This window comes from Ochotona curzoniae, unplaced genomic scaffold (genome assembly GCF_017591425.1).
Source record: "Ochotona curzoniae isolate NIBS_2020 unplaced genomic scaffold, NIBS_Ocur_1.0 scaffold_4937, whole genome shotgun sequence".
NCBI lineage: Eukaryota > Metazoa > Chordata > Mammalia > Lagomorpha > Ochotonidae > Ochotona > Ochotona curzoniae.
The window spans coordinates 3,533,303-3,587,698 of record NW_024467126.1 but is presented as its reverse complement, the minus strand read 5'-3'; the positions used below and the strand labels follow the sequence as shown (position 1 = coordinate 3,587,698).

At 52.8% G+C, this 54,396-nt stretch overlaps 1 protein-coding gene and 1 long non-coding RNA gene across 2 annotated transcripts; one reads left to right on the top strand and one right to left on the bottom strand.

Moving 5' to 3' along the window:
* Nucleotides 1-25,597: 25,597 nt before the first annotated feature.
* LOC121150159 lies at nucleotides 25,598-26,709 on the bottom strand. The gene is made up of 2 exons (XR_005882939.1): nucleotides 26,012-26,709; nucleotides 25,598-25,708 (listed from the first exon to the last, which is right to left on the bottom strand). It is a non-coding gene; the product is annotated as an uncharacterized LOC121150159 (long non-coding RNA).
* Nucleotides 26,710-30,678: 3,969 nt separating this feature from the next.
* On the top strand, nucleotides 30,679-54,125 carry CPT1A (carnitine palmitoyltransferase 1A). Its single transcript, XM_040970813.1, has 19 exons — nucleotides 30,679-30,743; nucleotides 32,135-32,261; nucleotides 34,301-34,440; nucleotides 35,884-36,055; nucleotides 39,812-39,913; nucleotides 42,293-42,430; nucleotides 42,559-42,636; nucleotides 43,418-43,525; nucleotides 43,697-43,781; nucleotides 45,401-45,596; nucleotides 45,832-46,020; nucleotides 46,452-46,557; nucleotides 48,163-48,279; nucleotides 49,397-49,561; nucleotides 50,458-50,592; nucleotides 51,584-51,736; nucleotides 52,774-52,887; nucleotides 53,041-53,133; nucleotides 53,626-54,125. The coding sequence occupies exons 1-19, from the start codon at nucleotides 30,679-30,681 to the stop codon at nucleotides 53,698-53,700; spliced, it is 2,358 nt and encodes a 785-aa protein (XP_040826747.1). The 3' UTR covers nucleotides 53,701-54,125.
* The last annotated feature ends 271 nt before the right edge of the window (nucleotides 54,126-54,396 follow it).

Here is a 54,396-nt window from a genome sequence, read left to right as displayed (position 1 = left end):
CCCGATGAAATCTCTCCAGAATCCACTGATTGCCAAATCCACCTTAGAGTCGCCGTGTGCCCAGCTATTCACTGTCAACTCTTGGCTAGGGTAGTTGATCGATTTGTTCTGTCCTCTGCCATGGTACCAAGGCGTCCACTGGAGGCTTGATGGACTGCCATATCCTCCATGTGAGCCTGGATATGCTGTCCACTGCTCCAGCTAACCACTGAGGAGGCCCAGGAGGAAGCCCGGGCCAGTGCAGGTACCTCCGGCCTCAACCACGTGGCTGGGGATCCGGACACCCGTGCCACTGCTCAGACTCACCTTCTGACCGTCTTTCTATTGAGGAGAAAGAATGCCTGCTTTGACCATTTATTTAAAAATTTTTCAGTGTTGCTGCTAAAGGGAGTTTAGTGGGGTCTTGGTCCTGTAGCAGCCCTGGACAGCGGACCATCGGACATCGAACGCGTGGAGTGTCCAGTGTCACTTGGGGGAATTGGCACCCGTGCACTGTGACGCACTTGGGAATATGAGAATGAAAAACCCTTGCTAGCATCATGCGCTGTCGCTGGAGCTCACGCCGAGCAGCGGGGGCAGACCAGGAAGCACGCCGAGTGGTAAGTTCTATGAGAAAAATAATAAATGTGCCATCAAGAGAAACTTAAATGAATTTGCAAATGAGAACTTTGTAACATTTTTTTCGTTGTGTGTATTTTCAATCTTTCTCGTGAATGTCACTGAAGGAATAAGTACTTTCAGTGGGCAGATTTTTCTTCGCTCAAATTTGAATCTCATTATGTGAGTCAGTCATGGTTATGATCTTTAAAATATAATCGGGCAGGAACGTCGTTTGACTCTCATTGTTGCCGTTGAACTCGCTCAGGAAGTTACAACCAAGTCTACGTTTTACAAAGAGCAGGAATGAACACACGCCTGGCAGTTGAGACAACTCGGCTGGGTTCGATCCCTGCGTGGAGCTCCCATGACCTGAGGCCGTGGGAAGCTCCTGGGATGGCGCAGACAGCCACCTGTCTGCCACGCACACGTGGCTTTGTCTCCTCCTGTCGGCATTTGCGAAAATATGTTTTGTCGCTGTCTTTCTACCTGCCAAATACATAGACTGAAAAAACTAAACGATAAAGCATCTAGCAATAGTGCATTCCTGTTAGATGACCTTTTTGTTAGACAGTTTTGGAGGCTGTGCATGTCCGTGTGGCCAGCTGCACCTTTGGTGTCCACACGGCCGGCGGTCTCGTGGGTGTCCTCACAGCCAGCTGCCCAAGGTGAAGGGTGTGGACTTTGTGGGTGTCCAATCAGCCTAAATCACCTACTTGGTCCACAAAGCCCTCACTTTCTTATTATTATTATGACCATGCTTTTTTTTTAAGGTTTATTTTATTTTTTATTGGAAAGGCAGATATACCTCAGAGAGGAGAGACAGAGAGGAAGATCTTCCGTCCGATGATTCACTCCCCTAGTGACCACAACGGCCGATACTATGCCGATCTGAAGCCAGGAGCCTCTTCCGGGTCTCCCACACAGGTGCAGGGTCCCAAAGCTTTGGGCCGTCCTCAACTGCTTTCCCAGGCCACAGGCAGGGAGCTGGATGGGAAGCGGGGACACTGGGATTAGAACCAGTGACTATATGGGATCCTGCCACACGCCAGGTGAAGACTTTAGCCACTAGGCCACAGCACCGAGCCAGAACTATGGTTTTTGAAAACCTTCTACTTAGGATTAGACCATAATATATAGAGAATACATATGATACCAAGAGCTGTATTCCCTTCAACAAAAAAAATAGTGTATTTTATTTGATTGAAAAATGAGTTTACAGAGAGAGAGCACCATTTTGCAGGATCATGCCCAAGGCGCATCAGAGCCAGCACTGCTCGCGGCTCTCCCGCGCGGCTGCAGCGGCGCCAGCACGTGGTCATCTTCTGTGACTTTCTGGACCCCACGCCGTGCGCTGCATTGGAAGTGGAGCACCTGGAACTAGAACTGGTGCACATGTGGGATGCCAGCTCTGTAGGCTGTAGGCTGACTTTCCACTCAGGAATGATTCTCTCCTTGCTCTGCTTGCAGCACGAGCCGCTCCAGCCATGTCCCGCTCTGCACACGCCTGTCCAGGCTCTGCAGCCCCGGCCGCAGCAGGCCCACCTGGCACAGGATGCCCGGAGCAAGAGAACGCTGCCCTAACGCAGCCCCAGAGGAGGTGAGGGGGCAGCAGAGTGCCCATCGCCCAGCTGTCGGGCGGCGGGCCGTGGAAATGGCCAGGGAGCTATTCTTGTTAGAAGCGTTGATCTGGAAATTCCAGTGAGCGACTTGTAGCAGCTGAAACTGCTCTTTAACCATGAGTGACGCACAGCAATGAGAGCTCACCACTGCGAGTCTCATTTTTTGCCGTTTCACAGCCTGGAAAGCCACGGCAGTCACGCATGATCCCTGCCCTCTGCCCAGTTCTCATTTCTTGTCCATTTTCTCGTGGGCGTGACGCACAGAGGCTGCTCAGAGACGCGGACGGCGGCAAAGCGCCATTGTCGGGCTCTCTTCCTGTGAGCCGCCGGGCACAGCAGGCCGAGCTGGCTTGGGGAAGTCACAGCTCAGCGAGCCCTCTCTGTCCCTCTGACAGCACGCAGCCTCCTCACCCTCTCCCTGTCCCCATTTCACCCCCACATTAACTGTGTGTCCTGCAGGACGTTGAGGCCTCGCCGTGGGAGGTCAGACACCCCTCACAGAGCAATGTGGGGGTCCAGGGGCTTCTCCCCACATGCCAGCCCTGGTCTGGCCGAGCAGGACGGAGCTCAGAAGTGACCGACGCTGTCCCCCGCAGTCACCCACACACCTGACGGGCAGATCAGGCTCCAGGTGCCTGTCTGAGATCTGCTTTCTTTGGGAGAAACCATTTCACCAGTTTGGCGCAGCCCAGTGGATAGAGACCTGTCTGGGGTGTACTGTGTGTTGGCTGATCAGGTGCTAGGCCAAGGATTGGGGGTAAAATGCTGACTATCAGCAAAGCAGCTCCAAGCCCCCGCCCTGCTCATGGAGTGCCTCCTGGGGTTTCTAAAGAGGCTGCACTGTTGAGGCAGGAACTGAGTGGGCTGTGGTCTGTCAGCAACCCCATGGCCACCAGTGCGGTCCCATGGGCTTTGCCGAGAGCGTCACTGTGTCACTAGAGGGACACAGCAGGACATCAAAGACACTGCACAACATTGTCTGACGGGTTAGAAAGCAGCCAGGCATGTGCTGAGAGATCCCAAAGCCCCATCAGGCTAGAGCGGTCAAGCCCTTGACTGCTGGTACCCCCTCTGCATTTTGTTGGGATAAAACAGAGTCTACCATGTTGAGCGGGGAGAGCTGCCGCTGGGCTCTTCAAGGCCCGGCTCTGGAGTTCACACGCAAGCACTGCTTGTCTGTTGAGGCAGTTCTGCTGGTCAGTCACAGCACTGTGCTTTGCTTTTATTCCTCAGATTAAAAAAAAGTTAGCATTTGCCTGGTTGTGGACACTGCTTGCCCTTCGCTCAAGCATTCCTTCTGGAAAAGTCAGTGTTGCCTTCCACCTGGAGCTTCCTGAAGCTTCCCATGACCCTTCCCCAAACATGGCTCTTGCAAGCTCCAGAAGGTGCTGTGACCTAGCCTGGCCTGGTCTGTCCTCAGTCCCAGCTTTTGTAAGCTCTGGCAGGTGCTGTGACCCAGCCTGGCCTGGTCTGTCCTCAGTCCCAGCTTTTGTAAGCTCTGGCAGGAGCTGTGACCCAGCCTGGCCTGGTCTGTCCTCAGTCCCAGCTTTTGTAAGCTCTGGCAGGAGCTGTGACCCAGCCTGGCCTGGTCTGTCCTCAGTCCCAGCTTTTGTAAGCTCTGGCAGGAGCTGTGACCCAGCCTGGCCTGGTCTGTCCTCAGTCCCAGCTTTTTTTTTTTTTTTCCACATTTTATTATTATTGCAATCATTTTATCATACAGTTCAATATTCCCTCATCCCCTCCCCAATTTCCTCCCCCCCGCCCTCCCCCGCCAGTTCCTCCATATCATCACTAACACATAGCTCTTCATACTCAGTCACATGTTCATCATTGTGGGCATGGACAATGGCAAAGAGTCCAGAATCCCATTGTCAAAATATAATATAAACAGTTTCACTGTAAGTCCATCTTTGTCTGGAAACAGAGGTGCATACCACACTGCATCCTCACATCTGGTTGTTAGTCTCCATTACATAACTACTGTACATTCCCTTAAATGAAAAGTCATGATACAAAATCAACAACAGAAAGAAAAATAGAAATTTACAATGCCATGAAGTTAAATGACGTTACTAGATATGACAGTCTCCATTAAACAACTACTATACCTTCCCTTAAATGAAGAGCCACAAAACAAAATCAACTTCCGGGAGAAAAAAGAAATTAACAGCACCAAGAAGTTAAACAACGTGCTATTAAATGACTAACGTGTAGCTGAAGAAGTGAAAATCAAGAACCTTCTTGAAGAAAATGATGCCACTGCATGATCTACGAGTCATTGAATGATTTAATCAGGAGAAAGTGTTTTGAAGAGATGAAACCAACAGAAAACAACAAAACCCACGTGATAGAGTTTCCTCTGATCTTTGTTGGAGTGTGTCTCCTCCAGACAATAAACAGATGGGTTTTGTTTTTTAATCCAGTCTACTAATCTATGATGTTTGATTGAGCTTAAGGAATTTACATTCAGAGTTAAATATACATAGGTGGTACTTTGGTCCTGTCATTTTAGCAATGGGTTGTTCATTGATTTAGTCTTCTGTTGTCATTTTACTGGGATGTTCTTCACATTTGCCTTTGGTTTTGGTAGGTGCTATTCCTCTTCTCTGTCAAGAGAACATCTTGAAGTATCATTTTTAGGGAAGGCTTGGAAGAGGCAAATTCTTTTAGCTTTTCCTTACTCTGGAAGAATTTTATTTCATTTTCAAAGATGAAAGAAAGCTTTGCTGGGTATGTTATCCTAGGCAGACAATTTTTTTCTTTTCGAATCTGGAATGTCACTCCATTCTCTTCTTGCCTGTAGAGTTTCCTGTGAGAGATCTCCTGTGAGCTTAATTGGCATTCCTTTATATGTCAATTGATGTTTTTCACGTGCACATTTAAGGATCTTTTCCTTATGTTCAATTGAAGAGAGCTTGATAATCATATGTCTTGGTGAAGATCTCTTTTGATCAAGCCTGTTGGGAGTTCTGTGCCCTCCTGGATCTTGTTTCCCAATTCTTTCTCCAGATTAGGGAAATTTTCCTTTATTATTTCATTAAATACATTTGCAAACTCAGCTTCTCTTTCTGCACCTTCCGGGACTCCCATAACTCTTATATTTGGCCTCTTAATAGTGTCTTTCAATTCTTGAATACATTTTTTGGCCTGATCCAGCTCTGCTTCCAGCTTTTTGTTTGCTTCCCCCTGGTGACAGGAGATATCTGCCAATTCTGAGATTTTTTTCTTCTGCTTGCTTCATTCTATTTTGGAGACTCTCCACTGTACTTGTAATTTGCTCTACTGTGTTTGTCATTTCTGATATACCAGTCTTGATTTGCTTTACTGCTTCCTTAAACTCTTTGAGCTCTTGCATGAGCTTCTCATTTTTTACCAGAATCTTTAAAATGAGTCTTATGGATTCTGTGTCCCCCATTTTCTCGATGTCTTCCTCAGTTAACGCTGAGATTGACATATGGTTTTGCTCCTTTGCAAGGGAGTGCTCAGTAATATTCATTGTGCCTTTGTCTCTTCCTTTGCTCTTGCTCATTGTACTTCTGGTTAGCAGAGTCTTCTTCTTGGTGGCAGGTTTCTAAGCTGTGTCACCCACCGGTCTACAATGCGATTTTATTTATTGCAGTTGGCACACAACTTTTTGCTTGCAGCCACTTGTGCCACAACCTCCAGCGAGTTCCAGGTCTGGGTTCTTATGTCAGATATCCACCGTGGTCTCCATAGCCCCAGCTCTTGGCTCACCACTCTCCACCTCCTGTGATACTGTGCTGAGGCTGCACTCTTGTCTCTGCAACCTTTCTCCCACTTCTCGTTGGAGTGGGTTCTAGGATTAAAGAGACACCAGGTGTCCTAACTAGTTAGGTTGTTGGTGGCGCTGATCTTGTTGGAACCTGTTGGATGTTAGGTCTGGGTGCCACACGGACCTATTTTGACTGGTACAATGTCACAGTCAGTATTATTTTCCTGCGGGACCTCAGCAAGCTCTCGCGAGCTCAGCACATGCGCAGTTCTCTGTTGTCCCCTGCAGTCCCAAAGCTTTTGCCACAGTGCACAAAATGGTGCCCAGCGTGCTACCACAACAGTTCTTGATCTGCTGGCCGTCAGATCTGAGGGCTACCCAGACATGCCCTGGATGGAACCCATAGAATGCCACGTCATTGCAGTTCGCCAAGTCAGAAATGAGCTCACTCCCTCTCAGAGCATGCTCAGTCCTTTCCCTTGCCCTTTCCTCCTTATGCAAAATGGCACCCAATTCAGCTCTAGGGGGCTGACTGGGCTATGAAATTCACTCTGTTCTCACACTGCCTGAGATTTGCTGCTCTGTCTCTGCTCCTGGTCAAATCAAATGGACCAGCAGGATGGACAGTACTTTGTCTGGGTTCACCTCCTAAGCTCCCAGTGAAAGTCCCTTCCCACCTGGTTGCTGGTAGAGCTCCGTCTGCTGTTGGAGTTCAGATCGCCGTGCTGGAGTATCATTCACTGCAACACCACACTGCTGTGCCCGCTGCTTTTCTGTGTCTGTCAGTCTCCAGGTACCCCTCTGCTGTTGTTCTGTCCTTTCCTATTTCCTGAAATATGTCCTCTCTGCTTCATCCTGATTAAATGTTTCTCCGTCTGATTAAACATGTCCTTACCCTATTCTGCCATCTTGATTCTCTCCAGTCCCAGCTTTTGTAAGCTCTGGCAGGAGCTGTGACCCAGCCTGGCCTGGTCTGTCCTCAGCCCTGGCTCTTGTGCACGAGGGCAGGTGCCTTGACCAGAGCCAAGGAGGCCCTCCCGATTTCCCCTTTTGATTTAACTCATCTCAGCTCCATCAGTTACCTGTGGGGTAGAGTGGCCTGGTCTGTGGAATCCCCAAGAAATCATTTTGTATATGCCAAACACGCACACAGTGGCCCCTGTTCGACCTTTCCCCGGTTCCTTGGCCCCTAGCAATGCAGGTTCCCTCCTATGTGCATGTGTGGCAGTGAGGTGGTCCCAGCCAGCATGAACTCACAGCCGATCCGCCCCTTCCTCCAAATCTTAAAAAAAAAAATTAGGTACCTGTGCCAGCATACTGATACAGTTAATACAGTTGCCATTAGCTGGAGTTGGCAGGCAGACCTGTCACCATGTGCCAAGCCCAGGAAACCAAGCCTCGTGAGTGTGGGAGAAAAATCATCTGCTCAGATGGCCAGTGCCGTTTAGCTGTAATTTTGGAGGAAGCTTTTAAGGTTTTTATTTGCTCAATTTCCAAACAGTTCCATTTTCCACCTTGTGTCACTGATGAGGCTTTCCGTTGGAAGTTCCACTAAATGGTTGCCTGGAAATGGAAGAACTAGTCATCTAAAATAGAAGAACAAATATAAAATGTAAATTTATTATGAAGAATATCAAAATAGCCATCCAGGGCTGGCATTGTGGTATAGCTGATACAACTACCACCTGTAACGCCAGCATCTTATATGAGTATCCATTTGAGTCCCAGCTGCTCCACTCCCCATCCAGCTTCCTGATAATAAAACTGAGAAAGCAGTGGAGGACGGCCCAAAGCCTTGGGACCTGCACCCATGTGGGAGACCCAGATGAGGCTTCTGGCTCCTGGCTTCAGCCTCACCCAGGCCCTGCCACTGCAGTCATTGGAGGTGTGAACAAGATTCTGAAAGACTCTCTCTGTCTCACTTTTGCTCTCTCTAGAACTCTGCCTTTCAAATAAAAAGTAAATCTTTAAAATTTTTAAATTTTGTCATATAATTCTGTATAGTCTGGGATTCCCCTTCCAACCCCCAATTCCCACCCCCCGACTGATTTCTTCCCATGTTGTCACAACAGTACCTTCCTTCGTTAGGAGTTACAATTCCATCAGTCTGCTCTTTAGGTGTGGCCTGATATTGCTGGTACCGACAATGTCAGACCCTCCAGCATCCGTGTCCAGACATGTCCAGTGCTTTCACCGGGAGCCTGTCCTTTGTTTGGAAGTAGGGATGCATGCTGCGTTGTCTCCACGTCTGGACATGGCAGTCTCCATTTCTCCATCACTCTACAATCCAATTTGCATGACAGTTTCCTTATACTAGAGAACATATAGTATTTGTCTTTTTGGGATTGACTTGGGCCCGGCGGCATGGCCTAGCAGCTGAAGTTCTCGCCTAGAGTGTGCCAGGATGCCATATGGGCGCCAGTTCTAATCCCGGCAGCTCCACTTCCCATCCAGCTCCCTGCTTGTGGCCTGGGAAAGCAGTCGAGCATGGCCCAATGCTTTGGGATCCTGCACCTGTGTGAGAGACCTGGAGGAAGTTCCTGGCTCCTGGCTTCGGATCAGCGCAGCACTGGCCGTTGCGCTCACTTGGGGAGTGAATCATCAGATGGAAGCTCTTCCTCTCTGTTTCTCCTCCTCTCTGTATATCTGACTTTGTAATAAAAATAAATAAATCTTTTTAAAAAATGGAATTGACTTATTTTGCTGAGCATAATGGTCTCTAGTTGGGACCATCGAGCTGTAAATGATATAATTTCATTCTTTTTAATGGTTGAATAATATTCCCTGGAGCAGATGTACCACAGTTTCTTTAACCACTGCTTTGGATGGGCATCTGGCTTGTTTCCATGTCTTTGCTATTGTAGATTGTGCTGCTGTAAATGTAAGATTTAGTTCCCCTTCTCACATGCAGTTTTCATTTCCTTTGGGTATATTCCTAGGAGCGGGATAGCTGGGCCTTATGGCAGGTTTATTTGCAGTTCTCTAAGCACTCTCCATACTGATTTCCTCAGTGGTTGCACTAGCCTGCACTCCCACCAGCAGTGAGTTCTGGATGGAGGCCGGTCTCACTGGGGTTAGGTGGCACCTCAACGTGGTTTTCATTCGTATCTCTTTGACGGTTAGGGAGCCTGAGCATCTTTTCATATGTTTGTTAGCCACTTAAGTCTGTTCTTTTGAATAATGTCTGTTCATTTCCTCTGCCCATTTTTGCACAGAGTTTTGTGACTTTTTTTTGTTTTCTGGTTTTTGTTTTTGTTTGTTTTGTTTGTTTTGTTTTTACTGTCCCCGGGTTTCTGAAGCTCTTTGTAAATCTTGGGGCCTGGCATGCTAACATAACATAAGGTCCTTGCCTTGAATGTACCCGGGATCCTATACGGGCACCAGTTCTAATCCCAGCAGCTCCACCTCCCGTCCAGCTCCCTGCTTGTGGCCTGGGAAAGTAGTCAAGGACGGCCCAAATTCTTGGGACCCTGCACCCACATGGGAGACCCGGAAAGAAGTTCCTGGCTCCTGGCTCCGGATCAGCGCCAGCTGTTGTGGCAGCTTGAAGAGCGAATCATCGGACGGAAGGTCTTCTTCTCTGTGTCTTCTCTCTATACATCTGCCTTTCCAATCAACCAATCAATCTTTTTTAAAATTATAAAAAAACTTGGATGTTAGTCCCCTGTCACTTGTCTAGTCTGCAAAAATGTTCTCCCATTCTGTTGGTTGCTTCTTCTCTTTGTTAATTGTTCCCTTTGCTGTACAGAAGCTTTTTAGTTTGATGTAGTCCCCTTTGTTCATTTTGGCTTTCACTGCCTGTGCTTTTGGCATCTTTTTAAAGTAGACTTTTCCCGTTCCTACTTCTTGGAGAGTATTTCTTCTGTTTTCCTTTAATAGTTTGATGGTTTCTGAGTGTAGTTTTAGGTTCTTGATCCATTTAGAGCTAAGTTTTGTATAATGTGACAGGTGTGGATCTTGCTTCTTCATTCTGCACGCTGCTGTCCAGTTGTCCCAACAGCATCTGTTGAAGAGACCAGGCTTTTTGCCTGGATTGTTTTCATTTTGCTCGTCAAAGATGTTGTCTTCACATGTGTGAGCTACATTCTGGGGTTTCTGTTCTGTTCCATTGATCTTCTCTGTTTCTGTGCCAGTACCAGACTGTTTTGATGACCACTGCTCCGTAGTATGTCTTGAGGTCAGGAATTGTGATCCCCCAGCTTGGTTTTTATTCTTCTGGATAGCTTCTGCTATTCATGGGCTCTTGTGGTTCCAGATGAACTTTTGTATCATCTTTTCTATTTCTGAGAAGAACGTTGTTGGGATTTTGATTGGGACTGCGTTGAATCTGTATATTGCTTTTGGTAATATGGTCATTTTGATGATGTTGATTCTGCCAATCCAGGAACATGGCAAAGTTTATCCACTTTTCAATATCGTCTATTTCCTTTTTAAATGTTTCATAGTTTTCAGTTAGCTTAAGTTCTAGGTATTTAAGATTCCTCTCCTCTATTTTAAAGGGGACTGTACTTAGCATTTCTTTCTCAGTCATACAATTATTTGCGTACCCTAGTGCCATCGATTTGTGTTCATTAATTTTGCATCCCGCTACCCTGCCAACGTCTCTTATGAGTTCCAGCATCTCTTGACTGAGGTTTTGGCTCATGTCATCTGCTGATAGATTATTTCAATCAATTCCTCATTTACAATTTGGATTCCTTTAATTCCTTTTTTTTTTCCCACCTAGTATCTCTGGCAAGGACTTGCAATGCTATATTGAAGAGTAGCGATGACAGTGGACATCCCTGTCTAGTTCCAGATTTTAGTGGAAAGGCTTCTAATCTTTCCCCATTTAGTATGATGCTGGCACTGGGTTTTCCATAAATTGCTTTGATTGTGTTGTAGAATGTTCCTTCTATGCCTATCTTGCTAGGGTTTTCAGCATGAAGTGGTGTTGGATTTTATCAAATGCCTCCTCTGCATCTATTGAAAGGATCATATGGTTTTTATTTGTCAATTTGTTGATATGATGTATCACATTTGTTGTTTTGTGGATGTTGAACCATCCCTGCATGCCTGGGATGAATCCCACCTGGTCCAGGTGAATGATCTGCCTGATGCGTTGTTGGATCCTGTTGGCTAGTATTTTGTTAAGGATTTTTGCATCTATGTTTATCAAGGATATCGGTCTGTAGTTCTGTTTTTCTGTTGTTTCTCTATCTGGCTTTGGTATTAAGGTGATAGTGGCTCCATATAAAGAGTTTGGAGGAATCGCCTCTCTTTCTTCTGTTTGGAAAAGCTTGTGCAGGACTAGGGTAAGTTCCTCTTGAAACGTTTGGTAGAATTTACAGTGAAGCCATCTGGTCCACGACTGTCTTTGGTTGGGGGGGTTGATTGCTGATTCAATCTCAGTCCATGTTATAGGTCTATTTAGACTGCTAATTGCTTTTTGATTCAATTTTGGTCCAAAAATCTATCCATCTCTTCTAGGTCTTCTGGTTTGTTCACATACAGTTGCTTGCAATAGTTCCTAATAATTCTTTGTATGACTGAGGAATCTGTTGTTACATTTCCTTTCTCATCTCTGATGCAATTGATACGTATTTTCTCCCTCCTTTTTCTGATTGGCTGGGCTAGTGGGGAGTCTATTTTGTTGATTTTCTCAAAGAACCAGCTCTTTGAATCATTGATCTTGTGTACAGTTCTCTTGGTCTGTATTTGGCTTATTTCCTCCCTTATTTTGCTGATTTCTTTTTCTATTAATCTTGGGATTGCTTTGCTGTTGTTTTTCTAGTTTATTTAACTGTAAGGTTAGCTCATTTACTTGGTTCTTTTTTAGTTTCTTGACATAAGCATTGACTGAGATGAGCTTTCCCTCAATTGTGTCCCCTAACTTTTGATATGTTAGGTGGATGCCTTCATTTGTTCCAAGCAATTTCTAAATTTCCCCTTTGACTTCCTGTCTAATCCATTTCTCATTTAGTAACATCTTATTCAGTCTCCATGTGTTTGCAAGTATTCCTGGTCTCTAGCTTCACTCCATGATGGTCTGAGAAGATGCATGGTGTAATTTTGATTTTTTTTTTAATTTGTTGAGGCTTGTTTTGTGGCCTATAACATGGTCAATTCGGAGAATGTCCCATGTACTGATAAAAACAAAGTGTATTCTCTGTAGGATGAAAGGCTTGGTAGATGTCAACTAAGTCATTTGCTCTAGAGTTTGGGTGAGTTCTGTTGCTTCTTTGCTGAGTTTCTGTCTCTTTGATCTGTCCATTGATGTTAAAGGGGTATTAAGGTCTCCCACTATGATTGTATTGGAGTCTATTTCTCTGTTTAAACCCATTAATATTTGTTTTGCATAGCTAGATGCTTTGGCATTTGACGCGTATACATTTATTATGGTGATTGCTTTTTGTAACTGGATGCTTTGATGTGGTTTCTTTCTTCATCTTTTTTAATGTTTTTCACATCAAAGTCTATATCATCTGATATAACGATGGCTACACCTGTAACCTGTACGTTTTTCCTTACCATTTGCTTGGAATGTCTTTTTCCATCCTTTTCTTTCAGTTTCCTCTGATTTGTTGGTGAAATGTGACTCCTGTAAGCAGCAGAGAGATGGGTTTTATTTTTTGATCCAGTCCTCTGCTCTATGGTGTTTGATTGATGAGTTTAAGTTATTACATTCAATATTAACATGGATAGGTAGCAGGTTGCTCCTGTCATTTTAGCAGTTGATTGAGTCTTCTGCTATCCTTTTAGTGGGATGTTCTCCACATTTGCCTTTGGTTTTGGTAGCTGCTATTCCTTTTCTCTTTCACAAAAACATCTTTGAGTATTATTTGTAGGACAGGCTTAGAAGAGGTGATTTTTTTGGAGTTATTCTTTATTGTGGAAGAATTTTATTTCATTTTCAAAGACAAAGGAGAACTTTGCAGGATATGTTATTCTGGGCTAAAAAAAATTTCCCTTTCAGAGTCTGTAATATGTCACTCCATTCTCTCCTGGCCTGTAAGAACTGGTGCCTGTATGGGATCCCAGCGCATGCAAGGTGAGGATTAAACCATTGAGCCATCACACCAGGCCCCAAAGTTGGCGTTCTTTATGCTTGTTGAGGTTTGGGGTTTGGGATTGGTTTTTTCAGCCCATGCAGGACTGATATAGTAAGTGACGCCATGGGTGCAAAGTCCAGCAGCGCAGATGTGGCGAGTCCAGGGGCAGCGGGGATCTACACCTTGGCAACAGTGTCCGAGCCACCTCCAGGAAATAAGGCACAGGAGTCCCCGACTGCTGCCCTCCGGGGCCTACCTGCTGTGCCCATAGCAATGCCCTGCCTCTGTGTGTCAGCCCCCCGCACAGCGGCACAGCGTCTGAGCGTGCACTGAAACACGGGGGGTGTGACTGCGCCTGAGGTGGACGCCCAGGTGTTATAGCGAGCCAGCGTGCTGGCCAGCTAAGCGTTCAAGTTCATTCACATTTCTCTGGGAACCTGTGGTCTAGCAGGCTGAGCTGGGACATCTAACAGGACGCTTCCTTGACTTGTTTGTAACAGGCTGATTTATTCATTACTATTATTTTTGCTATTGTTGAACAGCCCATTGTTTCAGCCGTTCTCCAACAGCCTGCCCTGTTCCATCTGCATCTGTAGGCTGCGCTGACACCTGCTCTTTGCCCAGACGCTCCTCTTGGATATTTAGTTAAAAGGAACTAAAAGCAGAGAAAAAAACAACAGTGAATCTGCTGCTGATGGCACAATCTCTGGCCCTGCTTCTGCCTTTCAAGAAACAGGTTAAATAGTCAAAAAATGAGATGTTAAGAAAACTGGTTCCGTTTCACTGACGACTTGTACTAAGTACTGGGCATGTTGTTCCCTTACCATCTGACTGCAGACTCGGTCTTCAGAATGCCTTTCCTGGCACTCTGTTCAGCCCACGGCAGCCTGCAGCTTGGCTCCGGTGGGGCAGGACGGGTGCCCGCCTCGCCAGTGACTGCCCAGCGGAGCCTTGGTCTCCACGGACCGAATGAAACCTAGAACTAAGACTGACCTTGGGAGTGACCACTTCACGGCCAACAACGGTAAAGATGTGTCATTATCAGAATGTAAATATTTTAAAAAGATATCGTTGCTTTTTTTTTTGAAAGGATTTATTTATTTACTTGACAGGCAGACTCACAGAGAGAAGAGAGACAGAGAGAGCCTCTCTGTGCTGTGCGCGAGCCTGTACGCGCCCTGGAGGGCAGCAGGGGTCGGCTCGCCAGTTCCAGGCAGAGCGCAGTCCTGGGGCTGGCCTTGCCGGGCTGGCGTCTGGGGAGCGAGCCAGTGAATCAATCTTTCTGAATCTCTGGCTTTCCCTCTGCCTTGTAAAAAACCAAGAAGATGCCCTACCCCGCCCGCCCCCTCCGCTCGCTCCGCTGACCCCACGGCGATGGACTTGCCACCAGCGCAGTTTCCTTGCTGGGATTACCTTGGCACGGCAGCCAGAGGGCAGAACAAAAGCTGTGCCACAGCTCAGTCTCCCGGACGCGGCGGGCTGGACACCTGTGCCAAGTGTGGCAAGGCCTTCCCAGGTCTCCTCACCCCTCCCCACACCCCCACGCGGTTCGGGGGTCAACCTGCCAATCCCCCAAGGGTGTTCTTTCTCCTGCTGCCTTCATGGTGTCCTGCCCGGCTTCCTGCTTACTGTCAGGTGGCCGCGTCAGTCAGTGAAGCACAAAATACACACCCTGCCCTTCCCCCATCCCCAACAGAGCAAGAATCCTGAGAACAAAACATGACAAAGGGTGCTACAGGGCCCGGTGTGGTAGCTTAGCGGCTAAAGTCCTTACCTTGCATGTGCTGTGATCCCATATGGGCACCGGTTCGTGTCCTGGCTGCTCCACTTCCCATGCAGCTCCCTGCTGTGGCCTGAGAAAGCAGTCGGGAAGGCCCAAAGCCTTAGATTCTGCACCACATGGGAGACCCAGAGGAAGTTCCTGGGTCCTGTCTTTGGATCGGCCACTTGGACAGTGAACCAGCAGACAGAAGATCTTTCTGTCTCTTCTCCCTATAAATCTGCCTTTTTGGTGCAAATAAATAAATAAATAAATAACTATTTAGGGCCCAGTACAATAGCCTAGTGGCTAAATCCTCACCTTACGTCTGCTGGGATCCTATGTGGGTGCCAGCTCGTGTCCTGAAAAGAAAAAAAAAGCTGGGACTTGAACCAGCATCCATGCAGACTCCATACAGGGTTGCTGCGATTTCCAGAAAGCTCTGCCAAGACCCTCATTTGGAAACATAACACCCGGCAAAATAGGTTGCAAGGTGGGCACCTCCCTGCCCTTCTGCTGGGGCCAAGGGCAAGCCAAGGCCCCCGGAAGCGACCACCACCAAGTCCCCCGCTGTTCGCTGCTCCCACAGTCCCCTGGAGAGAGCCACTGGGCCCCAGGGCTGGCACGTGCACGGGCGGGAGAAGCAGGCGTATTGGGGGGGTCTGAGGAGGCAGTCATGGTGACGTGTGGACTGAGCCGTCCTTAAAAACATGCTGTCTGCCTGTGTCTGAGACGAACCTGTACGGATCAAAGCGTGCAACTCTGCTTACGGCTGGCGGCGTGGGGTCTGCCCACACCGACTGCTAAGCCTCTCTTAACAGGAATGACGGTGAGACCAGGACAAAGTCAGGGACTCCTCCACGAGAAGGATGGGTCCAGAGAGAGAGCAGCCGCGGCTGCCGCTGAAATGGCTCTCTCCGTGTTCGACGACTGCCTGTCGGCTGCGGGTACCAGCTCCGGGAAGACTTACAGGCAGCTCTCATCAATTTTACGGCTCAGCCAATGGGCTCCGGGCGGCCTCGCCCACGGCCTTCCCTGCCCTGGCACCGCCGCTCGCTCGCTCAGTCGGCCCGCCCGCCCTTGCCGCCGCCGCGCCTCTGGACTCGGTAAGACCGGCTCGATGCGCCCCTGGGGAGGGCTGGGGTGCAGGCGGGATCGGGGCGCAGTGCGCGTGGACAGCGTCGGGGCGCAGTGCGCAGGGCGGCGTCCGAAAACCAGGGCGGGGAGGGATGTGGGGCCGCAGGAGCTCGGTCACAGAAAGGACGCTGCGGTGGCTTGGCCGGGCTCTGCTGACCCTCTGCCTTCCGCGACCCCGCAGTGCTGCGATCAGGACCCGCCCAGGGTGCGGGGGTGGCTCCAGGCGCCAACCGAGTGAGCGCGATGGTGAGAGGGATGCGAGCGCCCGCGCCCGCACTGGCCCGTCCCTCCTTTGGGCACCGGCAGGTCCTGGGCAGGTGCACATCCAGCCTGGGTTACAAGGGACCCAGGGAAGGCTTGGGTGGGTTGGAGCCCAGGTACCTGTTCTTAGCGACTTTTGTGTCAATCGTGTTTGGCTTTCTTAAAGGGATAGGAAGCAAATATGAAGGCTGCGCCTACTTTTTAAAACAAGAATACTTTGAAGAGCTAACAGTCTCAAGTAACTATCTCAGTAAGCACTGAACTGTGTTACCAGGTCGTTCCCTTGTTTTCATAAAATAGTCACAGTGGATCTGATAGAAAATGGCAACTTGGTAAATTACTGGGCAAAATCCAAGTCGGGCGGGGTGTGTCGCTCAGGTGTGTGAGTTCTGGTCCTTCCGGTAAGGTGGCTGGGTGGCAGACACAGCCCGTGTCGGTGCAAGACGGCTGGAGAAGAGCTGTTCAAGAGGGTGTCTCGGAAGGAGGAGGCCAGCCCTGCAGACCTTGTCCTGGAAGCCCGTGAGGTGGCTTTGAGCCAGCTGCCAGGGGGCAGCCCAGGACGTGCCCTGTCCCTGCCCCCAGCAGCTGATAAGGCTGCTGATAAGCGCGTGGGAGGAGGGCAGCATTCGCCCAGCCATGGTCTGTCGGAAGAGGGAGAGGGGAGAGGGGAGAGGGGAGGACCCACACTCACGCCCAGAGAACCTCCAGGCTGGAAGCCAGAATGTGCTGTAGTGGCTTAAGCTCTCACCTGGGGTGTCAGGATCCCACGTGGGCACAGATCAGACCCTGCTCCACTGCTAATGCAGCCCCCTGCTGAGGTGTCTGGGAAGGCAGCGGAGACTGGCCCATGTGGCGGCCCCTCGGTCTGCCTGGCCCGCGGGGTGCACGTGTTGGATCCCTGTCTGCCTGGCCCGTGGAGTGCACTCATCAGCCCCTCCATCTGCCTGGCCCGCGGGGTGCACGTGTTGGATCCCTGTCTGCCTGGCCCGTGGAGTGCATGCATCGGACCCTCCGTCTGCCTGGCCCATGGGGTACACGCGTCGGACCCTCCGTCTGCCTGGCCCATGGGGTGCAGGTGTAGGACCCTCCGGCCCTTGGGGTGCACGCGTTGGATCCCTGTCTGCCTGGCCTGCAGGGTGCACGTGTAGGACCCTCCGTCTGCCTGGCCTGTGGGGTGCACGAGTCGGCCCCTCTGCCTGGCCCTTGGGGTACACGCGTTGGCCCCTCCGTCTGCCTGGCCTGCGGGGTGCACGCGTCGGACCCTCTGTCTGCCTGGCCTGTGGGGTGCACGAGTCGGCCCCTCTGCCTGGCCTGCAGGGTGCACGTGTAGGACCCTCCGTCTGCCTGGCCCGTGGGGTGTTCTGTCTTCATTATTTGCTAGACTTTGCTACCTCCCCTGCCATCACTCTCCATCTCACAGCTTAGATGACTGCTAGTCAGACATGTCTGCTTTCCTTCTTAATGAATTGTCCTGGATATTTTAGACTCCAGGACCTTTTTTTTTTTAAATGAAAGATCTATTTATTTGCTTATTTATTATTGGAAAGGCAGATTTACAAAGAAGGAGATACAGAGGGAAAGATCTTCCATCTACTGGTTCACTTTCTGAGCGACCACAATGGCTGGAGCTGACCTAATCAGAAGCCAGGAGCCAGGAACTTCTTCCAGGTCTCCCATGCTTTGGGCCGCAAGCAAGGAACTGGATGGGAAATGGAGTAGCCGGGATTAGAACTGGTGCCCATAGGGGATCCTGGGACGCCAGGCCCTTTGTTTCTTTCCAAGTTAAGTGAAGGGAAAATTGCTGGCAGCCCTGAGCCTTTACGGAAGCCAGCAGGCACTGCCTTAGAGTTGTTCAGGGCCCTGGTGGGAGACTCGCCCGGCTGGGGGCACAGGAGCGGTGAGACCCCCGTGCTGTCGGGGAGGCGGCGCCGGCCTGCGTGGATCTGGGAGCATGGCCGTTCAGAGCTGGTTCTGTGCTGTGGTTTTACGCCTGTAAATTGCTGCTTTCTGGACTGGACCTTGTACAGGAACGCCACTTTAGTAGCTGTTGGGATTTCCAAAAGGCAGGTTTAGAAGTGCAGGTGCCTTGCATCACAGGGTCAGAAAGCAGCCCTAACCCGGAGGTGGAGGCACTTGAAATGGCCCCGCATCCACAAGGCTGCCCTTGGCTGCAGCCCAGGCAGCGAACCAGTGGGCCTGAGTCTCTGGGAGGGGAAGGGGCTGATGGCCCAGACACCGCAAGTCCGTCCTCGGGCCCTGGGCTCCGTGGCTCGGTGGGCACGTGCCTGCTCACTGGTTTGTGCCATCCTGTGGGATGGATGCTGCAACTCCTAACTGTCCCGTAAAGTGGGGAAGTGCCTCGCTGGGCGTTTAGGTTTGCATGTGCACAGCCAGCGGAGCAGGCCCTAAGGACCGCGTCACGCCCATTCACTGGCCCGGCCTCCTGCTAACCTTTCCCCTACTTTTGCAGTGTCACGTGACAACCGCTGGGGGCAGGGTAGGGTGCAGGTGCCCGCTTCAAAGTACTGGGCGTGGGAGGGCAACCAGTGCCCAGAGCTGCTGTACTTTGATCAGCTGCACTTTCCCTTGGTTAGAAAATCGTTCCGGCACCCTGCAGGGTTCTCTTTGCCACACCAGAGTTGGCACGAGGGCTGGGAGAAGCCTGAACTGGAATCTGGAGGAATGGGAACTTTTAGAACAGCGTGAGCAAGCAGGGAGAGAGAGGAGCGTGGGATGGCAGCTCTTGGCTGCTGGCATTCCTTCCTCTTTGAGTGTTCACTGGAGTCCTCCTTTTCTGACCCAGCTCCTGCCACTGGGGCCTGGGCCCTGCACCGACCAGATGGAACTGCTGGCTTGCTCTTGGCTTCAACCTGGCCAGAGCTGGCTAGTACAGCTGTGTGGGGTGTGTACCAGCAGACAGAAAATCTCCATCGCTTCACCTTGGTGCCTGCAACCCATATGGGAGTGTCTGATTGCGAGTCCCTGCTCAGCTTCCTGCCCTGCTGCCCCAGGGATGGTCCCTGCCCTTCTGCTAGGAGGCCTGGATTCAGCTCCCAGCTCCTGCGCACCATGGGAACATCGGGGAGCGAACCAGTACATGGAAGCTCTGTCGTATCTCTCTGCCCTTCAAAGAAGCAACCCAACTTTTTAAAAAGACGGTTTTTCAAGATGGAATATTAAAGGTGTGCTTGAGGGGTGGCGTCTCACACTTGCATGGAAGGAACGCGTGGCCCAGCGGCTCATCGCAGTCCTGTGCTGTGCTTGGGAGGATGTTGTCTGGTTTCCCAAACAAGCAGCACCTTTAAAGGGAGGATGTGGACACAGGAGTGGGCGCCTCCTAGACCGGCGTCCCCTTTCCAGGCACCGTTACTGACCACGCTTTCTCTGATCGTTTCAGAGATAATCTGGGCAGTCAGCACTTACTTTTTTCATTATTATCACTTTTAGTTTTTAAAGATTTTATTTTTTTGCTTGTTTGAAAGGCAGAGTTACAAGGGGGGAGAAGGGTTTTCGCAGAGCTTCCTCCAGGTGGCCCACATGGGTGCAGGGGCCCCAGGACTTGGGCCGTTTTCTGCTGCCTTCCCAGGCACATTAACGGGAAGATGGACTGCGAGTGCAGCAGCCGGGATTCGAACCAGCACCCTCCTGGGATGCTAATGTCGCAGGTGGAGGCTTAGCTTCACAACACCAGCCCCTCCTGTGTTTTTGTTCTATTTATCTGGAGGACAAAGAGACAGAGCTCTGCCATCTGCTGGTTTGGTTCTCTAAATTTCCTCCCCAGCCTGGGCTAGGTCAGGCTGAACCCAGGATCAGGCAGCGCCAGCCGACTCCTCCTGTGAAGTGGCAGGGTCCAACTACCGAAGCCCAGAGCTACAGACATGGGGTGCAGGTGTCCCAAGGGGCCATCAGATGCTGACTCTGCAACGTGCGTTTGAAACCACATGCTACACAGAATAGTGCACATGGTTCCTGTTTGGTGGGTTCAGACACTCTGGGGCCGTTTGCACCTCTCAGAGATTAGCCTCTGCAGAAGCTGGGTGGACCTGTGGTCCCTGAGGTGCTGGGCCAGGACCGACTCTCCCTCCCCACAGCCTGTGGTCTGCAGCATGGCCAACTTGGCAGGACCTTCGCTGCATCGTGCCTGTGCCAAAGGATGTCTCTGAAGTCAACAGGGAAAGAAATGGTGCTCTCAGCAGCCATGTTCTGGGCAGGGGACATAGTGGGACAGGTGCTGAAGGCCATGGTCCTGGGCAGGGGACATGGTGGGACAAGTGCCTATGGCTGTGTTCCTGGGCAGGGGTCATGGTGGGACAGGTCCAACAGCCGAGTTCCCAGGCAAGGGACATGGTGGGACAGGAGCTGAAGGCCATTACCCTGGGCAGGGGACATGGTAGGACAGGTGTCAACAGCCATATTCCTCGACAGGGGACATGGTGGAACAAGGGCCTACGGCCATGTTCCCAGGCAGGAGACATGATAGGACAGGTCCAATGGCCGTGTTCCTGGGCAGGGGGCATGATGGGACAGGTGCCACCCTGGGAAGTTGGGACTAGGGCACCTCATTTGTTCTATAGCCCTCATTTTCTCTGTATCCCCCATTTTCTCGACGTCTTCCTCAGTTAACTCTGAGGGTAGCAAAGGGCTTTGCTCCTTTGCAGGGGAGTCTTCAGTAAAATTCATTGTGCCTCTGTCTCTTCTTTTGCCCTTGGTCATTGTACTTCTGGTTAGCAGAATCTTCTCCTTGGGGCAGGTTTCTAAGCTCTGTCTCCCACAGGTCTACAATTAGATTTTACTTACTGTGGTTGGCACACGGCTCTTTGTTTGCAGTCACTTGTGCCACTCCATGCAGTGTGTTCCAGGTCTGGGTTCTTATGTTAGATTTCCACCACGGTCTCTGTAGCCCCAGCTCCTGGCTCACCAGTCTCCACCTCCTGTGACACCGTGCTGAGGCTGCATAATTGTCTGTACAACCTTTCTCCCACTTCTGGTTGGAGCAGGTCCCAGGATTTGGGAGACATTAAGCATCATACATAGCTAGGTTGTTGGTGGTGTTGATCTTGCTGGAACCTGTTGGCTGTTGGGTCTGAGGGGCCACATGGACGTACTTTGACCCATAAGATGCCATGGTTGGTATTATTTTCCTGTGGGTCCAGTGCAATGCTCTGAGCTCAGTGGGTTCTTGCAGAGCTCAGTACAAGCGCAGCTCACTGTTGTCCCTGCAATCTTAAAGTTTTGCCACACTGTACAAAATAGCACCTGATGGGCCACCCGTGGAGTTCTTGATCTGCTGGCAGTCAGGTCTGAAGGCTACTTGGACCTGTCTTGGGTGGAACCTTTAGGATGCCACGTTGTTGCAGCTCACTGAGCCACAAGTGTGTTCACTCCCAGCTCAGTGCATGTGCCATACTGTCCACAGCCTTTGCCTTCCTATACAAAATGGCACCTGATTCGGCTCTAGAGGATGGACTGGGCTGTGAAATCCACCCTGTTCCTGCACCACCTGTCTGGGACTTGCCACTCTGTCTCTGCTTCTGGTCAGATCAAACAGACTGGCAGGATGGGCAGTTCTTTGTCTGGGTTCACCTCTGAAGCTCCCGGTGATCGTCCCTTCCCACTTGGCTGCTGGTGGAGTTCTGGCTGCCAGTGCAGTTCAGATCGCCACTCACTGAATGCTGCTGGAGTATCAGTCACAGCAACACCACACCGTTGTGTCTGCTGCTTTCCTGTCTGTCAGTCTCCAGGTGCCCCTCTGCTGTCGTTCTGTCCTCTTCTATTTCCTGGAATGTGCCCTCTCTGCTCCACACTGGCTAATGTTTCTCCAACTGCTTAAAGGTGCCCTTACCCTATTCCTCCATCTTGATTCTCCAGTAACAGGAATATTCTATATCTTTATTTTAAAAAATAATAAACTTCAGGATTTATTTCTTTGAAAAGCAGGGAGAGGGTAGGGTAGGACTCTTCCAGCCCAGGCCAGGAACATTCCCAGACTCCCTCGGGGGGGACAGGGACTCCAAGCCCTTCTGAACTGTCACTCCCGGCTTCCTAGGCCCATGAACAGGGACCTGCACTGCAGACAGAGCAACGGGGACTCCAAGCGTATGCTCTGGCATGGCGTGCAGGATGGCAGCTCAGCCCACTGAGCCATGCTGCCCAGCCTGTGTTTTCATGTCTGAAAGCCCAAAGCTGAGTCCATAGGCCATTTCCACCTAAATATCCGTGCACGTGTCACCCCGTCCAGACATCTGTCCACACAGCTACCCAAGCGGTAAATAAATCTCCTCGCTGATTTATTTGAAAAACTATGTCGAAACACTCCCAGAAAACCCTTGGCTCCGAGCACAGTTATCCAAGTGAAGGGAACCTTCCCAAACCGGGGTAAGGTGCTGCATTGGCTCCCCGCCTGCCCCGTCACTTCACTGGCAGCGTTGGCGAGCCCTCTGGGGTCCTCATGGTTTGGCCCAGAGGAGTAAATATCCATGAGAAATTAAAAACTTATTTTTGGAGATGAAACACACAACCTAGAAGGGAAAATGTTCTTTCAGCGAGTCAGAGTGCTCAGCGGTTGGCAGAAAGTCAGCGCTTTGGGAGAGCGGTTTGAGGAGCTCGCCTGACCAGGAGCCCAGCAGAGCATGTAAGCTAGGTCTGCAGGGAAACGGATGGAGGATGCAGGCTGCCAGCTCCGGGGGCGGCCAGTGGGCCCGATCAAAGTGCAAATGACACCAAGGTGTGACCAGATGACCTCTAGCCTGGATTATGGATTTTAACTACTCATTTCTTCAACAATAAGTAGGTTGTACCATGTTGTTCAGCATTTACTGCTGTTCTGGTGGGGTCAGAGGTCAGAGCTGGCCCCAGGCCTTCAATCTAGCTTCCCAGCAGCCATGTCAGTGTGCTTGCCCTGACTGCGAGCTCCAGCTGTTGCGGCCATTTCTGGATGAACCAGAGGATAGAAATTAAAAATTTAAAACCTTAGGGGGGAAAAAAAAGTTTGAAACTGGGAGTTGCATGCACAGGCAGGGTCTGGGAGACTCCTAGACTCCTGGAGTACAGGGGTTCTGAATGGAGTGGCCTGGCCAGTGGGGCGAGGGGCCACAGTGACCATGCCTGCTGACCTTCCCTGGGGGCTGGGCCACGGAGACCAACATCATTATACACTGTGCCGGGGGGGGGGGGGGCGCGGTATGGCCCCTGGCTGCCCGTGGAGGTGAAGGGCATGAGCTTGCCCAGCTCTGAATGCACACCTTGCCACAGGCTCTGGCAAGCTGAAGGGTGTGGAAGCGGCTCCCAGCACCAGGCGGCCTGGCCCCAGGCCTGGGTCTGGCCCGCCAGCTGGAGTGCACACAGCTGGCCTGCAGGCCCTTCCTCTCCCAGCATGTTGGGACTCCCACCTGGCCTGACCCAGCAGCACAGCAGCAGTGCCCAGCGTGAACACAGCATGCCTGGACAACTCCAGAGCATCCTGCAGGCTTCGAGGGACGGAGACTGAGCCTGCAGGTGCCGGTGACCTCCTGCCCTCATTGAAAGGTGTCCCGGGGAAGGAGCACACAGGTGTCAGACACTGCTTCCTGCTTGTGGATCGGAGGAAGAGATGCTGAGAGCAGTCCGTCTTGGACTCGTACGACCTTGTCCGTTTAGGAGGGTCGACTCAGTGACCCCGTCAGAAGCTCTTGCGCTCACATGGGCTTCCTTCTGGACAAGATGCTGAAGGTGTCTCCAGCGCGACTGCTGAGCAGCGGTCGGAAGTCTGAACATGTCACAAACTTCCAGGTGGAATGGCTTCCAACTCTGCATTTAATTGACCGTCATTGATGATCCCTCAGCGTTCTGAGGACATTTCCAGGGTAGCTGGTCGGGTGGTTGGACTTAGGGGCTTGCTGCAGGAGCATTAGTATGTCTTCAACGCCTCAATATCGAGTTTGACTTTTATAACTGAATAGCTTTGTGTTGCAACTGTTGATTTTGACAGCTCCTAAACACACATGCATGTAATTTTGGGGCCGTCCCTGGCACCGGCACAGTCCCAGGGGCCGTGAGGGAGGGCCAGGCAGGGAGGCTTGTTAGACTCAGGGAGAGTCCAACCCCGTGGAGGGGAGTCACACCGTCATTGGCAAAACAAGTCAAACGCAGAGGCTGCAATAAGCATGAGGATTTTATTGAACATTCGCGAATGGGCAACAGAGTCTCTGGAGGCATCCAGGACTCTGTGCGCCCCAAGCAGGTTAAAGCACCTTTTTAAAGGACAAAACCGCAAACTTCGCATAACAGCTGGCATTTTACTTTAAGATTAGAATCTCTTTTATTCCTGCAGCTGCCTGCTCCGGCCTTGCTACCTTATCTCTTTTATTCCTGCAGCTGCCTTGTTCATGTCTGGGAAACTGAAACTTTTACTTCCTTCATGAAATAGCTTTTCTATATTTATTCCAACATGGCTCTACTCTTGCTCAGCAGAAAGCAATATACAGAAGCAAAATCAAGCGGTTATTCTAAGCTCTTACATTCCCCCCTTTTCTTTTAGGACATATTTTTATCTTAAAATATAAGCATTAGCAGGCATTTTCTTGTACAGGCTGATATTGGCTGGTTAATACAAAGGCTTGAATTATTGACAATCTTTTTTTTTTATGAACTGTAATAAACGATTAATAATGCAAGGTCCTATAGTTAAAAGGAGTAATAACAATATTAAAGGTCCTGTTATAGCAGAGATGAGAGTGGTTAGCCAGGGTGATTGAGAGAACATGTTTTCAAACCATCCTTTTTGGGCTGACAATTCTTTCTGTCTTTTATTTAATCTGTCTCTGAGTCGATCTAAAGTCTCAGTCACATTTCCAGTTTGGTCAGCATAGAAACAATATTCTTCCTTTAAGGCGGCACACAATCCTCCTTCTTTTAACAATAGTAAATCTAGTCCTCTCCTGTTTTGCAACACTACTTCTGACAGAGAGGTAAGAGACTCTTTTAGTCCTCTGACTGACTGTTCTAAGGCCTGTAGGTCTTCATTCATAGCCTGGTGTAGTCCTTGGTAATAGTCTGTTCTCGACAGAGCAGTTGCTCCGGTGGTTATGCCAGCGGCTATTCCTCCTGTACCTAGTAACACGGCTAGAGTAATAGAGACAGGCTCTCGCTTGGCCCTCCCTGGATGTTCATAGGCAGCTAGAACAGTCTCAGACGGAAGGTACGTTATTCTTGGCCACAATTGAACAAGCACACAGAAGTCTTTGGTGACGTTAAGAACCTTTAGAGGATTTGGGGTTCGTTGAAGTTTCCATTCTGGTTCCTGGTCAGTCCCTGTAGTCCCTGTTGCTGGCTGATCCTTGGCGTGTTTCACGTGGGAGGCATGTACCCAGGCAGCAATTCCGTCGACTTTCAGGGCGGTTGGAGTAGTCAGTAGGACAGTAAAGGGTCCTTTCCACCGTGGTTCTAAGGTTTTTGCCTGGTGTCTCCGGACATACACCTGGTCTCCTTCCTTGAACGGGTGAGGGCACGGTGGAATGTCTTTGTCCTTGTAGGCCTCTGCAAGCGGTTTCCAGATGTACTCTCTCACTGCTCTGAGAGCCTGGAGATGCGCCTGTAACGAGGGTGGATGGGGGAACATGGTAGGATCAAAATCACAGAAAGAGGATGCCGGTGGTGGGCTCCCATATAATATTTCAAAGGGAGTCAGCCCATGATATGCAGGAGTGTTGCGCACTCGAAAAAGGGCCATAGGGAGGAGTCGTACCCAGTCTTTTCCGCCAGTCTCTAGGGCTAATTTAGTCAAGGTCTCTTTTAGAGTTCTATTCATTCTTTCTACCTGGCCTGAACTCTGGGGTCGATAAGCACAATGTAGTTTCCAATGAATCCCCAAACTCTTGGCCACCCCCTGACTTACCTGGGAGGCGAAAGCGGGACCGTTATCTGACCCTAATACTTGCGGCAATCCGTACCGGGGAAAAATTTCTTCAAGGAGTTTTTTTAACGACTGTCGTGGCCGTTTCATTCTTCGTGGGGTAGGCTTCTACCCAGCCTGAAAAGGTGTCTACAAAAACTAAGAGATATTTATAACCATACAGTCCCGGTTTTACTTCAGTAAAGTCTATTTCCCATTGTATTCCCGGTCGGTGTCCTCGGGCACGGGCTCCTTGGGGGAGTTTTAGTCGCCCTGCGTTTACCTGGGCACAAGGCTTGCATTGGTCCACTGTAATTTGAGTAAGAAACTGCAGGTCAGGAGTTATAAACGGGCATTTCTCATTTGCAAGTAGAGCGTGCATTTTTCTCCGGCTCAAATGAGTGAGGCGGTGGAGGTGTTCAATGATTTCAGTAGCTATGCGATAGGGCAGGATGACCTTGTCTCCTTTTCTCCATGCTTTGCACTTAGCATCCCACTCCCCTTCGAGTTTTTTAATGAGAGCTCTGTCATTATCAGTATATTTAAATGGAACTCCCCAGTTGCAGACTATGTCATCTGTGTTTTGCCTGGTCTCTTCGGGTCCCATTTTTGAGTTTATTTCCAGGGGTAGGGCTGAGATTGGCTCAGTGGCAACAGTTTTTGCAGTCTGGTCTGCCAGTCTATTTCCTCTAGCTACTGGATCTGTTCCTTTTTGGTGGCCCGGACAATGAATAATGCTCAGTCTTTTTGGAAGGAATAGTGCCCTTAAGAGGTTTATTATCTCTTGCTTGTTCTTTATTTCTCGTCCTCCTGAAGTTAAGAGGCCCCTTCTGCGATAAATCTCACCGTGCACATGGGCCGTAGCAAAAGCATACCTACTGTCAGTATAGATGTTTGCTACTTTTCCCGCCGCCAGTTCTAGAGCCTTTGTGAGGGCTATTAGTTCAGCTCGCTGGGCCGACGTCCCTGGCTCTAGGGCACTGGCCCAGACTATGGAGTCATTGTTACTCACCACTGCTGCTCCTGCCCGCCGAGTTCCCTCGGTGACATAGCTGCTGCCATCTGTGAACCAGGTTACCTCCGCGTCTGGTAGAGGCTGGTCAGTTAGATCTTCACGAGTCCCATGAACTTCGGCCAGAATCTGGGAGCAGTCATGGGGGGCATCCTTGGCCGTTCCCGGCTCCGGCAATAGGGAAGCGGGATTGAGCGTAGCAACTGGTCCAAAAGTAATGCGTTCAGGAGCTAAGAGCAAAGCCTGGTAGTGAGTCATGCGGGCGTTTGAAAGCCACCTGTCTGGCGGTTGGCGGACAACCGACTCCACAGCATGTGGAGCTATTATTGTGACTTTCTGTCCCAGGGTTAGTTTGTTTGCGTCCCTGAGCAGGGTCGCAATAGCTGCTACCATGCGCAGGCAAGGGGGCCACCCTGAGGCCACTGGATCTAGTTTCTTTGAAAGGTAGGCAACCGGTCGTCTCCAAGGGCCTAGGGACTGAGTCAATACTCCTTTTGTAATTCCTTTGGCCTTATCCACATACAGTGTGAATGGTTTTGTGACATCAGGCAGTCCCAGGGCCGGTGCCGTTAGGAGGGCCTCTTTAATGCAATCAAAAGCCCGTTGTTGTTCTTTTCCCCAGATGAAGGAGTTTTTTTTTCCTTCGTTAACATGTACAAGGGAGCGGCCAGCTCCGCAAACCCAGGTATCCACAGCCGGCAGAATCCTGTCGTTCCCAGAAACTCACGTACCTGTCGGGAGTTCCTTGGGACTGGTATAGACGCCACCGCAGCTTTCCTGGCTTCAGTTAACCATCTTTTTCCTCCCTTTATGACATATCCTAGGTAGGTTACCTCCTCTCTGCATATCTGGGCTTTCTTGGCAGATGCCCGATATCCTAGGGCTCTCAATTCACGTAACAGGGCCCTTGTCCCTTCTAGGCAGGCCTCTCTGGTAGGTGCTGCCAGCAAGAGATCATCTACATATTGGAGGAGAGTCAGATTGGGGTTATTTAATCTGAATGCCACCAAGTCTTGATGTAGGGCCTCATCAAAGATGGTGGGGGAATTTTTGAAGCCTTGTGGCAATCGAGTCCAAGTCAGTTGCCTACTTACTCCATGTTCCGGATCTCTCCATTCAAAAGCAAATAAAGGTTGGCTCGCCGGGCTCAGTCTGTAGCTAAGTCGACCCGCCGATCAGTCGTCCACCGGTACGCGCGTCCTCCTGTGGCTCCCTGTACCCACGAGGTCTTCTGGCTCATAGGTCCATCAGTAGTTGTCAAAACTGAATGTTGAGCCCCGGTGTCTACTAGAAACGTGGTGGGCTTGCCTCCCACAGACAGAGTTAGCCTGGGCTCAGGGGGAGGCTCCTGGCCCCGACTGGCCTAGTCTTCTAAAGTCAAAACTGAGGTCTGCCTTTTCTTGTTTCTAGGATTGTTGGGACAATCCTTTGCCCAATGGCCGTTTTCTTTACAGTAAGCACATTGATCTTTCCCTAAACGGTTTCGCCGCTCACCTCCCTGTTCCTTAAACTGTCTCCCTATCTCAGTTCCCTGGGATGTTATTTGCTTGTTATGAACTACAGTGGCCAAGATACGGCTCAGTTCTTTATTCCGTCGCTTATCTCTCTTATTCTCTCTTTCTTCCTGCATCTTTCTTAGTCTCTCTTCTCTCTCTCCCGGAGTCTCTCTCTTATTGAAAATTTTATCTGCCTCTTTTACTAAGTCCTGCAAGCTATAATTCTGCAATCCTTCTAGTCTTTGTAACTTATTTCGAATGTCTGGTGCCGACTGTCCTATGAAAGCCATAATCACTTCCCCCTGTTTATCTTCACTTGCCGGATCAAACGGTGTATACATGCGGTATGCTTCCATTAGTCTTTTTAAGAATCCCGCGGGAGTCTCCCCAGCTCCCTGTAGAACTGCTCTTACCTTAGCCAAATTAGTGGGTCGCCTTCCGGCACCCTTGAGACCTGCCAACAGAGTCTGGCGATAAAGACGGAGACGCTCCCTACCATTTGGAGTGTTGAAGTCCCAATTAGGTCGGACAAGGGGAACACTTCATCAATTTCGTTTGGAAGTTGGGTGGGCTGCCCATCAGCCCGAAGGACATTCTTTCTGGCCTCCATCAGCACCCGTTGGACTTCTTCTGTGGTCAGTAGAGTCCGTAACAGCTGCTGACAATCATCCCAAGTCGGCTGGTGCGTCAACAAGATGGACTCGATGAGACCTGTTAATGCTTGGGGGTCTTGGGAGAAAGGAGGGTTATGAGTTTTCCAATTATACAAATCAGAGGCAGAGAAAGGCCAATACTGGACCTGCCCCCCTACAATTCTCAAGGGGTACAATTGTGAAGACCATTGCCCTTCTCCTCTTTCTCCCTCCTTTAATTGAGCCCTGCGTAGCCGCAACCTGGTATGGATTGGGGATCTGGCTTCAGGCTGTTCATTTACAGTGGTGTCTGGAGAGCCCATCTCCCCCGGTCTTCCTCTTGGGGGTTCTCCTTCAGGTTGATGCTCCTGGGGATAAGGTGGAGGAAGTTCAGAGGTCATTAATAGGTCCATCTGACTATCATCAGGCAGGACAGGCTTAGGTCGAGGACGAGTAGCTTCCAGCGGACAGAGGGAAACAAGAGCAGAGGGTTGGGGTTGGGGCAGAGCTGAAGGCGCCGGCAATTCTGGAGAAGGAGGAGGAGGAGGACAGGGTGCGATGAGAAAAGGTTGAGCCCACGGCGGGGGATTAACCACGAGGTCCTCCCATACCAAGATATACGGTAACTGGTCGGGATGCCCCGATGGTTTTGTCTCTACAGCCCTAAACTCCAGCCACTCTTCACACTGCAGGACAGGTTTATAGCAAAGCAATGCAGACTAAGCTTGGTCTAAACACACAGGAACCAGCAGCCAGGACCCAAGGGCTGCAGGCAAGACACTTTCGGCATCACCAGTTGTAGACCCTCTCAGAACAAACTAAATCTTTTACTGGGTGGCCCCCAGGAAACTTACAAGAGGTCATTAATACTATAAATACTATGAACAAGAGTTTTTACACAGCACATTGAATATCATCTGGCTTGTTACAAAAGTTATCTGTAGACTCTAGGCGTGCTGGGAGCAGGAGCCCCCGGAGCCTGCCTGTGGGGATTTGCATGGGGCTGGCTGGGAGGGCAGAGGCGAGGAGGGCACAGGGAGGCCTGGGGTTCCCGGCCTGTCTACTCCCACAGCCAGTCCCTCAGAGAGAATGAAACAGGAGGAGGATCCTATCAAAGTCTTCTTGGGTCAATCTGCTGACCTCTGGGCAGCCGCAGCTGGTACCTGTGCCGGGCAAAGGGAAAACCAGGGACGGATCCATGGGGGGATTCTGAGACAGATTTCAAACCAGGATAAGGCTGCTGATCAGGGTGGCCTTTTGGACCTGTTGGAAAAACAATCCTTTAAACTGTTTGGATGATAAGAGCCTCCTTTCGGCCAGCCCAGGTTGAAAACGGGGCCCTTCTGCAGAGCAGAAAGTCTGTCAAGATTTTTTCTTAACCGGGAGGGAGAGGTCGTGAGTCCTGTCCTTATCTTCAGTCCAATGGTCAAGAGTCAAACTAAGGGGAATCGTCACAGTCTGTTCCATAATTAAAGACAAAAGACCACACACAATAATTACAAAACAAATGACACAAACAGGATTCGCGCGATGCAAGATTTCCTAAGGGCCCGATACAAAATACAAGAAGGTCGACCGTACAAAGCCAGACGAGGGTGAAGTGATCTTCACCCCGTCTCCCAGGCACCGGAGCGTCCCCCGGCGTACAAGACCAGACGAGGGTGAAGATCTTCACCCCGTCTGCAAGGCACCGGAGCGTCCCCCGGCGTACAAGATCAAACCGGTACCGTTCAAAGACTGGGGGGGGACAAGGACAGTACAGAACAACACAAAAACAAAAAACACACTTTCCGATCGGTCTTACCTCCCTCTGCGAGAGTTGTTTGCTGAAGACGGTCGCTCCATTCCCGGCCAATGCACCAAAATGTTAGACTCAGGGAGAGTCCAACCCCGTGGAGGGGAGTCACACCGTCATTGGCAAAACAAGTCAAACGCAGAGGCTGCAATAAGCATGAGGATTTTATTGAACATTCGCGAATGGGCAACAGAGTCTCTGGAGGCATCCAGGACTCTGTGCGCCCCAAGCAGGTTAAAGCACCTTTTTAAAGGACAAAACTGCAAACTTCGCATAACAGCTGGCATTTTACTTTAAGATTAGAATCTCTTTTATTCCTGCAGCTGCCTGCTCCGGCCTTGCTACCTTATCTCTTTTATTCCTGCAGCTGCCTTGTTCATGTCTGGGAAACTGAAACTTTTACTTCCTTCATGAAATAGCTTTTCTATATTTATTCCAACATGGCTCTACTCTTGCTCAGCAGAAAGCAATATACAGAAGCAAAATCAAGCGGTTATTCTAAGCTCTTACAGGCTGAGCTCACAGCCAGGCAGGTGGGGTCCCAGAGCAAGGCCCCACCCTGTGAGCACCCACCCTTGAGGGTTCTGTGTGGGGGGTGCTCTTGGGAAGGCTGTTAGTTCCGCAGAGCAGTGCCCACAGGTGCACCTGGGGCCCTGGTGCTGCATGCTGGTGCGGGGTCAGCCCTGAAGGTCGGGGCTCTGGCCAGTGTGGCAGGAGGCTGCAGGGTCTTCCCTGTGTCCGGCAGGGTCGGTGGGGCCTCTGGATCTGCGGGGCGGGGCCGCTAGGGAATGCTTTCCCTGGACTGGCTTCTGTTAGGGGAGGGGATGCAAGAGAGAATTTGAAGGTTTATTTTTAGATTTGAAAAAGTTACAGAGAGAATGGAAAAAGAGAGACAAAAAAAATCTTGTATCCACTGGTTCACTCTCCAGGAGACCCCAACGGCCAAGGCTGAGCCAGGCTGGCGCCAAGGGCATCTTCCGGTCTCCCACATGCGTGCTGGGGACCCAAGGACTGGGACCAGCCTCTGCTGCTTCCCAAGCCAGCAGCACAGAGCTGGATCCGAAGTGGAGCAGCCAAGCCACTAACCAGCCCCCAAATCCAACATTCTAATGAAAAGTTGAATCGAAATCAGAACGACTCTGTAGGGAACATCTTGGCTCCACTGCGTGGCGTGTCTCCCCTTCTCCCCAGGTGGTCCCCGGAGATGGCAGATGCTCAGCCGTTCCCCAGCCCCACAGGCGACCTCGACCGCGATGCCCTCCGGGAACTCCGGCTCCCTCGGCTGCATTCCTGGAAGAAGAGCCTCCTGAGATCCAAGGTCTGGCAGTATTTGTTTAAGTCTGTGTACAGTGGATACCCTCACCGCCCAAGAAGGGGCCTTCACTGCTGTTGAAGCCAGTGTGGCCCAGGCTGGTCACTGGCCCGGCCGTATGCTCCCCTGGGACGTTGGCCTAGGTAGCACCCTGGGAGGCGGGTAGAGGGCTGAGAGGAAGAGAGGCCGAGAGCAGTCGTCCTGGGGCCTCGTAAGACATTGTCTCCTTAGGAGGCATGGCTTGGTGACCCTGTCGCGGACAGCCGGTGGGGGAGCCTGGGTGACCCTGTCGCGGACAGCCGGTGGGAGAGCCTGGGTGGCCCTGTCGCGGACAGCCGGTGGGAGAGCCTGGGTGACCCTGTCGCGGACAGCCGGTGGGAGAGCCTGGGCACTGAGGGATCCCATGTGGAAGCTAGTCTCCTGTATTCCCTGGCCAAAAGGCATTTTCCCCAAACATAGGCGAGTTTCTTTAGTAACTGCCTTGCTGATGGTATACTTGCAAACTGAAAACGGCCCCTGTCATTTCCAGCATATTCCAGGCTCTTCCTGAATAAGGGAGTGTTGGCTTCCCAGTTTTAGCACAAGTTTTTTTGTTTTTGTTTTTTGCATTCATTTTAATGTATTCCTAAAAGTCCAAGGAATGATTAACGTATATATTTGGAAAAAATGAACAGCAGTTCACCAAGTCACAGTGAGTGCCCCCCAAACGGAGCCGCCCCACCCCCCCCACCCCCACGGGAGCTGCCCACTCCCTCCCGTGGGAACAGAGAAAGCTGGCAAGAAGCTGCTGGAGCTACGGTGAGCCTCAGGGAGCCAGCTCATGCACAGTGTCCCCAGCTAGTGCCTCCGTGGGCCCAGGCACCAGTGGGAATGGCCGGTGCCACACGGGATGGCACCATGCCCCCGGGAAAAGCCAACCTTAGCAAAAGCTGGCCAGACTAGCAGATATAAAAGTGAATAACAAGAAATGGCGTGGGCTGATAGGGACGCGCAGGTGCCCTGAAGCAGAGGGGCTCGCGGGGCTGGGTGCCTGGGAGAACCAACCTCGGCTCCTCCCTTTTGTTTAATGACTCCATGTTGAAAGAGCATTGTTTGGCTTCACCAAACATCCTCCAGCAGCTAGATGTAGCCGTGAGAGGTGTTTATTTGTTTTTAAGATTTATTTCTTTAAAGCAAAGTTACAGAGGGAAGGGGTGGGGTCAGGGCTCGCTAGGCCAAAGCAAGAAAGCTGGAACTCCACCTGGGTCTCCCAAGCTCGGGGCCAACCTTCCATTGCTTTCCCGGCTGCCTTAGTGCAAGCTGGATTCCAAGTGGAGCAGCTGGAAGTGGAAGCAGTGTCCCACGGGAGGCTGGTGTCACAGGTGCAGGCCCCAGCGTTTCTTGGTTTTCTTTGTTTTTGCTTGCAGGTTTTTAATTCGTTGTGCAAACAACATCTTACTAAGGCAGTTTTAGGAAGAATTTTATAAAATTTGAATTCATTAATATACACAAAAATGAACAGGCGCTGGTCCCCACTGCTGGCTCCCAGTTCGAACAGTTATCAAACATTTGCCAATTTGTCTCATAGTCTCCCCCACCCACACTCCTTTCACGGCGTGGGGGGCAGAGCATGTTCCAGAAAATACCTGCTGTGGAGTTAGGTTTCCAGGAAGTTCTTTGAGAGTCTCCTTGATCAGGAATGAAAGGGGGGCTGCAGAGGGAGCCCAGGTTTCAGGGCGTGCTCCGCCTAACAGGTCTGGGGGAGGACTTGGCCGTGACACAGGGGTACTTTCCTGCAGTGGGGTCGGGGTCCACGCGGGGGAGCTCAGGAAGCTGTTGACCCCCGCGTGGCTGACTGTAACGTCCCGGGGAGACTGTCACAGGGAGGGCTTTGGCTCAGAGCAAGGGACAGAGCAGATGTGGCTGGCACGGCTGCAGCCTGGGCCTCAGGAGAGGATTTCCAGCAGGTGAGAGTGGGGCTCCCTGAGCTCCCCGAGTGCCTGATGTCGCAGCCACTCAGTCACGGGGGCTGGGGGTGCACTCACGGCTCCCTTGTTTTATTCTAGAATGCCATCATCACAGGCATGTACCCAGCAGGCCCCTCCAGCTGGTTCATCGTGGTGGTGGGCGTCATGTCATCCACGTACGGCAAGGTGGACCCCTCGTTGGGGATCATCGCGAAGATCAGCCGGACCCTCGGCAGAATGTAAGTACTACTTTTTAAAAAAAAATAGTCAATTTATTATAAAGAATATTTTGTTATTTTTAAAAGATTTACTATTTGACAGGCAGAGGGTCACAAAAACATCTTCCATTATTGCCTTACTCCCAAATACCTGCCGTGCCTTTCACGCTCTGCAATTCACTGAAACTGTCAGCTGTTCCCGGGTCGGCTTTCTGCTCATTTCCTGCACCTGTCAGTGACGTTGAAGGTCCCCTGGGAGTTACCAGTCCCTTGTGGCCCTTCCTCCCTGAGTATGACAAGGGGCGAGAAGAGGGACAGCCCAGGGCACCTGCTGGAAAGTGTCAGGGCCCTAGGCAGTGGCTGGAAGTGCAGTCCATGAGGCCTGCACAGAGTCCCTAAAAAGGACCAGGGTGGCCCCCAACATGGCTATCCTTTGCTTCATTCTGGGCCCCTGAGCCCATAGCTGGAATCCACTGGGCATGTTCCTGAGGGCAGCTCGGTCATGTCCAGCGCCCGTTTTCTGAGCTCCCCTGCTGTCCTGGTGGCCTGCCCTGCAGGAGCTGGCCCTGTCGCCCTACTGGGCTCTCAGGGGCAGCCCTACGCCATGCGGTGCCTGTGAGGAAGCGTCAGGAAGGGAATGGCAGGGGGCATGGAGGGAGGAGTGGAAAGCTGTGCCAGCCTTGGGCTCAGTGCTGGTCTCCTCGGGCACCGAGCCTCCCCCGAGGGCCTGCCCGACACCAGGGCAGCTTCCCAGGTGCTTTTCTCAGAGAACTGACTTAGAACCGGGCAGAACGTGACGCTTTGAGCATAGATGTGGCTCAGTGAGACCTTTTATAAGTGGCTAATTCTGATTAAGGCAGTAGTCTTAGCAAGCAATGCCTAGCCTTGCAATAGGCAGAAAGTGAGCAGCTGGGTCCCTGAAGGCAGAGCCTGGGCTCTCCCCAGCATCTTCTTAGTACAGCCAAGGAGCCCCTCATACTCTCCAAATGGGAGTCAGACAGTTTCCAGGTGAGACCCCACCTCCTGCTGTGCCCAGTGGGCAGTAGTGATCTTCCTGAAGACACAACTTAGGCATGGATCGCCCAACTTAAAACATGGCTCTGAAGACACTTCCATAGCACGGGGCAGCCGTACGGACTTGCAACGCAGCTGCCCCAGCTGAGGAGTAGACTTGGCTCCCATGCAGTCACTGCAGCCACTTGGCCCGAGCCCCGTCCCCTTCCCTAGCCCCAGCCCTAGCCCCTGGCCCAGCCTCAGCCCTAGCCCCTGGCCCCAGCCTCAGCCCTAGACCTTGGCCCCAGCCTCAGCCCTAGCCCCTGGCCCCAGCCTCAGCCCTAGCCACTGGCCCCAGCCTCAGCCCTAGCCCTGGCCAGCTCAGGACTGGGCATGGCTCCCACACAGTCATTGCAGCCGCTTGGTCCCGGCCCCGGCTAAGGAGTGGACGTGGCTCTCCTTCCTCCCCAGGGGCTACATGTCCAGCCGGACACAGAACGTGGTCAGCGGCGTGCTTTTCGGCACGGGCCTCTGGGTGACCCTCATTGTCGCCATGCGCTACTCCCTGAAGGTGCTGCTCTCCTACCACGGCTGGATGTTCGCCGAGCACGGCAAGATGGGCCGTGCCACCAGGATCTGGATGGTGAGGGGGTCTTGCTCGGGAGGAGCTGGGTGGGCGGGTCTGCGGGTCAAACAATGTTTGAGGGGGTTTCAGGAAGTTCATGATACGCAGGTTTTATGCAAACGCTGCGGATCAACTTTATAAGTTCCTGCATGAAGGCAAGCTCATCTTTTAATTCCATTTCCCCAAAATTTCCTGAAACACCTGCATATTTATGGGGTGCAATGTGGTATCTCAATAAATTTACGCAATGTACAGTAATCAGAGCGGGGTAATGGAATTCCTGTCACTGCAAACGTGCTGTTTCTTTGTGTTACCAGCACTCCTCTTTAATAATGAGGTTTTTGTATTTCGTGTGTAGTTGTATGACAATCATTTTGAAAACATATGTGAAATGGAAATACCTTTTGGAACGCGATGATTGACCCTGACACAAGACAGCCTGAGGAGGCTGTTATGTCCTAAGGATGGAGAACATTCCAGACGCCGTGTGCGAGCTATCTTGAACCAGACGATTAGCTGTGGTCACTTGTTGTGCTCCTGTGCCTGAGCAGTTCTGCCGCACTCCTGTCCTGGCTTTCAAGTTTAAAGCAGGGTCCGGGGGGAGGGGAGGGACCCTCTTCCTTTCGCTCTTGCTGTGTGAGTTCAGTCTGGAGGGGTTGGGGCACCTACTTACTGCCAAAGAGCATCTCTCTTCAGCGCTGTCAGCGAGAGCCTGGTGCTGTCTGCCGGCAGCTGGACTTCGTTCATCAGATGAGCATGTCCTCTGTCCAGCCGTCCGGAAGCGCTCCAGGGTCTCCTCAGCCTCTGCGACCCATGCCCTCACCTTGGCTCTTAGCCCAAGGCTCCCCAGTTCAAGCTTCAGCCATCTGTGGATGCTGCCCAGGGCTCACTACCCCAATGTCAGGGGCTCGGGCTTTCTGGAAGGAAAAGCCTGACCGGGATTCCGAGGCCTCCTTCTCTGACCCTCGGACACCCCAAGATCCCTGCAGGTCCTAGAGCAGAGAGTGAGGCATCTGTGCACCTGCGGTCCCTGCCTTGGGGGTTCTGGACCCACCCATGGATCTTGGGGGCCCAGCAGCTTATGAAGAACCACCTGCTCTGTTAACCTACACTGGGTGAAATGGACTAGGTGCTTTTAATGAAACTGGTTTTATTAGGATGACTTTCTTCAAATCTTTTCTCTCTAGGGGCTAGTTCACAAGCTTAGTCCACGGGAAGCAGGAATACCAGCTTTGGCCTGTTCAAGTGCCCCAGAAGTTGAACTTCCTGCAATCTTGCTCAGGGAACTTGTGTGCTGGGCCCGCTGCCCCTGCCTTCCTCAGGGTCATTCTACTCACCCCGGCCCGACATGCAACCCTGACCGCCTACACAACCCTGACCCACCACACAACCCTGATCGCCTATACAACCCTGATCACCTACACAACCCTGACCTATACAACCCTGAAGCCTACACAACCCTGATCCACCACACAACCCTGACCTCCCACACAACACTGACCCACCACACAACCCTGACCCACCACACAACCCTGATCGCCTATATAACCCTGATCACCTACACAACCCTGATCCACCACACAACCCTGACCCACCACACAACACTGACACACCACACAACCCTGACCCACCACACAACCCTGATCCACCACACAACCCTGACCCACCACACAACCCTGACCTACACAACCCTGACCCACCACACAACACTGACCCACCACACAACCCTGACGTACACAACCCTGACCCACCACACAACCCTGACCTCCCACACAACCCTGACTGCCTACACAACCCTGACCCACCACACAACCCTGATCGCCTATACAACCCTGATCACCTACACAACCCTGACCCACCACACAACCCTGACCCACCACACAACCCTGACCCACCACACAACCCTGACCGCCTACACAACCCTGACTGCCTACACAACCCTGACCCACCACACAACCCTGATCACCTATACAACCCTGACCCACCACACAACCCTGATCACCTATACAACCCTGACCCACCACACAACCCTGACCCACCACACAACCCTGATCGCCTGTACAACCCTGACCCACCACACAACCCTGACCCACCACACAACCCTGATCGCCTATACAACCCTGACCCACCATACAACCCTGACTGCCTACACAACCCTGACCCACCACACAACCCTGATCCACCACACAACCCTGACCCAACACACAACCCTGACCTACACAACCCTGAACCACCAACAACCCTGACCGCCTACACAACCCTGAACCACCACACAACCCTGATCACCTACACAACCCTAACCCACCACACAACCCTGACCCACCACACAACCCTGACCTCCCACACAACCCTGATCGCCTGTACAACCCTGACCCACCACACAACCCTGACTGCCTACACAACCCTGACCCACCACACAACCCTGATCACCTATACAACCCTGACCCACCACACAACCCTGACCCACCACACAACCCTGATCGCCTATACAACCCTGACCTCCCACACAACCCTGACTGCCTACACAACCCTGACCCACCACACAACCCTGATCACCTATACAACCCTGACCCACCACACAACCCTGATCGCCTATACAACCCTGACCCACCACACAACCCTGACCCACCACACAACCCTGACCCACCACACAACCCTGACCTACACAACCCTGACCCACCACACAACCCTGACCCACCACACAACCCTGACCTACACAACCCTAACCCACCACACAACCCTGACCGCCTACACAACCCTGATCGCCTGTACAATCCTGACCCACCACACAACCCTGAACCACCACACAACCCTGACCCACCATACAACCCTGACCCACCACACAACCCTAGCCTCACACACAACCATGGCTAACACACAATCCTGACCCACCACACAACCCTGGCCACACACACAACCCTGACTCTGTCGCACAGCTCTGAACCCAACATACAAGCCAGGAACAACACAAAACTCTGGCTCCACCACTCAACCCTGAGCCCACCACACAACCCTGGCTCTATTCTTACACAAACCAGTTGGGTCTGTTGTTTAGATGTAAGCTTTCCAGTTTGTTAAGAAGTGGCAACACTTGGAAGAGGTTCAGGACGGCTCTCCGCAGTCTGCTGGATGACTTTAGTTCTGTCCCAGAAGGCCCTATGGTTCCTGCAATGCTGAGCCAGCACTGTAGGCCTAGGCAGACCACCCTCCACACAGTGTGAGCCCAGCAGCAAATCTGTGTGGATTTGCATGAGAATTCAATTAATTAGATAGACTATACACATACTATACCTAGTATATATTCTATATTATATTTATGAGTTATTATATGTATTCTATATACTATTGGTATTAAAGTCTGGATCCTCCCACCCAAACAAGGGCCCACGGCAAACAAATGGGCTCTCCCAGAGGCCTACAGTGCCCACAGGGATCACGTGGCTTTCCCTGGCGGTGGCTTGAGGGTCAGGGGCCCCAGAGCAACCCTCACGCCGTGTCCCTGGAGCCAGGGGCCTCACCCAAGGAGGTGGGTAAAAGGCCATGTGCCCATGCACGTCAGGCCAGGATGTCCCAGACGCCAAGGCCTGGCCCGCGAGCGTCTCAGGGCAGCTGCGTCCCCCCACCTCGGTCACACACGGCTTTTCTTCAACCTGGGGATTATCGTGTGGCTTGCTGAGCCGTGCGAGGAGAGGGAAAATGAATTTCTGCGGAATGGGAACAAGTCAGACTGGGCATGTCGTATTGACTTTGAAAGTGTGACCTTCTGTTCCTCAGGCCATGGTCAAGGTTTTTTCACGCCGGAAGCCCACGTTGTACAGTTTCCAGACGTGCCTGCCCCGCCTGCCCGTCCCAGCTTTGAACGACACCGTGCACAGGGTAGGTGTCCCCAAGGCACGCGTCTTCATGTGCTTAAGGTACTCTCCGTACTTGACTGCTGCACCCACAACATCACAAACAGGCAATACCTTTGTTTTTGTTTTGTTTTGTTTTTTATTTGTACAACGCTGTTGAGTTTCATAGAGAAACTGTAAGGCAAATGTTTTTTTTAACAAGTTTCATAATAAATGATGAGTCGTGTATTTCAGTGAGCTTCAGGATATTATGTTGTTTTACTTCTGGTCAATACAGAGAATTCGCCGTTCTGGCCATTTGCAGTTGCTTGGTAGTAATTCTGTCCACAGTGCTGGGCAACCGTGTCACTGGTTCACGGAGCTTCCCTGAGTCCGGCACCGCATCACAGACACTCGCCGTGCCTGCTCGCTGCCTCTCATGTCCTCACACCTGCCTTTCCGCTCTGTGAACGGCCTGTGCTCGATGCTTCCCCGGGCGCAGCCCTTCCGTATCCGCTCTTAGGCGTGGCTTCCTCCAAGTTCATTCACGGTGTAGCGTGGGGCAGAACGTCGTCGTGTTATGATTGAATGGGTCCATTTTCATCTTCTGGTAAGTGAGGAAAGCATTGGATCTGATTGTTCAGGCGAGCGTGGCCTCTGACCTGGACAGCCAAATGTGAGCATGACCACAGAGGGCCGACCTGCCGACAGCCTGCTTCCGCCACCTGGCAGAGACTTGTCCTGGCTCCTTGAAAACAATCATCTCCACACTTCATTTTCTCCTGACAACTATGTCTTTCCCTTTGCCCTTCCAGAGAAAGTTGGAGAAGTGGCTGTATTTCTTTGCTTCTGTCTTTTTAAAATTAGGATTCAACGATGTAACACAACTTCTATTTGTTCTCAAAAGGACAGTTCACTGACATTCAACACGTTTTTAACATTGTGCGCCTGTCACTGGCATCTGTGTCAGGACTTTTTTTCGTCACATAAAATCCCACCGTGTGTGTAGGGGCATGTGTAGGGGTGTGTGTAGGGGCGTGTGTAGGGGTGTGTGTAGGGGCGTGTGTAGGGGCGTGTGTAGGGGTGTGTGTAGGGGCGTGTGTAGGGGTGTGTGTAGGGGTGTGTGTAGGGGTGTGTGTAGGGGCGTGTGTAGGGGCGTGTGTAGGGGCGTGTGTAGGGGCGTGTGTAGGGGTGTGCGTGTTTGTGTGCGTGCCCTTTTCACCTAACTGTGCTTAGGAGTCATCCTGTCGTAGCACGAGGCACAGTCCTTTAACGCAGCTATGTCATCATCCACCCATCCATGAACATTGGTGCTCCTGCCTTTGTCTGCCACCAGCAATGCCGCTGGAACATCCACAGGCAAGGCACCCCTGTGTGCCAGCCGCCAGCTGCCCATGCCCTCCCTTCTCCACAGGAGTCTGGTTTATAAGAAAATCCTGGGCTTCAACTCATGTGTTGAGGCGGTACCGTTGACACGGTCAGCCAGCCAGCTCGCGTGTCGAGGCGGTACCGTTGACACAGTCAGCCAGCCATAGATCAGGGTTTTAGTTTTGCTGCTTCTACAGCCTCAGATCCCACTGGATAATTTAATATCTCTTAATTTTTCTTTTTTAAAAAACATTTTTATTATTTTCATTTTATTTGCGAGCCACAAAGATGGTAATATACAGAGAAACAGAAAGCTCCCATCCATTGGTCCATTCCCCAAATGCCCAACCAAGGCCTGCACCCCAGAACATAAGCCAGGCCTTCAGTTTAGGTGGCAGGGAATGCAAGTGCTGAAGTCTGCAGCCTCCCAGGGTGGCGGCAGCAAAAACTGCATCAGAGGTGGAGAACCTGTCAAACCAGGCACGCCGAGGTGGGTCACAGATGACCACAGCATCCAACAGCCCCCTCCAGAGGCCCCATTTAGAAGCTATATGCAGGGGGCTGGTGTGCTGGTGGAGTAACAGGCTACTCTTCTAACGAGCAGCACCAGCATCCCATATGAGTGCTGGTTCAAATCCCAGCTGCCCCGCTTCCCATCCAGCTCCCTGCTTATGGCCTGGGAAAGCAGCAGAGGATGGTTCAACTCCTTGGGTCCCTGCACCCGCGTGGGAGACCAAGAAGAAGCTCCTGACTTCAAGCCAGCCCAGCTCTGGCTGTTGTAGGCATTTGGGGAGTGAACCAGCTGATAGAAGATCTGTATCAGTAACTGATTTTCCAAGTAAAATAAATACATCAGGAACAAATATATGTGCAGGCCACCTGCAGGCTCATCGATTCCCGCTGGCCTGGGCAGCCCTTCCATCTCCTGCGATTGTCCAAGCTCAGGCAGAACCAACATGGAAAGGGTTTTCAAACCTTGGTCGTTATGTTGGAACTTTCCCTAAGTCACAGGAAGGGAAAATGTAGGTTTTGCATTGGCGTTTTCTGTTTGCTCCAGTACCTGGAATCCGTGAGGCCCCTTATGAAGGAAGGAGACTTTGAACGGATGACGGCACTTGCGCAAGATTTTGCTGTCACGCTGGGACCCAAACTGCAGTGGTATTTGAAGCTGAAGTCCTGGTGGGCCACAAATTATGTAAGTGTGTACCTGTTGACCACCTCCTCCTGCTTGGGGCCTTTTCTGGACTGTCCGTGTAGATGCTGCCGTGCCTGCCACACGGCGCTCACGGGGCTTCTCCGTGCTCCTTTGTCTGCACCCGCTAGGTGAGTGACTGGTGGGAGGAATACGTCTACCTGCGTGGGCGCGGGCCGCTCATGGTGAACAGCAACTACTACGCGATGGTGAGTCTGTCGGACTGGGTCACCTGCCCCTGGTGGCTTCCTGGGACGGCTCTGGGGAGCGATGTGACCCCTGTCCCTCCTGGTCCTGCAGCCACGGCTCCAGCTTCCTAATCCTGTGTGGGAGCCTGGCTGCTTCCCACCCAAGGACGTGGATCGTCCCTGTGTTTCCGTGGGTGCTCACGGGTGCTGAGCTGCTGCAGGGGAAGCTGAGGGACAGGCACGGCTCTGTGGGCGCTGGGAGCTCCTCGCCGTGGGCGTCCCAGTCCTGCTGCTTACAGCACCCAGTGCTCCAGCAACCTGGCAGTTCCTATCCCCCTAGAGCAAGGGGGCAGGGCTGGCCAGGACATGTGCCCCTCTGCCATCTTCTGCTTTCCCAGACCATAAGCAGTAGAGCAGCCAGGGCTTGAACCAGTGCCCAAAGGGTTGATGACACTTATAGGTAGAGGATTAACCATGTGAACTATTGCACTGACCCCAGAATTAATCATTTCACACAAATACATAGTTGCCTTGTCCCCCCCGACGTACCCATATGCGTGTGTGGAAGGGATATTATTGAAAGAGTTGTAGGAAAGAAGATCTTCAGTCCTTGTTCACTTCCCAAAGGCCACAACCAAAGCTGAGTCAATCCGAAGCCAGGAGCCAGGAGCTTCTTCCAGGTCCCCCACGCAGGTGCAGGGACTGAGTTCGGGACGCTGAGCAGCGTGGAGACGCCGCTGGCGTGTTGGATGCGGCTGTGTTTGATGGCGGCCTCCTCTCAGCTGTCCTCCTCCTCCTCCAGGACCTGCTGTACATCACTCCGAGTCACATCCAGGCGGCGCGTGCGGGCAACACCATCCACGCCATCCTGCTGTACAGGCGCAAGGTGGACCGCGAGGAGATCACGCCGGTAAGCAGGCGCCTGTGGGCCAGCTCTTCCGGGGGTCACTGGCGCTATCCCATGTGGGGTGCACGACCCACTACAAAGACCAAGCCAGTTCAGCATCTTAATGTGTGGTCAGAACTTGCCAGCTGTTGTTGTTTCCTGTTTGTTTGCTGATTGCAAACGTTTTTGCTACAGATTCTGCTGGGATCTGCCATTCCCCTCTGCTCTGCCCAGTGGAAGAAGATGTTTAACACGACTCGCATCCCGGGGGAGGAGATGGGTGAGTGGGGTTTCCGTAGGACCCCCTTGAGGACAAGAGGGTCTCTCGAGCCTCGCTGGCCTCTTCCCAGCAGCCATCCCTTAACCCTTACTTTATCTTCGAGCCACAGTCATTGCCAAAATGTTGCGCCTGCCTTGTCCCTTCTGCCTACCTGGTTTAGTGCTCTGCTGGTCTGGGGCTTCCTTGTTTTATCTGCACTGTTTTATTCCAGCGTTATTGACAGATATTCCCTGTCCAAGGGAATGAGGCAACCAAGATTGGCTTGGCAGTAATTTAGTGACAATTTTACTTCACAGAGGAAGGGTTGAGCCTCGGGCACGGCAGCCCTGGAGAGGCTGGGGAGGAGAGAGAAGAGAAGGGAGGGGAGGGAGGGGAGGGAAGCGAGGCGAGGAAGACCCAAAGGTATGCCACACAGGGAGGGCACAAGAAGCAACATGCTTCTGGGTCTGGCACCACAAGTGGTGTGGTAAGCTACCTGCTGCGACTCCACCATCGCAGGTGGGCACCAGCTGAGTCCTGGCTGCTAAGTTCCCCTGCAGCGCCCTGTTGGAGCACTGCGGAATGGTGGGGGTGAAGGGCATGGCCGCTGGGGCCACGTGGGAGAGCCAGACGGAGCTCCTGGCTCCCGACTCGGGCCTGACCTGATCCCTAGCTATTACAGCCGCTTGGGGAGTGAACCAGCAGGTGGAAGACCTCTCTCTGTCTCTCTCTAACTCTGACTTTCAAATGGGTACATCTCAAAAAGTAAAGAACGAAGAGAAGCAGCAGCCACAGCCCCAAGGGCCGGTGTTTCTGGAAGCAGCAGCTGCAGTGTGGCGTGGAGGGACCTTTTGCTTTTCTAGGCTTCCTGAATGCTGTAGGGAACTGCCTTTGGGGTCACGTATGCCAGCTGTGGGAAAGATTCTGCCATGGGGGAGCAGGAAGATCTCTGGGCTCTCTGAGTTACAGAGAAACAGATTTTGTTCTGTGAAAATTAGACGTGACAAGTTCATGTAAAACAAGCACCCGTGCAGGCGTGGTCAGGTGCAGGTGGGATGGCTCGGCTAAAGGGATGTTTCCGTCGGAGTTGGACGGCGTGTCTTCCCCAGCAGTGAAGAGCTTGCCCTTGGCCTGTTGTTTTGAACCACCTGCCGTTCTGAGGCTCCCCTCTGTCTGAGTCATTTTAGGGAACAGCCTTCGTTCTTTTGAGCCATTTTCCATTTCCCTTCTGAGAACATCGGCTAAGGTTTCCTATTGTAATTCATGAGTGGTACGCTCACTGTACAGTTTACTGTCTGTGAGCTGTGTGGATGCTGTTTTTAATTCTAGTACAGCCACTCCAGGGCTATATTGTGTCCATTTCCCAGATGAGAACATTGAGGCTTAGGGGTCACTCACTGCTCCAGACCACACATCCAGTGAGTGGCCAAGCTGAGCTTCGAGGCCAGATCCTGCACGATTCCACAGAGCCCCCTCTGTTGTGCACTTCATGCTGCCAGCATTCTTGGGAGAGGATGCGGGAACCCAAAGGGGATGACGCGGGGTCAGGAATCGCAGCTGTTGGCAAAGCCGGGGTGTGACGGGCTCACGCTCGTGGTGGCCGTGACCCTGGGTTCAGTGTGTGTGACCTGTGCCCCCAGACACCCTCCAGCACCTCAAGGACAGCAGGCACATCGTGGTGTACCACAAGGGGCGTTACTTCAAGGTCTGGCTGTACCACGACGGGCGGCTGCTGAAGCCCCGGGAGCTGGAGCAGCAGATGCAGAGGATCCTGGATGACTCCTCGGAGCCCCAGGCGGGGGAAGCCAAGCTGGCGGCCCTCACCGCGGCTGACAGGTGCGGGCCCTCTCCACCTGGCCTGTCTCTGGAGGCGGCCAGGTGCTTTATATTCCTTTGTACCCCCTAGTGGGGGCAGTCCCTCAGGGACCAGCAGACAACCCCGTGTGGGGCTCTGTCTCAGCTGCCACCCAGTAGCTGCCCCTATTGTGCCAGTCTGCCTTCTAGACCTCCCTAGGCAGCTGTCCCTAGGTGGCCACAGGTCTCAGCTGAGCTGCATTTGATCTTGCTGCAGAGTGCCCTGGGCCAAGTGTCGCCAGGCCTATTTCGGACGCGGGAAAAACAAGCAGTCTCTGGACGCCATCGAGAAAGCAGCGTTCTTCGTGACGTTGGATGAAACGGAACAGGGCTACAGAAAGGAAGAGCCGGAAGCGTCCATGGACAGCTACGCCAAGTCCCTCCTGCACGGCAAGTGTTTCGATAGGTAAGACCCTTCCCTTCCCTGGGAGCTTGGAAGTGACGTCCCGCGTGGGCGACGCCAGTCTCAAGGGTCTGCATGTGAGGAAGGAGCTGGCCTGAACGTAGAACTTTTGTTTTCTTCCTCTGTGGAAAGTGTCACACACAGCTTGAGATTGTGTTGTATGAGAGAAAGAGAGAGAGAGAGTGCTCCCTCTGCTTGGAGATGCTGGCAGCTGCTGGCCAAGGTTCAGAGGGTATAGGATGGGCCTCGCTTGCCAGCCGGGTGAACTGTGAGGCCCCTCCCCTCCTGCAGCCTCCTCTTCCTCATCTCCAAGGGACGGGCGCCCCCTGGGGGGGCGTCGGCTGGGACGGGGTGTGCCCCTGGGCAGTTCCCCTTTGCCTGGGACGGGTGGGAGGAGCCTGTCTTTTCTGACCATGTAGTGTTTGTTTCACCAGGTGGTTTGATAAATCCTTCACCATAGTCGTCTTCCAAAACGGCAAGATAGGCATCAACGCCGAGCACTCGTGGGCCGACGGGCCCATCGTCATCCACCTGTGGGAAGTGAGTGTCGCTTGAACCTGACTGGGGAAGCTGCTTTACAAAGTCAGAACCGCAGGCTGCGTTTCAGATCATCCGTCTGGCTGCATCATGTGCACGTCTGATGTGAATCGATGCCACACAGCCGGACCACGCCTTCGGCAGCTGTCATGTCTGCTGTTACTCTCTCTGACAACACCTTTGAGGGCCAGCTTGCGAGGGAACAAAAGAATGAGCCAGGTGGTCCTGGAGGGTGACAGAGATCCGGCTGCTGATGCACTCGGCAGCGTTGGGCCACAAGCAGGAACGTGGAGCTCATCCGTGTCCTGCAGGCTGGTCCCGCAGGTTCCTTCCGGGGTGTGCAGCAGCATAACGCTGCTTTGGCAGCACCCTGGCACCCCAACGGGTGCTTAGCCCACTGCACCCAGGCCCTGCCCCCACACCAGGCCCAGCCCCTGCACCCAGGCCCAGCCCCTGTACCCAGGTCTGGCCCCTGCACCCAGGCCCGGCCCCTGCACCCACACCCAGCCCCTGCACCCACACCCAGCCCCCGCACCCACACCCAGCCCCCACACCCAGGCCCAGCCTCCTCACTCCTCTTTCTTTGGACTTCCAGAAAGGCTCTGATTTTTGGCATTTCTCTTCATGGTAGTGTCTGTCCACTTTTCTTCTCTGGAGCTGAACAAGACTGGGGATGGGGGATTTATCTTTAGGGTCTCTGCCATGCTTGTCCTGCGCTCTGGGAAGCCCTACCCCTCCTTACCTCACCCCAGCTGCCTCTGCTCTCCTTGGAGGTTGGCTTCACTGCCCCAGGCTGCCTGTCTTGATCCCATGGAGGGCAGCGCCAACCTGCTGCTGTTCATGTGTGTGTGTGTGTAATTGGACATTTTGTTATCTTTGTGCCCAGCTCTTCCCAGGCATACCATAAGGTCCCTGTTATAAGCCACCCTTGCTGCGGCTAAGCAGTGTTGCCCTGTGGGGAGAGCCCGCCCCACGGGGGTCCGGGTTGGTGCGGGTCCAGGTTGTCTGTCTTGTTTTTAGTGTTCTGAAGGATCCCGCTGTTGTCTAGGGCTTCCATCGATGCTGGCATTGCTTGAGGCAGAGCAGGAATCCTTGTCAGTATTGCCTGAATGTCATTGCTGCTGCCCTGGTGCCCCACCCCCACCCTGGGGAGTCCACTGGTGCGAGTTGACGTGGGTTTACCTGGCCATGAAAGATCAGCCACACCGTGTCAGGGCCTGGACGCCCATGGAGCACAAGCGTGGAGGAGACCCAGCTCCTCTGCAGGGCTGGCTTCGCCTCTGTCCACAGGGGCATGGCAGCTAGTGCTGTCCACTGTTCGTGACAACACAGAGCAAATGACACGTGGACGTTAGGGACACAACGTGCCATGAGTGTTCGCCTCTGACACAGCAGAGTCCCCAGAGTCCCGTGACCTTAGCGAGATGTTGAGCCTTGTCTGTCTAGTCTTCCTCAGCCCCACCTCCTCAGGACGGAAAGCACTGCAGGTGGCAGGACGTGAGCCACCAGGGAGGGATGAGCCCGGTGTCTCCAGGAGATGGAACCTGTTGTCGTGGCACCGTTGCTGTAATGATCACGGCCTCACCACCACATTCTCACTTTGGACAGTACATTGTGGCTGTGGACTTCTTCCAGCTGGGCTACGCGGATGATGGACACTGCAAAGGGGACCCCAACCCCAGCATCCCGTACCCCACCAGGCTGCAGTGGGACATCCCCGAGGAGGTGAGTCCAGGCGGTCAGCGGGGGTGGTGTCCTGGGCAGGACTCCCCCTAACCTAGTATCCCAAGTGCAGTCCTGAGCGCCGGAGCTCAGCTGACGTGCAGGGAAATGGAACGTTTTTTGCCCAGCGAGTTTCTATGAGGGCCATGCAACTGCCGTGTCTCATTTCACCTTGGAAGCCTTAGTGAGTATTTCTTCTATTTGAGGAAGAGTTGAGGTTTCCATCTCACAGTTATAAAATGCTTATAAATTTGAAAACTTTAGTCAATTTTTTTCCCATAATGATTCTCAACTATAGCCCACTCATTAGAATTCCTTCTGGGAAGAAATTTTGCATTGGAGCTCTAAAATTCTCTCTTCACGTAAGCAGAAAATTCTGGGGCGTCAAGAAATAACGTTCACGCAGTATTGTATCTGGTGCTGCCGTCTTGCCGACGGAGCCGGCTTCTCTTGCAGTCCCGACCCAGCGAGCTTGAAGGTCCCGACCCTTGCAGCGAGCTTGAAGGTCAACCACACGCCAGGCTTGGGGTCCTGCTGGCTGGCCGAGCCACCCACCGTTTCTTTTACAACCTCACTAACAGTCTTGGTATTTTGGAGCAGTTCTGTTTGCAGCAAACTTGAGTGCAAGGACCAGAGCGTTCCTGCACGCCTCGGCCTCCTCCCGCACACCGCCCCGCTCCTGTGTGCGTCTCACCAGTGACCCTAGGTGGACACAGGCCTGGCTTCGGTCACCTGAGTTTCCTCCATGGCTTTTCACTGCTGCCTGGTTCGATTCCTTGTTAATACTAAGCGACATTCCGTGATGTGCTTGTTCACTGAGTCTCGAAGCCTTATGTCTTGATGGCCACAGCACGTGTCTGAAGCTTCATGAAACCAAGTCCACACTGTGTGGTTTATCACATACCAGGATATGCGGAAGTCCCCCGCCATGTTCACACTTCCGGAGTCAGACTGCTGCTCCTCCTTTGGGGGTCACTCTCTGTGGCTAACTTCCTTGGGCTTCTAAAATACCCTTCCAGGAAAGACATGATTTGCACTTTCTCCGTAATAACTTGGAGGCCTGCTGGGTACGTGCCAGTCATTTCCCGACAAGCAGAGCCTGCCTCTGCTCTCTCCCCAGTGCCAAGAGGTGATCGAGGCGTCCTTGAGCAGCGCGACGCTCCTGGCCAGCAACGTGGACTTCCACTCGTTCCCTTTCCACACCTTTGGGAAAGGTTTAATCAAGAAGTGCCGGACCAGCCCGGACGCCTTCATCCAGCTGGCCCTGCAGCTGGCTCATTACAAGGTGAGGCTGCGAACCGGGGCTTTCTCGTGAGCCTGTGTGTGCTTCCCTCACTCATGCCAAGGCTGCTACATCCGCTGGGTTTGGAAGGCCTGAAAGCTGCCTGGGGAGGCACAGGCACGGCCACTGCTGTGCCCAGCCGTGCATGGTAGAGCTGGGAAGTGGGCATGGTGAGTGTGCAACCTGAAACATGGACCACCTGCGTCCTACAGAGGAGGCCTCTGTTATTACGGGCAGGTTCTAGAAAGGATGATGACAGGTGAACTCGAGCTGCTTTCTCCAAGTTGTGAGCACTCGTTTCCATCTTGCAAATGCTCCCGCCTGCTCCTGGACCTGTGACTGGAAGCCGGCCTTAGCTGAGCCAGCTGGGAGTTGCGGGACTCCGTGTGGTCCTGCTGAGGCCTTCTGAGACCGCTGCTGTCTGCCTCTGCAGGCCCCCCACACACAGCCTCTTCTCCCGTCTCACGGAGACACCGGCTGCGAATGAGGTCACCCACCCATACTCCACCTTCCTGCTGGTGGGCGTTTCCTCCCCAGCCAGATGGACCAACTCGAGTTAGGGCTTTAGGATTTCAACTCGCTTCATACTGGCGCCTGCATGTCTCTCTCACACACGCTGTTTTTGCCCTTTCCACGAGCGGATCTGCGGCACTCACGGTGTCAGAGCCTCGGGCAGGTGTCATGGCGTCACGGAAGGGGAACCCGGGGTCACACAGAAACTGACTCCTCCACTCATCCAGCCTGTCCCAAAGCAAATGACACCCGGGCCGCTGCGTGTGACCAGGCACGTGCCCACACAGGCTCTCACTGAACAATGGTCCTGTCCTTGTCAGCCACCCTCCTGCCTTAGGGTTCACCACATGCCTAGCCCGGGTCTGAAGGTCTTTTTCTTCCTCCAGGACATGGGCAAATTCTGCCACACGTATGAGGCCTCCATGACCCGGCTATTCCGAGAGGGGAGGACGGAGACCGTGCGCTCCTGTACCACGGAGTCCTGCAACTTCGTGCTGGCCATGATGGACCCCACCCAGACGGTAAGGCGCAGTGCCCTGCCGCCTCCCATGAGGGACATGAGCGGTGGGCCGGTGCGGTGCCTTCCTCGTGCTGTGGCCCTCCGCCTGCTCCTCCCTGCCTCCCCACACCCCCATCCCCAGGGAGCGGGCAGGGACAGGCGGCAGATCAGGGCTGGGTCCTTGTGCTTCTAGAAGTCAGGTTGTGCTCCCCATGGGTCTTTGCAATAGAATTGAGTGAAGGGTTTCTGTAGGTTGCCTGTTCAAGTCCCAGCAGTACCTGGGACATAGTATCATCTCCCTTCCATGGACGAAGAAACAGAGCAAGATTAAATGACCTAGTCAGTGCCACCCACCTAGTAAGGGGCAGCTGTCAGAGCTGTGCCCAGGCCACCCAACCCCGGGCGGGCCAGGGTTCTCTTTTCTATGGGAAATTTTGCTTTGAAAAGGCTCTCAGTTCTGAGGAGAGAAATGAGCCATGGCTCATGGCTCTGATGGGATTGTTCCAGAAAAGGCCTTGAAGACCTGATGGGTGGCACTCAGTCCACTGAGTGAGCATTACGCTGCCCTGACCTGATGGTTTCCGTCACCGAGTCCCAAGGAACCTGAGAGGGGCACTCAGGGTCAGAATTAAGGGCACAGAAGCGCTGTTCTAGAATTGTCAGCCAGACCATACCCCATGGTGCCACGGCAAGGAGGCTAGGACATGGTGGGTATGATGCGAAGAGGTGAAGTGATACAGGGCACACAGGCCCAGGCGACCTCGGGTGTGGTTCTCTAGCTGTCCGCCTTGCCCCTTGGAACCCCCTAGGGAAGGGGCAACCGCCTGCCCTGTGTGTCATCAGGAGACCCTGGGGCCAGTGCACCCCTTTCCTGGGGATGCCCCCTGGGAAGGACAGCTGCCCGCCCTGTGTGGCACCAGGAGACCCCAGGTGCCTATGTGCCCCTTTCCTGGGGGCTGAGAGGCAGGTGGCCCGGCCTGACGCGTCCCGTGCCTGCGCCCTTGGTCTCTCAGGTGGAACAGAGGCTCCGCCTGTTCAAGCTGGCATCCGAGAAGCACCAGCACCTGTATCGCTTGGCCATGACCGGCGCGGGCATCGACCGGCACCTCTTCTGCCTCTACGTGGTGTCCAAGTACCTGGGCGTGGAGTCCCCTTTCCTGAAGGAGGTGAGTCCCTCTCCCCGGGAGGCACTGTGTTTGCTGGATGGGGCCCAGGCTCAGCCCGTGAGCAGAGCCTGGTCCAGGAGAGGGGGCAGCGGGCGGGTGCACCTTTGGGGTCAGGGGCAGACGGGGGCAGGTGCGCCGGTGGGGTCAGGGGCTAGACGGGGCCAGGGGCATGTGCGCCTGTGGGGTCAGGGGCCAGACAGGGGCAGCGGGCGGGTGCACCTGTGGGGTCAGGGGCAGACGGGGGCAGGTGCGCCGGTGGGGTCAGGGGCCAGATGGGGGCAGGGGCAGATGCGCCTGTAGGGTCAGAGGCCAGACGGGGGCAGCAGGCGGGTGCACCTGTGGGTCAGGGGCCAGACAGGGGCAGAGGCAGGTGCGCCTTTGGGGTCATGAGGCAGATGGGGGCAGGGGGCAGGGTTAGTCTGTAGCTGATTTTATTATCATTATTATTAATCTTAGTTTATTTTTGATATGTTTGTTAGGGTTTGTTTATGTATTTGAAAGGCAGAATTTCATAGAGAGAGAAAGAGAGCACTCTTCCATGTGCTGGGTCACTTCCCTAATGGCCACTCGGCCGGGGCAGGGACAGGTCCAAACCAAGACATCCTCTGCTGCTTCCCAAGCACATTAACAGGGAGCTGGATCTGAGGTGGAGCAGCCAGGACTTGTACCAGCACCCACATGGGATGCCAGTGTCAGCAATAGAAGCTTATCGTGATACACTGCAGCATGGACCCACCCACCCACACACACACACACATACCACACACATACCACACACACACAATTCACTTGCCTTTGTGTTCTCCGTAAGTGAGCAGCTAGCGCCTGCAGGCTGATACACGTGAGACACTCCCTCTGATCCCAATGCCTCGCCCGCCTCCTTCTCTGCCTTAGCCCTGCCCACTCTGCCTTAGCCCTGTGTGGTACTGACCGCCCTCGGGGCCCTGGGCACTCCTGGTGTCTGAGACAGCCAGAACGCCAGACTGGCCTTTCCTAGGAAGGCCTCACTGAGCTTTCTTTTGCCCCCACTCCGCCAGGTTTTAGCTGAGCCGTGGAGGTTGTCAACCAGCCAGACACCCCTGCAACATACGGACCTGTATGACTTCAAGAGGAACCCCGAGTTCGTGTCCAGCGGGGGAGGCTTCGGACCAGTAAGTGTCACGAGCGTCGCTGGTGTCACCGGGAGACACGCTGCAGCCCCCCGTGCTCAGAGCGCCCCTGGGTGCCGCAGAGGGGAGTGGCTAGCGGGAGGCCGGGCCTTGGCATCCCAGGACCATCACCGACAGCCCTCGCTTGCTCGGCAGGTGGCTGACGACGGCTACGGCGTGTCTTACATCATCATGGGGGAAAACCTCATCAACTTCCACATTTCTGCCAAGTTCTCCTGCTCGGAGACGGTAAGTTGGCCAGGAAGTTTCTTGATCTAAAGAGGACTTCGTGTTCCTGGCTTCAGTTTAGCACTTGGTTTACACACACGTACCAGTACGTGAGCTTGAAATTTCCCTAGTTTTACAGAAACACGGTTTTGGCTCTCCTGTCCGATTCCAGCTCCCTGCCAGTGCGTACCCTGGGGCAGCACGCAAGGGCTCAGTGTCAGGGCTTCCTGCCACCCCCGGGAGACCCACTCAGAACCTCCTGCTCCTTTCCGTTGCCCGGCCCCGCCCAGCTCTTCCGCGAGTTTAGGGAATGAAGCAACAGGTGAAAACTCTGTCCTTTCAAATACATTTTTCAAAGTGAAGAACTTCAATTGTATAGCTGTCATGTCAACATTTCTCTAAAATGTCTAGGTTTATGAGAAAGCAGAAAGTTAGAGACATTTTTAATTAAATTTGAACCAACTTATGAAAATGCTTGAAGTGCACTTTTTATCGTCTTGTTTCGCCTCCCAGGACTCCCATCGCTTCGGAAAACACGTGAGACAAGCCATGACCGACATCATCGCTCTGTTCGGGCTGAAGTTCTGACCCCAGGAAGTGATGGCCGGGAGCCCCCCGAGCAGCAGCAGGGACCCTCCTGGAGCGAGCCATGTGATCACAGTCCGGGATGGAAACTCACCTTAGAAAAGCCCACGCTTCCCTAGACCAGCCAAGTGCCACCCTCCCCTGCCGGGCCCGCGCCCCTCGGCAGCAGCTGCCCAGGTGCCCCAGGGCTGGTGGGGGGAGGGATGGCAGGGCGGTGGCATCCTGGAGGAGGGGGACGTCCTGCCCGTGGACCTCAGGGCGGCCGACCAGCCGCCAGCCGGGGCGTCAGGGCCTCTTACGTCATCACGGCCGTGTAGACACTGGCTGTGTTCAGGGACAGGTGGGTTGTGTTGTTGAAGAGCGCTGACACGTCACGTCACGCACCGTCAGGGGGTGCCGTGGCTGCAGGCAGGCGCTGTCCCCGTGGGCAGCTGTGTCCGTGGGGACATTGTGTATCTTGGGCCATCAGTGCAGTGTGGATGTCAATTAGTAATAAAACACAATCCTGTCTGTCTACCAGAGCCTTTGTCTCTTCTTTCCTGGGCGACGAGGGGCTGGGTGCTGCGCTGGGACCAGCTCCAGCCCGTCCACCTGCATGAAATGGTGTTAGTGTGGGCAGCCCGGAGCTGGCTAGTACCTGTGCTTGACTGCGTGGGAGCCCAAGGCTGCTTACTTCACCCTCACCTTCCCTCAGCCTGG

Excerpts from the sequence above, each read along its gene's own strand:
- CPT1A (XM_040970813.1), top strand. The coding sequence starts at position 30,679 with ATGCAAGATTTCCTAAGGGCCCGATACAAAATACAAGAAGGTCGACCG. Across the intron at positions 43,526-43,696 it reads ACCGCGAGGAGATCACGCCG|ATTCTGCTGGGATCTGCCAT; the intron begins GTAAGCAGGCGC and ends TTTTTGCTACAG. Across the intron at positions 46,558-48,162 it reads TCGTCATCCACCTGTGGGAA|TACATTGTGGCTGTGGACTT; the intron begins GTGAGTGTCGCT and ends CACTTTGGACAG.